Below are 72,089 nucleotides of genomic sequence, written 5' to 3'. Positions count from 1 at the left end.
TTCCATCATAACCATTTTTAAAAAGATTTTATGTATCTTTTCTTAGAGAGAGGGGAAGGAGGAAAGAAAGGGAAGGAGAGAAACATTGATCTGCTGCCTCTCATACTTCTCCAACAGGGAACATGGCCCCCAACCCAGGCATGTGTCTCAACTGGGAATCGAACCAGCGAACACTCAGTCTGTGTGAGTATGCCCAACTCACTGAGCCACACCAATCAGGGCCATCATAACCATTTTTGAGTGTACAAGTTCAGTAGTGTTGTGAAACAGATCTCTAGTACTTTTCATCTTGCAAAGCTGAACTGTATACCCATTTAAACAACTTCCCTCCTCCCACCCCCACCCAGTCTCTAGTAGCTACCATACACTTTCTGTTTCTATAAATTTGACTACTTTAGATATTTTAATTAAGTGGAATCATACAATATGTGTCTTTTTGTGACTGGCTTATTTCACTTAGCATAATGTCCTCAAGGTTCAGTCATGTTTTAGCATGTGAGTATTTTTTAAGGCTAAGTAATATTCCATTGTGTATATATACCATATTTTGTTTATCCATTCATCTTGTAACGGACATTTGGTTTGTTTCCCCTTTTCATGAACATGGGTGTGCAAATACCTCTTCAAACCCTACTTTTGATTATTTTGGATTTATACCCAGAATTGGAATTGCTGGATCATATGATAGTTCTACTTTTAATATTTTAAGGAAACTCCAAACTTTTTTCCATAGCAACTGTGCCATTTTACATTCTCATCAACAATGCACAAGATTTCTAAATTCTCAAGTGGGAAAGTCAACAGTTGCTATTTTCTCTTTTGTTTGTTTTACAATAACCATTTTAATGGGTATGAGAAATGATGGTAACATCTCATTGCAGTTTTGATTTGAGTATCTCTTTTTTTAAGTATATTTTATTGATTATGTTAACAGTTGTCCAATTTTTCCCCTTTATGCCCCCTCCACCCTGTACCATCCTTCCCTCTAGCAATCCCCCTTCCCTTAGTTTATGTCCATGGGTCATGATATACATTCTTTGGCTTCTCCATTTCTTACTATTCTTAACATCCCCCTCTCTATTTTGTATCTACCAATTATGCTTTTTAATCCTTGCACCATTTCCTCCATTATCCTCCTTCCCCCTTGCAGATGATAACCCTCCAAATGACCTCTGTACATAAGATTCTGTTCCTGTTCTGGGTGTACGCTTTGCTTGTTTTGTTTTTTTTACAGTCAGTTGTTGAGAGTTGTGAATTTGTTGCCTTTTTAATATTTACAATTTTGATCTTCTTTTTCTTAAATAAGTCCTTTTACCATTTCATGTAATAATGGCTTGGTGATAATGAATTCCTTTAGTTTTACCTTGTCTGGGAAGCACTTTATCTGTCCTTCTGTTGTAAATGATAGCTTTGCTGGATAGAGTAATCTAGGTTGTAGGTCCCTGCTTTTCATGACTTTGAATGCTTCTTGCCAGTCTCTTCTTACCTGAAAAGTTTCTTTTGAGGAATCAGCTAATAGTCTTAGGGGAACTCCTTTGTAGGTAACTTGCTACTTTTCTTTGTTGCTTTTAAGATTCTCTCTTTCTCTTTAACCTTTGACATTTTAATTATGATGAGTCTTGGTGTGGTCCTCTGTGGGTCAAGTTGTTTGGGACTCTCTGGGCTTCCTGGACTTGTATGTCTATTTCATTTGCTAAATTAGGTAATTTATCTTTGATTATTTTTAAAAATAAGTTTTCAATTTCTTACCCTTCCACTTCTCCTTCTGGCGTCACTATGATTCAGATGGTGGCACATTTGGAGATGTCCCAGAGTCTTCTTATACTATCCTCAGTTTTTTAAATTCTTTTTTCTCCTTTCGATTCTGATTGAATGTTTATTTCTTCTTATGTTCCAAATTGTTGATTTGAATCCCAGCTTCCTCTCCTTCACTGTTGGTTCCCTGTAGGTTTTTCTTTATTTCACTTAGTGTAACCTTCATTTCTTCCTTTATGTTGTTCCCGTACTCAATGAGTTCTTTGAGCATCCTGATCACCAGTGTGTTGGGTATTTTTTAAAGATTTTATTTATTTATTTTTGGAAGGGGAGGGAAAAAGAAAGGGAGAGAAACATCAGTGTGTGGTTGCCTGTCATGCGCCCGGTACTGGGGACCTGGCTGGCAACTCAGGCATGTGCCCTGACTGGGAATCGAACCATCAACCCCTTGCTTCACAGGCTGGCACTCAATCCACTGAGGCACACCAGCCAGTGCTTGATCACCAGTGTTTTGAACTCTGCATCTGATAAGTTGCTTCTCTCCATTTTGTTTAGTTCTTTTTCTGGGATTTTGTTCTATTCTTTCATTTGGGTCATATTTCTTTGTCTCAATTTGGCAGCCTCCCTGTGTTTGTTTCTGTATATTAAGTATAGCTGTTTTGACTCCCTGTCTTAGTAGCTTGGTCTATTGTGGAAAAGACCTGAAAATTGTGTGGGGCAGAGCCTTCGGTAATCACCAGGATGGGGCAAACTGCTTCATCGCTTTGTGGCTCTGTGTGAGGGGAGGGCTCCTAGAGGGGACTGTGCCACTGCCTGGCTTCTGGAGGTTTGCCCAGTGCTCACTCCATTTCTAGTCACTTCACCCACTCCCCGTGTGCGACTGGTGCCCTTCCAGCTGTTGCCCTGTTGAGAATCCCAGAGTGGGTGGGTTGACGTCGATTTTAAGATTGTGCAGGCCCTTTAAGCAGAGTTTCCTGAAAATCTGGCAGTTTCTTTTGCCACCCCACCCCCCACTGGTTTTTACAGCCAGAAGTAATGGGGATTTATCTTCCTGGCGCTGGAACCCTGGGTTGTGCAGTCTCACCTGGGGCTGGGATTGCTGTCTCCCAAGGTATGCCTCCCAATTTTTATTCACCACACATGAATGTCTGTTTTGCTGCCACTGCCTCTCCACACCGCACTGTGTCTCCTCACCTTTCCACCTATCTCTGTGTCTCTTCCCCTTCTACCCATCTGGATGAATGTGGCTTCTTTAAATGCTTGGTTGTCGAACTTCCATACAGTTTGATTTTCTGACAGTTCTGGGTGTTATTTGCTTTGAGATTTAGTTGTAATTCTTTTTGTGGTTGTGCAAGGAGGCAGAGTGTGTCAATCTATGCCTCCGTCTTCACTGAACTGAATATCTCTTATTACTAGTGATATAGAGCAACTTTTCATATGTCTGTTGGCCATTTATGCTTCATTTTTGGAGAAATATCTATTCAAGTCCTTTAGCCACTTTTAAATGGGATATTATATTTTTGTTATTTTTGTTGAGTTCTGAGAGTTCTTCATATATTCTGGATATTAATCCCTTAGCGGTATATGATTTGCAAATATTTTCTTCCATTTTAAAGATTACTTTTTTATTCTGATGATTGTGTTCTTTCATGCACAAAAGTTTTAGGTTTGAAGTATTTCCATTTGTTTGTATTCAGTTTTGTTGTCTGTGCTTGATGTCATAACCAAGAAACCATTGCCAAATTCAACATCATTAAGGTTTTCCCCTATGTTTTCTTCAAGGAGTTTCTTAGTTTGGTTATACACATAGGTCTTTAATTCACTTTAGGTTGCTTTTTGTATAAGGTATAAGATAAGTGTCCAACTTAATTGATTTCTTTTTTCATATGGCTAATTTTCCCAGCTCTATTTGTTGAAGAGACTTTCCTTTTTCCATTGAGTGGTCTTAGTACCTTTGCATTTGATCATATTAGCCAAGGTTTATTTCAGGCTTTCTGTCCTCTCCCACTGATCTCTATGTCTGCCTTTCTGCTAATTTCATTGTTTGGATTACTGTAGCTTCATCATAGTTTTCAGATCAGCAAATGTGACTCCTCCAAATTTGGTTTGCTTGTTTTCTGCAAAATTGTTTTGCTATTCAGGGTTGCTTAAGATTCCATATAAATTTTAGTGTGAATATTTCTATTTCTGAAAAAAAATTCCATTGGGGTTTTGATAGAAATTATATTAAATCTGTAGATCATTTTGAGTAGTATGAACATCTTAATAATATTAAGTCTTTTAATTCATTAACACAGGATGTCTACCCATTTATTTGTGGTCCATTAGAGCTTGCATTTCCCCTAGCCATAGTAATTTCTTCAGAGATAGGCACATTGTCTTTTCAGAGTCAATGAGAAAAAAGAAAAATTTTCTTTAGAACTTTGAAGCAAAAGCAAGCTTTATTCCCATGTGCCTTGAATCTGAGGCTGCATAGAGACCGAAGCTGTTGTCACCATCCAGCCATGAAACCTGGGATGAATGTCAATACAGTTAAGGGCTGAGACAAGAGATGGAGGGATACTGAACATAGATGATTTTTTTTTGTTGTTTGGAACCCTGAAGCCATCAGTGCTCCTGATCTTTTCAGTTGTGTGAACCCAAACAGTTCCCTTTATGCCAAAATCAGGGTTTTTTTTGACATTTCAGTCATTTATACCCGAGATCCTCATTGATTTAGAAAATAATACAGCTTTTCAAAGAGTGGGTGACCAGGCCAGACCTTGGCCAGCAGTCCTGGGCCTGAGCTTGCAGCACTCAGAGCAATGCTGCTCTTGCACAGAACCTAATTCCTGGTGGAGGCCAGTCTGCCATTCAGATGGTTGGCCTGGCTTGCCAGCCTTGCAAGAATTGCTGCAGTCTCCAAACCCATCACATCTGAGGGATCCTCGCAGGTTACTCCTCCCTTCTTACGCCTCTATTCCTTAGGCTCTCAGGACCAATTCTCTTCTCCCCATCAGCACTGTTCTCAGGAAAAGATTTATTTAATTAATTCATTCACTCTAAGGTTTACATGGCTCATATGTTCCTACTTGTTAGAATATCTACATTTTAAAAGGGGACAAAGTATGTTAATAATGAATAAAATTTCTAGTGGTAGAAATTTATAGACACGTGAGAGTAGTCACTTAAATAAAGTGTTAAGTTGCCTTGGTTCACTGTACTGTCTTTGAAGCCTGACTCACTGCAGATGAATGAATTTGTCTATGCTCTATAGCTCTGTATTGGTCATAACACAATGACTCAGTGTTTTATTAAAAATTATAGAACACAGCAATGCACAGTAGGCCTCAAAATTTACCTTCCTCCTATGCAGAAAGGTGCCGACTACCTCAGAAACATAAAAAAAAATCATCATTACCGATGTTTATTGAACATATTCTGTGTTCCATATGCTAGACATTGTCCTAAGGAGTTTACATTACCTGATATAATCCTCACTGACATTCTAAGAGGTAACCTCATTATAAATCTCATATTGCAGCTGAGAAAAGCAAGATGCAGAGAAATTAAGTAACTTGTTCAAAGTGGCACCATTACCAAGCTGAAGAAAACTATGGAACAAAGAAAACTTAGAGGCATCAGGGCAAAACTGGCCTCTGGAGCTACTCTTAGATGTCCAGGAATCACAACTTGATACCTAATGAAATCAGGAACTGATAAAATATTATTTATTTTATTTTTATTATTTTTTCTTTTTCTTAAATTGGCCTCTCATGCCTTTAAGAGCCAGCCCTGTACTCTGGACGGCCCTCCTAAACTGGGAGGGAGATTACTGTGTACCCTGCCGGACTCCCCAGTTACAACTGAAGTTATTACTTTAGAATCACAGAAGTTAGATGTGTCCAATGTGCCATTAAAGTTAGAGAAAAATAAGATCCAACCAGAGTATCAGAAATAAAACTAGACCTCAAATCTAATAATTCCCAGTCTGTGCTCTCTGCATGTATTCATTCACTCACTCATTTATTTATTTAGCATAAACATTCCATGGAAAAAATTCATTGACTGCACATGGAAATGTTGGTGATGCCAAAATTAAAATATAAACATTTAAGCACAAGTAATAAATAAGTTCTTTGCTCTCAAAGAAACAATAATGTTGGGAAAAGTGGGATAATGCACTGATCAGCCAAATCTGCCTGAGGGTACCAGAAGGACTTCACAGGGGAGAAAGAGCAGGAGCTTTCAAAAGCCAAAGCAGGGAAGAATAATCCAGGAGAGAAGGTTAGGTCAGTTAGGAGGTGGCAGGTGAAGTGTCTAGGGACTGCAGGGGACTGGTTGTAGGAGGTGAGGCAGATAGGGTCATGAGCATTGCTTATGCCAGGCTGAGGAATAATTCCTTTTTTAGGGGGGTGGGTTATAGCTATTGTTGGTCAGATTTGCAATTGAAACAAATCAAAATTTTAAAAGGCCGTTGAGAAGGGGTTAGAGCTGGGTGGATATGCTGCATGGAGGATTTTAAGCATGGAAAGAATCTGGTAAGGTTTGCTGGAGGGGAAAAGCGGGGCTGCCTCTGAGAAGCTGAGAGGAGCATGAATGAGATTTCAGGCAGTGGGGTTCAGGGGCCATTGCATTAGTCGTATGAGAGATCATGAGCACCCGTCTTAGGCAGAGCTGCAGAGATGGGGGCAGAAGTGCCTTTGGAAGTAAACTCACAGGTCTTGGTCACAGAATAGGTATAGGGAGTGAAAAAGAAAAGAAAGGCAACTCTGCCTCCTTGGTTTCTTTCTTTTATTTTTTTACATACTAATTCCCTAAATATATATATTCCTTAAATATATATGTGTATATATATATTTAAGATTTTATTTCTTTACTTATTTTGTTTTTTTAATTTATTTTCAGAGAGAAGGGAAAGGAGGAGGAGAGGGAGAGCAACATCCATGTGAGAGAGGTACACATCAATCTTGTTGCCTCTCCCACACACCCAACTGGAGACCTGGCCTGCAACCTAGGCGTGTGCCCTGACGGGGGATCGAACCAGCAGGCTGGCTCTGAATCCACTGAGCCACACCAGCCAGGACTGCCTCCCTGGTTTCTGAGCTGGGAGACCGAGTGGATGGTAAAACTTCCCGCTTCGCTTCTTTTTTTTAAAGCCTCACCTGAGGATATGCACATTGATTTTTCTCCTTTTAAGAGAGAGAGGGAGAAAGAAACATCAATGTGAGAAAGAAACATCCATCTGCTGCTTCCTGCATGAGCCCCAACCCCAACCCTGACAGGGGATTGAACCTGCAACCTAAGCATGTGTCCTGACTGGGAATCAAACCTGCAACCTTTTCATCTATGGGAGGACACTCCAACCGACCCACTGCCAAGGCCCTACTTCTTTTCCACAATACCTGCAGGTTGTAAACAATTCAAAACTGCAGAGCTGAAAGAAGTAACAAGTGTTAAGTCCCCTTCCCCTCATCCTCCTTTACTCCAGTGCCACTCCCCAAGGTACAGCCACTGTTAATATTTTCTGTATTCCTTCCAATGATTCTCTATATCCATGCCGAACTCAGTAAATTTTTTAAACACAAAGAGAACTTCTGCTGCAAAGACATATTGCCAAATCATAGAAGTTTCTAGACAGGATGTGTGCAGTCAACCACGCATATCACAGTGTTGGGGGCAAAGTTTCAGGAAGGGAGACACACTTCTGTGAGTTCATTCTGGGCCATGCCAGAGATTCAGCCCTTGTTACAGCAGTCATTCATACGCCCCCCAAATGGCTGTACAGTGCCCAAGTGTAACACAGCAGTAATGAAATCAATAGACATTTTTAATTAACAGTTCTCCCATAATATAGGTATGTTCATCTCCAAAGTTAAATATAAAATATATTGCAGGGTATTCAATGCCCTGGAAATGCCAACAGGATTGTTTGTATGTACATTAGCTTCCAGTTGGAGAATTAGCTATGGCAATTTTTCTTTCTCCTGTGACCTGGGTAATATTACTTACACAAATTAAAAATGAGGCAAATGTCATAAGGATGTAAAGAGATGACTTTGATGGTATATGAAACCACAGTTGGATGGGATCTCTCTTTTTCACTCTATTTCACACACACAGTACATAAAAATCATTCAAATTTTCAGAGGGAAAACAAAGTCTACCATTTTTATAGAGCTAAAGTAAAATCATATTGCACACACTAAATTCCAGATATTTCTCTAGGGAATTCACTGGTTAGGAGCTGCTATCAAAGACTAAAATGGAATAAAATAGAACCATTTAAGAACTTTAACTCTTTCTAAAGTTGTGTTTCAGAGAGAACCTGTATCAAAAAGTATATTAGAATGGTAGTAACTACATGTACTAGGACATTAGGCAAGAAAATAATTTAAGTCTAAGTTAGTCAAAAATTATTTAAGTCTTATGTTTAGTACTTTTAATATGAAAATAAAACTAATATTTAGCAAGAATTAATTATTAATTCATTGATTTTCTTAAAACATGTTTAATACATTAACTATTTCCACTGATTCATCTCCCTAGCTCACAAAGTAATTATCATATAAGCAATTATTATAATAAAGAATAGCTAACATTTATTGAGCATTTATTATGTGCCAGTTATTATTATTCTATTTCATCCTTGTAGTCCATTATTATCTCCCATTTTAAACATATGACCATGCCTGACTTCTAAAATTGGTTATTATAGACTCAAGGGATACTTAAACAGGGTACTTTGGGGTGACAAAACATTCAATGGTTTCAAAAATGGTTGTGCAAGGAAACCCTGTCCAAATCAGATATTTGGAGCTGCTTCGTGACTGAGAGTAAATTACCCAGGTTGGTTACAGTGTAAAGTGGAACTTAAGCTCTTGGTTCCATCTCTGGCACATAGTCCAAATTTAGAAACATTATCCTTTTGCATCTTGGACTAGTGGTTGCCAGGATAGGGTGTCCGATGTGGATGCAGAAGAGAACTGCTTCCAGATCTTGAATTAAGGAGAGGGTGTACATGTCTGGGGAAGCTGCAGTGGGAGGCTGTGGACACGTGCATGGACAGGGCACATACATCATCAACGAGATCTCACCCCAAACAGAGCTGTTATAAGTAGAATTTGTTGCTGTCAAACGGACCAAACAGCCCAAACAATCACATTATGTTCCCATAAGAATGCTCACAAAGACATTTTATTAAATGAAAAAAGCCAGATGTGTAAGAGTTCATGTAGTATATTATTGGTTGTTTAGAAAGCAGGTGGTGGAAGGAGAATGTATTTAAATCTATGCTACGATGATCAGAGAATATAACAGGAAGTTCCACAAGAAATTCCCTTGGGGAAGAGAGTCTTTGAAGGGTAGAAGAGTTAGTTTTAGTTTTCATTGTTTACCGTTTTATCATTTTAAAATTTTGTAAACAATGTATATGCAGTACTATTTCAGATAGACGATGGTGACGATAGATAGATAGATAGATAGATAGATGTAGATACATAGATTTTGATAGTCAGCAGGATTTCTTTCACTTGCCCCTTCACATCCACGTTCCACTCTTCTGCACCCTGCTCTATGCCCTGAGAGGCAAACTATTGGTATCCAGTTGGGTTTAGCCAATGACAGCATCAGCAGCAGATTAGAGAAGAGGAAAGGAAGAGAGGTCAAAGTACTTATTCAAATTGGCCCCCAAAATTAATCATATAATACAATTTTAGGTGGCGATATGAAGAAAATAAAACAGTCCAATGGCATAGAATGTGGTTATTCAAAATGTGCTGTTTAGGTGGAATGGTCCAGGAAAGACCCTCGGAAAAGGTAATATTTTCATAGTATTTGAAATCTGCGTGGAGAGAGAGGACCAGATATTGGAAGGTCCAAGGGATAAGTGTTGTGGGCATGGAAAAGGGCAAGGGAGAATTTCCTGAGGTGGACACAAGCACTGAGTGTCCTAAGAACAGAAAGCAGGCTCGCATGCTGAGCCCAGCAAGAGAGGGATAAGAGAGGTGTCATGGGGTGGACAAGCAGGACCACAGGCAACAGTAGAGTCTGTAATTGTACTATAACTGCAGCGGGAAGTCACCAGAATGCATCCGTCAGGAGCATGGTGAGACCCGACTTGCATTTACATTTATAAAGGATCATGGTCTGCTGAGTGGACAATGAATTGCACAAGGGAGAGAAGTTAAAGGCGATTGCAAGAGCACAGGCCAGAGACGACGATGATAGGACTGGGGCGATAGCAGGGGAGATAGCAACTCATGGTCAGGATCAGGATATTTGGAGGTAGAGCTGGAAAAATGTACTGATAGGTTGACTGCAGCAGTACAGGTGTGGTGCCAAAAGTCAAGGACAACTCTTTGGGCTTTGGCCTGTGCTGAGGAGAGACAGGGGTGCCCTTAACAAGATGGGAAAAGGTCAGGACTGGGGACAGGGAATAAGTTTTGTTTTGTTCCTGTTAAATAATTTACCCAATTACCATAATTATATGGTTCATCTTTCAGAGTTCTGGGGGAGTTATGGCTCACATTCTTATTTTTGGAATTCCCCCACCCCCACCCCATAATGCAAAGAACCAGAAAAGTCAAATAATTAAATTTTTTCTCCCTTCTATTTTCATGCAAAAGAAACACGTGACAAATAAACCAAAGTGGATTTATTAAAAAAGAACTTCCAGCATGTCATAAGGTTGATACAGTTTCAGCCTAATCCTCTATACCAACTGTACCCTGCTCTGCCCGATAGCTGATGGTCCAAGCAGAAGAGGTGACGACCCCGGTCACCACAGAGTATTAGAGTGTCTTCTGAATCATCCCAGAAGGTGAACTCATGTGCAGCATAAGGGTAGTGTTCGGTAGGCACTGCCTTACACATTTTATGGCCTCAGCAGAATACCAGAATGAACTAAAATGCTTCTTAGAGATGATTAAATCCAGTAATTTTTCAAACAACTTGGGGGTGACCTCCCAAGAATTTCAGATGTGTGGGAACTTTGAAAATGTCTCACCACCCTCAAAGATACTGAAATGATCCCTGGGATTATTTTCTCCCTTGGCTGCTTCCCCCATCCCAGTGAAAACCACCATCTGTGATGAAAACTCCTTACCTCTACCTGCAGAGGCAGAGAGAAGGGTGAGAACCATGAGTCATGTCAAACCTACCAGTGTGAAATAGGGAAAAGTAAACGACAAAGAAGGAAGTCAGTTGCTCATGGTCTGGGCAAGTCAGATGCAAGACCTCTAACTGAGCCCAGGTCTCCTGGCTACGCCACATCTTCCAAATCATAGTGACTGTTCGTAGTAGAACAAATTTTGGAAGAAGTGTTTCTTGATTTAGAATTATTGTGGAAGCAGTGATCCCTGTATGTAATAGTATATACAACTCAGTTAAAGAAAATATTGAATTGATTAGAATACCCTGTGTTTCTATTCTAAGAAAGAGATTAATTCACATTTAACTCTTGCATAAGAAAGTATCTGGAAAGCTATATGCTGAGTGGTGGAATTTCAATATATTTTAATTGTTTTTCATTCTTATGGGTTATATTTACATGTAGCAGAATTCTCCCTTCTTAGGTATACAGTTCTAAAGTTTTTGACACATATTTTAAAGCATGTAACCCGCCATGGGCAGCACCTCACAAAGTTCCCTCCTGGTCTTCAATAGTTAATATCACCTTCAGCCCCCAACAGTTATCGATATAAGTTTTCTGCCAACACTTTGCCTTTACCAGATGTCGCGTGAATGAAATCATTCAATAGCATCTGACTTTTTTCACCTGACAAAATCCATTTGTGATTCATCATTTTGGCATATGTGTTGGTAGCCTGTTTCTTTTTAGCTCCTGAGAAGTGTCTCATTGTGTAGATGTACCAGTTTGCTTAGCCACTCGCAGTTGGTGGACATTTGGGTCATTTCCATTTGGGAGGCAGTTATAAATAAAACCCCTATAAACATTTGTGTACAGGTTTTTATGTGGCTGTATGCTTTCCTTTTTCTTTGATAAATATCTGGAGTGGGATTGCTGGGTCATACAGAAAGTATATATTTAACTTTCAAGGAACTGATAATCTCTTTCTCAAAGTGGTTGTGCCGTTTCCCCAAGATATGAGTATATGAGAGTTCCAGTTGCTTTGCTTCCTCATTAGGACTTCATATTATCAGTTTTCCAAAAATTTTAGTCATTTTAATAGTGGGCTGTGGTATCCCACTGTGGTTTTATTTTTTTAATTTTTTTAAAAGATTTTATTTATTTATTTTTAGGGAGAGGAGAAGGGAGGGAGAAAGAGAGGGAGAGAAACATAGATGAGCAAGAGAAACATTGATAGGTTACCTCTCGCACGCCCCCAGCCAGGGACCTGGCCTGCAACCCAGGCGTGTGCCTGACCAGGAACTGAGCCAGTTTGGTTTGCAGGTTGACTCTCAACCCACTGAACCACATCGTCAGGGCCCTTTGTGGTTTTATTTTGACTAATGGTATTGAGAATCTTTTTGCTTACTTATTTGCCACCCATATGTCTGCTTTTATGAAGTGTCTGTTAAAATGTTTTGCCTGCCCCGGGCAGTGTGGCTCATTTGGTTAGATCATTGTCCTGTAAACAGAAGTTGCAGGTTCAATTCCTGGTCAGGGCATATGCCTAGGTTGCAGTTTCAATCCCAGGACAGGGAGTATGCTGGAAGCAAGCAATTGACGTTTCTCTCTCACATCGATGTTCCTCTCCCTCTCCCTCCCTCTCCCTCTCTCCCCCTCCGCTCTCTCTCTCCCACCCTCTCTTCCTTTCTCTCTAGAGGCAATGAAAAAATGTTCATGGGTGAGGATTGAAAAAAGATAGTTTATTCAATAAATGGTGTTGGGAAAATTGGGCAGATATATGCAGAAAAATGAAACTAGACCACTTTCTTATACCATAAACAAAATAAATTCAGAATGGATCAAAGACTGAAATGTTAACCCAAAACCATGAAAATCCTAGAAGAAAACATAGGCAGCAAAATCTTGAACACTGCTTGTAGAAATATTTTATTGGATATATCTCCCCAGGCAAGGGAGAGAAAAGAAAAAGTTAAAAAGTGGGACTTCATCAAACTAAAAAGTTTTTGCACAGCAAAGGAAATCATCAACAAAATAAAAAGACAACCCACAGAATGGGGGAACATATTTGCCAATACATCTGATAAAGGGTTAATACTCGCAATTTATAAAGTACTTATAAAACTCAGTACAAAAAAAAACCCAACAAAAAACAAACCCACACCCCACAAATGACCCAATTAAAAAGTGGGCCAAGAACCTGAATAGACACTTCTCCAAAGAGGACATACAGATGGCCCATAGACATATGAAAGGATGTTCACTGTCACTAATCATCAGAGAAATGCAAATTAAAACCACAATGAGATATCATCTCACACCTGTCAGAATGGCTATTATCAATAAATCAACAAACAAATGCTGGCAAGGATGTGGAAAAAGGGAACCCTTTTGCACTGTTGGTGGGAATGCAGAGTGGTGCAGCCACTGTAGAAAGCATTATGGAGATACATCAAAAAATTAAAAAATGGATCTGCCTTTTGACCCAGTGATCCCACTTCTGAAAATATATCTGAAGGAACCCAAAATACTAATTTGAGTGAACATAAGCACCCCTGTGTTCATTGCAGCATTATTTACAATCAGCAAGGTGTGGAAGCAGCCCAAGTGTCCATTAGTAGATGAGTGGATAAGACAACTATGGGACATTTACACCATGGAATACTACTCTAAAAAAAGAAGAATGTTTTACACTTTACAACAGTATGGAAGGACCTGGAATTATGCTAGGTAAAATAAGCCAGTCAGAGAAAGACAAATACCATGTGATTTCACTCATATGTGGAATCTAATGAACAAACTGAACTAACAAGGAAAATGGGGACAGACTCATAGATGGAGAGCAGGATGACAGCTAGTGGGGGGATGTTAGGAAGTAGAGGGATTGAGCAAAAAAGGAAAATGGACTCATGGACATGGACAACAGTGTGGTGATTGCTGGGGGAAAAGGGGTGTAAGGGAACTACAGGGTAGTGGAAAAAATACAATAAAAATTAAATTAAAAAAATATTTTGCTGACTTTTTTTGAGACATTTGTTTTCTTATTGTTGACTTATATGTTCTGTCTACAATTTATATATATATATATATATATATATATATATATATATACATATTTCATATATTTTCTCCCAGTCTATGGCTTGCCTCTTCATTTTTTACAGTCCCCTTCAAAGAGTAGAAATTTTTAATTTATCAATTTGATTTGTTTTTAATGTTATGGTTTATACTCTTTTTCTCTGAGGAACCTTTGCCTAACTCAAGGTCACAAAGATTTTCTCCTAGAAATTTTACATTTAGATCTATAATACACTTCTAATTAATTTTTGAATCAGGTATGCTTTTCCTTTTTAAATATCTTTGTTAAAATAATCTTTTTCAAAATGGTAAAACATTTCCTGGGTCACTAATATGAAAAAGTCATTGGCCAGTCTACCTTTCATTCCAAGAGAAGGCATGAAGTAAGGCTTGGTTCTCCGTAAAGATCCCAGGTGCCTAGAATTTACATTTATTCTCCAGAGTGCTCATGGCTCAGTGACGGGCATTTCACATCATTTAAAGACACAGTGTAGTGTCTGATCTGGCTTGCTGGTGATTTTCAACACATGACAAGTCAAAGCATCCTGAATCTCAAGTACAGTAATTCCATAGGCTGTTCCTAGTCCAGCTTGGGTTTCCCAGCACTCACATCCCCTTTGCCCATCTGTGGCAGCTCATCCTGGAAAGAGACTTTAAAGATAAGGCATTCATAGTCCTCTAGGTTGTTTGGTCTACAATTTACCTTTACTATTTTTCAAATAAGTACTATGCACAGAGAATATATACAGAGAAGTGAGAAAATTAATAAATGTCTCATATTTACCTAAATCTGAATTTTCTGGCAAGGGACTCTTAACATAGAAAATTTGCCTTGCTTTGTAAGTGTTTAACGAAACTGTCTTGCTGACTAGGTTTAAATGTTTGGCTTTAACTTTTCACTGCTCTAGTAACTAGCCTATGTTTTACTATCCAAGTTATTGTTTTTCTAGGGTGTACATATAAGCACTCTATTCAGGATCTTCTCGTGGGCAGACAAAATATTTATTTTTGCTAATTAAAATGAGGATGGAAGGGAGGGAGAGAGAGAGTGAGTTAAGGAAAAAGGAAAGCTATTTGAAAGATTAAATTATGTGTATAGGGAGACTGAGTTGGAGCTGGACCCGGAGTGGAAGACAAGTTCCTGATCATCATAGCTCACTGAACTGTTATCCAGTCCCTCTCATGGTCAGCTGTGAGGCCCACCACCGGCCAGCAGCCTGCACACTGCCAACAGCAGCCCCACAGCAGGGTTGCCTATGTGCACCCCAGACTGAGTTCAGCACTCCTCACCTCCTTCTGTTCCTCTCCATGAAGTCAGTCCCAGGAAGTTCAGCAGCCCAAGACCCCGTGGCTCCTCCAGGATTGGAGGGTGCACCCTGGACACCTATGGGGGTAGTGACAGCCTGAGAAAAAGGGCTCATCCCTGATAAAGAAGCAGCCAGATCCTACGAGCCTGACTGAAAGCTCCTGAGTCAGAGCAGTGTTAGACACAGAGGCCCTGCGACTGGGGACAGGTGGTGCTAACACACGTGTACCACACATGGAGGCCCAGGCAGCCGTCACACAGCCTTCACTCAGGTGACCGACACGGCCAGACTCACCAGGTGCACCATACCAAGAACCACACCATGGGAAGAGGTGAAGTCAGTGCTTCCCAGAAGATTTCTTTAGAAACAAATAGGTAAAAGACTAAGCAAATTTTGAAAGCATACACCTACACTTGCCTTCCAGGAAGGAGAAGGGAGATAGCTGGTAGAAAAACGGAGCCATCAGTTTGGGCGGAAGACAATTCAAGGCCCTCTTCCTGGACAAAGGGTCTGCTTCCTGCTCTCTTTCCACTGACTGGAGTCAAGCACGCGCATCTCTCGCCACCACGCCTCTATTTTCAGGAGATAACATCTGGTTGATCCATACGTCTATTCTTAATCAACGCAGGCTAGACAGGATGGGTCGCACAGCCCAAACTCAGCTGGCACAGATTTTGTATCTGTAGGTATTGAAGGAATTTCTCAAAGAAAGAGTCGAGGGCTAGGCAGACACCCCAAATGTGCATGTTACACTGTTGTAGCATTTGTAATAGTCACGTCACAAATGGCTGCTGTGAACTCACGTCTAGTTAATTGTCTTTTCACAGGACTTCCTGCCAACCCTGATTTCCCCGGGCAACTGCATTCTTAAACCTAAAGGCAGTCCTGTTGCTTTGGTCCCATTCTTATAAACTATGGAGATAACTTTGAATCCCCATTTTGTCTTCTATTATTTTTAGCTGTCTCTGTCCATAGTCAGTGCTGAAATAAAGGTTGGATATGAAGCTACAGTTTTGGATGATGTACAGTTTAGGTTTCTAAGCAAGTCACTGATAAAAATGTATGGGGGAATTAGTCTACAGATTGCTCTAGCTGGCATTGTTCCATGAGGTAACACTCCACGTTTTTGGAGATTTGACAAGCTACAAATCCGCCTAATTGTACTATTATCCAGTTCTCCAGCACAAGAATATTTTAGGAGCCTTTGTGATCTGTCTGACTGAAAATTATGCTATCCTACTACCTGGCACATCTTAACTGAGGAGAGGCAGGAAGCCTAGTAATTGCCCCAGTGTGACTGAAAAGAAATAAATCGATACACACAGAGTTTAGAATAGAGCTGACTCAGAGTAAGTCCCCATATGTATCACATTTTTGTTAATACTGCTGGTATTATTTTAATGCAAATATCAAGGAAATTCTCAGTATTTTAAGTGTCACATACCCACACAAAGGAAAACAAGTACACAACAATAATAATTGGTAATTATTATCAAACTACTCCCAAGTTTGCCATCTCAACACATCTACCCCCAGCTATAGCAATGAGGAAAATTAGTATCAATTTCTCTGTACTAGGATAGGAATCTGTTCCATCTATTACTGTTAACATAGTTGACTCAAACTGTGCTATCCCTCTCCACTTCTTTAGGTTAAGTGATTTTTCCCTCCTTCCTGTAATAGCTCAGACATTCTGCTGGGCTGAGGTTTAAGTATCAACATAGCCTGGGTATAAGATACCAATGAGAAACCGAGAAAACTCTGAGGGTGTCACACTTCTTATTTAACAGATCACACTAGCGGCAATTTTCCTCCACTTCTGGCTCTCGCTTTATATCTGCTCTGTCAAAGGAGCAAGCCCAGCTCTGGCATTTACTCTAAATATCCCCATAACTGTCATCCATCCTGAAAATCCCTGCGCTGAATTCTCCCTCCCAGTCCAGTGCTGCTGTGGGTTCATCTGTATTCCAACAGAACTTTGTTTTCTTTTTCTTCCCTTCCCTCATTCCTTTTAATCGTCTAGTTCAAGCAATTAGCTCTACAAATAATAGCTGCAATCAAGGTCTAGCACACGTGGTAATTTCCCCCCTAATAAATCAATCAATTCTTTCCATGGAGTGTGGTTTTTTCCCCCCTTACAGTCATTAGAGAATTACAATGCTACTTGAGGATCACCAGCAACTCGAATTAGTCAAGAAATGTCAATCAAACCTACCAGATTTTGCTTTAAAGATGAGAAAAATGGGATAGATTCACAAAGGCCTCTTGTCTTAGAATAGGAAGCTTGATAAACCCTTGCTGAATCTCTCTTAGGGAGGCCTTGGAGTTATAACGATCCATTTGGAAGAAAACCAAAGTCAGTATTACCAATGGAAAATCAGACAAAACCCAGAAACTCTCATTTAAAAAAATTAATAATTGGAATACTTGGAATTATTATTGCAAATATATTTGCAATAACAATGCAAATATTGCATTACCTAGTATTTCTAGGTAATGCAATATTTTATAGCAGATAACAGGTTAATATCACAAAGGAAAAAGGAAGAGAAATAATCTAGCAAAAGGACAAATTTTAATTTCATAACTAGCAAAGACTTTTTTTTTTTAGTTGGAAGGGAATTAAAGGACCATCTAGTCCATGCTTATCACTGTGCTTCTCAGAGCTGACTTTAGGGCTGGAAGAGAGGGGGCAGGGGTCAGTGGCAGAGCCCCTAGATCCCATCCCTTCCAGTACAGAAAGTCAGTTTTACCTCTTAATCCACCCAAGTGTTCAATTGAAGAAATGATTTATCTGGTTAAAAATAATTTGAGAATCACCTATGTAGCCAAGACCACTTTTTTCATGAATGAGTAAAATATATGCCAGAAAAATTAAAGAATTCTTAGTTTAGTGATGGAGTTGGACCCAGACCCTGGATCACATACTTCTCCCAGTGCTCTCCCCATACCATGCTATGCTGTCTCTTACATGGAGGGAGCAGATCAGGGGAGAATTCCTATGTCTTTGTATTTTACTTTTTCAGTTTTGTGTTTGAGTGACTATGAAGAAAAACCAGTGAAGCCAACTTAGTGTGAGAAGAGGCATAAATGCTCTTCTGGAAGTAAAGACACAGCCTGCAATTGTACTCTTTCTCTATATTGTTTCTAGTCACACTGAAGAATTATATCACCATCCAGAATCTGAAAGGGGTCATGGGGGAGGGTGGAAAGGCCTAGTTCCATTTTCTTATGTCACCAAGTGTATTGCTATTAAGACTGTGAGAGGTAAAGATTTCAGTAGCATACTTGGTGAAAACTTGCTGACATTAATGACTCAAATTCTCAGAGAGACTGAAAGGAAAAATGGTGTCATCACTGTCATTCAAGACATTTAAGATGAAATTTCAAAAGAAGGCTGTCAGGCATAATGACTGCCAGGTTCTATTATACCATTCCCAGAGGGCGGATCACACACACTACTATGCAGCCTGTGGGTGGTTGATATTGAAGTTTGAAAGGAAGCTGTACAGAGAGGAGGTGAGGTGGGTGTAGGACCCGAGGAGGCTGCTTCACAACTGGGAGACATCATCACTGACATTCACATGGTGACTTAGGGTGAATCTATGATCCAGGGCCTGGTCTTTCATTTTAGATATGCTGAAACCTAACCCATCAGGACATTTCTACAAGATCATGCTCTTGGTGCTGAACAGAATCCAGGAAAGTTTGAGCTATAAATGATTATGTAAATTTATTAATTTACAATGACAATACCCCCTTCTACTGCCTAGACATTCATGTCTCCTTGCATTCTAATACCAAGGTAGCTGCAAAGCCTAGTTAGTAATCACAGGCAGCTCTGGGAGAGTTGGGTACGAGCCCGGGTTCTCAGCCTGAGCTGCACATTGCAATCACCTGGATGCTTTAACACTAAGACCATACTCTGTAATCAAATAAGCCTAAATCTCAGGAATTATGACCAAGACATCAATAGTTTTAATATCTCCTGAAATGATTCCATTGAGTAGCTGAGGCAGAGACCCGCCTGGTTAGAGCAAAGAGGTTATCCAGGCCACCGCGAGTCTTTAGGCCTCATCCCTGCCACACAGGAATCCACACTTGTGTATGTTATAGACCAGTGATGTTTTGTTTTGTTTCATATTTTTAAGTTGGCAGCAGATAAAGGTTTGCCAATTTTTTAACTTGCCAAGCAAGGACGTTAAAAATTAAATTATTGGACTACAGGTCAAGATGGTGATGTAGGCAGACATGGCTTACCTCTTCACACAACCACATCAGATTGTAACTAAAATATAGAACAATCATCACTCGGGAACATCAGATATTGAGTTGAAAGGAAGTCTGACAACTACAAAATTGGAGAGACCACATCCATTCAGACTGGTAGGAGGGGTGCAGACATGGAAAGGGCTGGGCCCCACACCCACGTGGATAAAAATTTGGGAGGGATATCTCAGGAGCTAGAAGTCCCAGACCCACACAAGGCCCCCAGCCCAGGATTCCAGTGCCAGGAAGATAAGTGCCCACAACTTCTGGCTATGAAAACCAGTGGGGATTGAGTTGGTGGAGGAGGCTGCTGGAGTCCTAAGCAGTTCTTCTTGAGGAATCTGCACACAGACTCACCTCCTTAGATTCACTCCCTCTGAGCATCAGCACTGGGGTGGCAGCTTGAAGGGCACCAGTAGTACACAGGGAGAGGCTGAAGGGTCTGGCATTAGGGCAAGCAGAGGCCATTGTCCCTTTGCTGAGCCCTCCCCTCACAGATCCTGTAGTTTGGTACCATATCTGAGACTCCAACAACCTGGCTAACACTTTGTGACCCACCTTGGCAATCCACAGATGCTCTACCTCACCCAACATACAGGCCCACCCAAGCTGCTTTTCCATAAGAATGGTTGGTCTTGGCTCCTAAATCCTATCAAACAAGCAACAGCTGGCTTCAGTGAGCCCTAGAGGCTGCCAAATTAGATTCACAGCTTGGCTTCACCTGGGAATCTCCAAGCCCAGCACAAGTAGCAGTCGTCTCAGATTGCTTTACAGTTCAGGCAGGGGTGGCCCCAGGCAAAACACAGGTCGGGGTTGACCTTGGCCTGCATCACCTGGGAAACCCCACACCACACCCAGTGGACAGCTACAGACCATGTCAGAGCACCACCACCCTGCCCCTGCATAGCTGATCCTCCATGGAAGGCAGAGGTTGGTGGTCACTGGTCACAGCCCGTCTTTGCAGCTGACTGGCCTGGGTAAATCCCTCCCACTGATCTGCCAACAGCAACCAAGGCTCAACTACAAGAGGAGGGTGTATTCAGCCCACACAAAGGGCACACTTGAGTACCCAGTTTTGGTGAAAGGTCCAGCTGTACCACTGGACTTTACAGGACACCTACAACATTAGGCCACACTACCAAGACATGGAGTCAAAGCAGCTCTAACTAATACATAGAAACAAACACAGAGAGGCTGCCAAAACAAGGAGACAAAGAAACATGTCCCAAATGAAAGAACAGATCAAAACTCCTGAAAAAGAGCTAAGTAAAATGGAGATAAGCAATCTATCAATGTAGAGTTCAAAACACTGGTTATGAGGATGCTCAAGGAACTTAATGAGAACCTCAGCAGCATAATAAAGACTTAGTCAGAAATTAAGGATACATGAATTGAAATAAAGAACAATTCACAGGGAAACAACAGTAGAATGGATGAAGCTGAGAATCAAATCAATGATTTGGAACATGAGGAAGCAAAAAACAACCACTCAGAACAACAAGAAAAAAAAATAATCCAAAAAAATGAGGATAGCTTAAACAGCCTCTGGAACAACTTTTAAGTGTTCCAACATTCACCTCATAGTGGTGTCAGATGGAGAAGAGAAAGACCAAGTAATTGGAAAACTATTTGGAGAAATAGTGAAAGCAGTCTTCCCTAATTTGGTGAAGGACATATATGTGTAGGGTAAGTGGAGGCAGTCTGGCTTCCTCACCCAGGTATCTCGGTAACTAAGGGAAGCCGTGTTCCCATAACTTTGAATGGACCTGATAAGTAGTGTTCTCATAGCCTTGAGACTGGGTCCAATAAACTGTCCCCATAACATGAAGTGGGCTCGCATGTGCAGAATCATGCTATGTCATATAATTTTTTTGGCTTTCCAGCTTTGTTTGTCTCTAGTACTTAAGCAAGTAGGGACTCCTTGCTGGGTGCCACAACATGTGCCACACAAGAGGACAGGTGGCATGCAGTGTGCCACACAGAGACATGCAGAGGCTTCTCACTAGAGACACGCACAGCTTGCAGCGTGTGTGGCTCGCCCCCCCTGGAATAAAGGCATGTCAGACATCCCCACAGCTCTGTGAATATTCTTCCGTCTGCCCGAATACCGTGAACCTGTCAGGCCTGGAACAGTTGCAACACAACATGCAAGTCCAGGAAGCACAGAGTCTCAATTATTATGGATGCAAAGGGGTCCACTCCAAAACACATCATTATTACAAGGCCAGAGGTTAAAGTTAAAGAGAGACTCTTAAAAGAAACAGAAAAGAAGTTAGTTACCGGAAGGTTGCCAGGTGGGAGGGGGAGCATGGGTGAAGAGGTGAGGGGATTAAGAAGTACAGATAGGAGTTACAGAATAGCCACGGGGATGTAAAGGAAAGCATAGGAAATGGAGCAGCCAAAGACCTTACACTCATGACCCATGGACATGAGCAATGGGGGAGGGATTGCCTGAAGGAGTGGTGGGCACTGGATGGAGGAGGGAAAAGAGAAAAATCAGGACAATTATAATAGCATAATCAATAAAATATAATTTAAAAATTAAATTGCCATTATTTAACTCATGGTGCTACTTAATCTTGTGGATGACTTTGTTTTTTGTCTCCCTAATGAATTACCTCTGCTTGGACCCTTGCTTTTATGTGGCAAATTCTTAGAACCTTCTATCTGACCACAGTCTCTTCTTCCCATGACAATGACCTTGTCTTCTTTACAGATTCTGGTACTTCTCAGACTCAGAATAACCTTCCTTGCTATTGTCCTGAAGCAGCTAAATGTTTCAATGGAAAGCATTTAGAAACCTAGCTATTTGCACCTGCATCTCTATATTCCTGTTTGCCAGGAAAAACTGGAATCAAATTCTCCTTTGACACATTGGTTCTAAATCATAGATTTGGGAGTTAGGAGGGCAAGCCCTGCTGGTTGGTGTAGGATACTTCCTGTCTGTGCAGGACCCAGCTTAGTCCAATATTTTGGCTTGCTACAAAGAACAGTTTTCAAAATAAGTTAATACCAACATCCTTTCTACCTCTGCTAAGACTCCTCTTCCAGCACACCAAAAATAAAAACAAAAAAACAAAAAACCCACAAAAGTAAAAACATATCGATATATGACCTTCTCAGGTTGCTGAAAATTTGCCATAGGAGCCAAGCCTGTTTCTGAAAGTTTCAACTCACCCAATCAGACAAAAGGCTGAGGAAAGGGGAAGCATTATCAAGTTACACGGAGGACTCCATCTGTTATCTTAGACCTTTGTTACCAAGTGACACAAGAGGAGATACTCAAGGCAGTTTCAAAGAGTTTTATTTTACAGATTCTTAGTCCAAAGATTTCAAATTAGAGAGAAGTAAAAGCAAAAAAAGGAGAAAAGTCAACTAAGTGTGATGAAGAAGCCTTCTTCCTGGCATACTACTGACATTTAACCTGGCCAGAGCCTCCGGCGATGATGAAGTTGCCTTTTCAGCTGGGTTCTGGCTGTTCGGCTTCTGTAATAAATGCTGTCAAAGGGGCAGCCGCTTCTCGTCACTCACAAAGGTCTTGGTTTTGAACCTCGCCCTCACAAAAGCCACTTCTCATTATGCCAAACCAACAGAAGAAAGTCATTTTTTGCATGGCTGGGGTGTTGAGCTTCGTGTGTGCCCTTGGAGTTGTGACAGCCCTGGGGACACCTTTATGGATCAAAGCCACCTTCCTCTGCAAAACAGGGGCTCTGCTAGTCAATGCCTCAGGGCAGGAGCTGGACAAGTTCATGGGTGAGATCCAGTACGGGCTTTTCCATGGAGAGGGCGTGAGGCAGTGTGGATTAGGAGCAAGGCCCTTTCGGTTCTCATGTAAGTAGCTGTTGCATTTTGTTTTTTTAATATCTTAGGAGCATTTCTGCAAGTGTTGCAAGAAATTGTTTTTAAGAGCCTTACCTATTGCAGGATTTCTTATACAGGTTTCAACCATTTGAATTACCTAGGACAGTTCTGAGCAATCTCTTCTCCCTAGTTTTAATTATTTTGTGTTTATTTTATTAATTATTTCATCCTTGCTATTTTTATAATGACAACATGTAGTTAATGAGTTGCTATGGAGTTATACTTTTTGCAAAGATAAAAAATTAAAATTCTTCTTGAATATTAATATTTACATAAGAATTATGGGTCTTTTTAAAAAGGGAAAGACCTAGAGAAATAGAAAAGCTGTAAGAGATGATTTTTGTTTTGTTATTCATGAAAAGGTCCGTCAGTGCTGTGGGCTCCTTAACCAGCCCCAGCTGCTTTTCTACCTTGTTCATGAATTTGTCTCCTGTCCCCTTTCTGTTGTTCCTGCTGGATCCTCTCCTGATGATAAATATTCTTTTAAACCAATTTGGAGTCGCTTGGCTATAGAAATTTAAAACAATCAGCTGTGCTAACTGGGAAAGAAATAGTTGCCTATTTAGTATATAAAATTTGCAAGTGACTGACCTTCAAATCAGGTAGACAATGTGAAACAGATTTCCCGTCACAATTTTTGTGAAATAGAAGTCTTAACCTCAATATTTATAACCTGTTTATCTTAGGAAGAGAACTTTAAAAAAATTATCATGTGAATAGGCAACTAATTAAATGAAAATTAATAAGAAGTCATTTGTTATATCTCTCACAACACACATTTAGAAATTATTATTATTTCAAAAGGGCTGGTTTGGAACAATCTTTCGAAGACACAACCAGTAAATTAGTGCATAAATCACTCTTCAGGAAAGGAGGTTACCAACTGAGGCATTTAAAATGAGTTATTATTTTGTCTGGGTATTTTTTTCCTCTAGCATAGGTAGAAGGCTAAATAAATTGAATTTATTATTAACATATGCAGTGTCTAATTAAATTTCAGTGGTGGCCTATTTATATTTCTGCAACATTCCTCATATCTTCTTAGCAGTCACTGGATACCAACCTTTAACTCATATAGTGAGTTCATAAGTATATGAATTTTCATAGGGTGCCAGAGATTCCCCAAGGATTAGTCTTCAGTTTTTCAAGAAATTATCATACACTAGATTTCATCAAGTGGATACCAGCTCTTCACTGAATGTCTTTAGTTTATTAAGGTTATAGGACTCTGAGAGTTGCTTATCTTTCATGGGGGAGGGGGCAGAGAACAAAGCAGAATGTCACATGATTGGCAACTGTATTACAAAATAAAAAAAGGAAAACAGATGAGTGAAATGATTTAACCATGAGTTACTGGCAGCTTAAAGCATGAGTAAACACTTCTCACAAATGAATTTTAACAAAAGCCGGGAGCATACAGTGAATTTTCCGAGTCTTTGCATTTTCTACACTGAAATGTTCCAAAACAATAGTTTTCTGAACACATGCTAGACACTAAGCACTGTGCACATTTTGTCTCATCTAATCCTCACGGGGCCACATTCCTCTGTGGTTCAACAAAAGGGTTTTCATGGCTGTGTCCTAGGCTGGCGCTGTCTGTGATGTTGATCCAATCAGGCGTCTGTCCCCTTGCTTTCTGTGAGGGCGCACTGAGCTGGTGGGCTTCAGACAATACCCTCGCCTATCTCTCAGAATTACATTAATTCCCACAAGACTCAACATTTTCCCCCAGCCTAGTCAAGAAAACTTTGCATTTGCTTGCTTGTTCTGTGGGGACAACCCTTTCCATACACCGTCTTAGACATGTTAAAACCTCATTCATTTCTGAGGCCCAGCGAAGCACACTTACAGTATAACTTCTTTTCTGCCTAAGCAGAAAAGTATCTTTTTCAATGGAACATGAAAGAAAGTTAGAAAACTGTAGAATAAATGGATCCAATGGACTCCCTAAAAAGCATAATGCTCATTTAAATAAATACCCCCTCTGAGTGTTTAAAAAACTTCCTAGTGATGCGCCTTAGGACACACTGTACCCAGTTTACACTCCCCTTGCAGTACAGCTTAGTGGTCCGCATCTCACCATTCCAAATACCACCACCCTGTCCAGGGTGTCCCATTAATGTACGCTTGAAGGAAGAGAGCTCTCTGATATTCTTCCTCACAGAAAAATATAGCCCTGTCCACACAAGAGAATGTCTTCTCAGTAATGGCTTCCATGTAGCAAAATCCAGAGACACTGAAAAGCTCAGAGTCCAACTTAAAATTAGAGCACGACTCATTTCCCAGAACTCTGTTAAGCAAACATTTGGATTTGCAGAACCTCCCCAGTGTAGCAGGAATGGAAAAGGTAACTCGTCAAAGTATCCGTAAGTCCGTGGCCAGTTTTCTTCATGTTGTCATGTCATCGCCACTTAGTGTAAATTTATATTTCAATTCTGTTGGATTGCTAAATGCTACCTGGTTTACCAAACTTTTCACTTAGATCAGCATTGGCCAACAGAAAGGCAATGTAAGCCATAAATACAAGCCACATCTGTAATTCCTAATGTTCTAGTAGCCATACTGGAAAAAAAAAGTAAAAGGAAACAAGTGAAGTTAATTTTAATGACCTATTTTTCCTTAACCCAAGATGTCCAGAATACTGTCAATTTAACTGTTGATATAAAAAAGTAACGAGATATTTTGCATTCTTTTCTTCAGTGCTAAATCTTTGAAATCCGGTGTGTCTGTTGCACTTACAGCACATCTCAAGTCAGACCAGCCAAGTTCAAGTGCCCACGAGCCATTTCAAGGTGGCTGATCTGTCGTGCTGCAGAGTGCAATTTTAGGAGGAGATTTACTCTGAATCTCTATATTCTCAATGAATTTTTGCTGGTTTCTGTACAAGTTTATGTGTGTTATTTTTATGTGCAATGTTTTTGTAACTTTTAAAACCCAGATAGATGGTGTAACATGAGGATGAAGAATACACCAGAAAAAGTTAGGCAGTGTTGTCCTTTTTGTTCCTATTAAGTACTCTATCTCTTTTAATTATAACAAGAATCTTCCCTGCCAGCATGCACAAATATGCTGGGAAACTTCTGCCTCGTTTACTCTGGCTGGTTCTCATCCATTTATGGGTCGGTGGTTCATTTTCTAGAGGTCACTAGCATTCATACCTAGCACGCAATTTCATTCATTATAATGAAGAACTGTTTTTCTTTCAAGGCAACACAAGCGGTGGGCTTAATTTTTCCTGATATGTCACCTGCAAAATTTTAATGATAATGTTTAAACTCTAAATATGCCATCAAGACAAAAACTGCCAGTTTTGAGCTCAGTGTGTGTGGGTAGGTTTCGGTTTTGGTGGTTTGAAACACTGCAGAGCATCATCAAAATATGATACCCGAGCATCATATGGTATCAATCATTCCTAGATATGCTGGTCTTTTCATTGCCAAGACAGTAAAATGAGCTGGTAAAAACATATGGAGTCTTTTTTTGGGGGGGGGGGTGGAATGTGAAAAATAAAATTTAACCAATCATGTATCACAGCTTGCAACTCCAGTCACACAAAACATTTTAATTTAATGATTGAAAATTTGTAAAAAGCTTAACAGAGGATTAGCTTCTTTCATATTTTAGAAAAGCAGTTTCTTTACCAAATAAAGCATATGGTCCAGACTGCAGAGGGAATGTTGAAACTACTTCTATGAGCAAGCAGGTGGCTTCTCAAGCATATTTTGGGGTAGAAGAGTTGGGATTCAGGATCTCTGTCACCTCTGACACTGTCTCCGTGGGCTCCTGCAAGTGTGACTGTCGTCTCTTCTTAATGCCACCTGCCCACCCCAGGTGATTTCCTGGTCACCATCCTCACACCCTGTACCTTCCCCATCACCCTGCCAAACCACACAGAGCTGCAAAGTTCTTTGGTGTACCTTCTTCTGATAATAGTGCCTGTCTCCCCTTTCTTCCTTAGTGCATGGCCTGTGTGGAAGCAGGCATGGTGGGGGTGGAATAAAAGACTGCCTGGTGAGAGGGATGAAGAAAGAAAGTGACTTGCATCATCTCACCTAGCATGCATGGACCCCCCTGCCTTTTACCTCAGGTCCCTACTATCTAGTCTCACTCACCCATTAAAACTGTCCAGCATGGGGATGGGTAGGGCAGGGAAAAGTAGTGGTGACAACTGTAAATGGAGACAACTGAATTTGAACATCAATAAAAAAAATTTTTTAAACTGTCCAGCAACTAGACATTTTGTTGTCCACCCATTGGAAAAAGCATGATTAGTGGAATAGAAGAGAGTAATATTTAAGAAGCACTAGTGTAAAGGAAAAACCTTCGATTTCTCTCAGCCAAATAATTTTCCCCCTCTGTCCTTTCCAGACCTTGGTGTTCACTCTATTATTTTGAATCACCTTGTATTGTGAGTATTTGAGAACGTGTATTGCTCTGCAAGGGGATCGTGAGCCCCAAGAAGGCAGGGGCTGTGCATTATTCATCCTGGTGCTTTCTCAAACAGGACCTAGCACAGTTCCTGTCCCAAAGAGGTACTTAGTATTTTAAATGTTTTGTAAACTGACACTATTGAGATTAAGCAACCTGGTTTTGAGGCTGGTCTCTGCCACTCACTGAGGATTAGACCTTGAGCAAATCGTGTCACTTCATGTCATCTCTTGCATCTATAAAATGGGGAGTAAAACTAGGTGATTTCTAATATCTCTTTCATTTCAAACTCTCTATGATCTATATGATATGGGGCTAGCTATTCCAGAAAAGGTCCTCCCAGCTTTAAAATTGCATGACCCTTCTAGTGTCAGCCTTACAAAGCCTTTGCTGACAGATTTTTAGTTCATCATCAGAAGGTAAGTTTTGTGTGCCTTTACTCTTTGGTCCTCAAAGCTCATGATTCTTAAAGTATTTGAAATACCTACCAATTGTCAGGACCTAAATGAATTTTATTATCAAAGTAAATGCTTCCTTTTTTCTCCATCATAACCTTTTACTTTTGGTGTAGAAAGTTGCAGGTTAAAAAGAGGAGAAAATAAATGAGATGTCTTGGAAATCTAGGAAAATGAGTTGGTGGGTTCCAGAGAGCAGGAGCAGCCACAAGCACTCAATTTAGATGGTACTATTGAGAAAATAAAACAAGATGGTCAAAAGACAGTGAGAAGCTGACATACTACTTCCTCCAATTTTTTTTTTTCCTAGAAACTCCTCTTCAATTCTCTTTCCTGAATCTGATTTCTTCTTTAAAAATATATTTTATTGATTATGCTATTACAGTTGTCCCAATTTTCCCCCTAGGCCCCCTCTGTCTGGTATCCCCTTTCCCTCCAGCAACCCCCCCCCCCCCCCGCCCCGCTTAGTTCATGTCCACAGGTTGTGCATATAAGTTCTTTGGCTTCTCCATTTCCTATACTGTTCTTAATATCCCCCTCTCTATTTTGTACCTGCCAATTATACTTATTAATCCCTGTACCTTTTCTCCCATTCTCTCCCATCCTCCTCCCAGCTGATAACCCTCCAAGTGACCTCCATATCTACAATTCTGTTCCTTTTCTGCTTGTTGCTTAGTTTGTTTTTTTAGATTCAGTTGTTGATAGTTTTGAATTTGTTGCCATTTTAATGTTCATAGTTTTGATCTTTTTCTTTAAAAATCCCTTTAACATTTCATATAATAAGGACTTGGTCATAATGAACTCTTTTAGCTTTACCTTGTCTGGGAAGCACTTTACCCTTCACTTCTAAATGATAGCTTTGCTGGATAGAATAATCTAGGTTGTAGGTCCTTGCTTTTCATCACTTTGAATACTTCTTGCCAATCTTTTCTTGCCTGCCAAGTTTCTTTTGAGAAATCAGGTGACAGTCTTATGAAATCGGGGAATTCCTTTGTAGGTAACTCTCTGCTTTTCTCCTGTTGTTTTTAGAATTCTCTCTTTGTCTTTGACCTTTGGCATTTTAATTATGATGTGTCTTGGTTTGATCTTCTTTGGGTCCAAGTTGTTTGGGACTCTCTGTGCTTCCTGGACTTGTATGTCCATTTCCTTCACCAAATTAGGAAAGTATTCTTTCATTATTGTTTCCAAAAAGTTTTTGATTTTTTGCGCTTCCTTTCTCCTTCTGGCATCCCTATGATTTTGATGCTGGTATATTTGGAGATGTCCCAGAGGGTCCTTATACTATCCTCATTTTTTTTAAATTCTTTTTTCTTCTTGCTGTTCTGATTGAATGTTTATTTTTTTTCCTTATGTTCCAAATTGTTGATTTGAGTCCCAGCTTCCTCCCCTTTACTAATGGTTCCCTGTAGATTTTTCTTTATTTTACTTAGTATAACTTTCATTTCTTCCTTTACGTTGTTGCCATCCTCAATGAGTTCTTTGAGCATCCTGATCACCAGTGTTTTGAACTCTGCATCTGATAGGTTGGTTATCTCCATTTTGTTTAGTTCTTTTTCTGGGTTTTTTCTGCTCTTTCATTTGGGTCATATTTCTTTGTCTCCTTATTTTGGCAGCCTCTCTGTGTTTCTGTGTATTAGGTCGAGCTGCTTTGATTCCCTGTCTTAGTAGCAAGGCCTATTGTCGAAAAGGCACCTGTAAATTGTGTGGGGTGGAGGCTTAGGTAATTGTCAAGGTGGGACTACCCACTTTATTGCTTTGTGGCTCTGTGTGGGGGCCAGGGCTCAGAGAAGGGACAGTGCTGCTGCCTGGCTTCTGGAGGTTTGCCCAGCACTCACTCCATTTCTAGTCACTTCACCCACTTCCTATATGTGACTGGTGCCCTTCCAGCTGTTGCCCTGGTGCTATGTCCCAGAGTGGGTGGGTTTGTGTATGTTGTAAGTTCGTGCAGGCCCTTTATATGGAGTCTCCTGAAAGTCCAGGAGTTTCTTCCACTGCCCTCACCCCTGCTGGTTTTTATAGCCAGAAGTTATGGGGATTTATCTTCCTGGCACTGGGACCATGGGCTGTGCAGTCTGGCCTGGGGCTGGGATCACTTGCTCCCAAGGTATCCCTCCTGAGTTTTACCCACCGCACATGAATGTGGGACTGTCTATTCTGCTGCGCCCATCACCTCTCCACGCTGTACTGCATCTAGGTGCCTCTCCACCCATATCTGCAACTCTACCCCTCCTACCCATCTACATGAATGTGGCTTCTTTAAATCCTTGGTTGTTGTGCTTCCATACAGCTCAATTTTCTGATGGTTCTGGGTTTTATTTGTTTTGAGATCTAGTTGTAATTCTTTCTGTGTTTGCACAAGGAAGCAAAGTGTTTATACCTACACCTCCATCTTGACTGGAAGTGTTGAATCTGATTTCTTAAACTGATAATGGCAAGAAGTTAGGAATGACCAATATATTTAATACTTCAAGGGTATTCTTTCCCCAAAGGAGGAACTAATGCAGCAATTATACTTGAATTGGTGAGAAATATGGGGAAAAGTTTTTGAGGAAAGAAGTTTCTGGTTCTCTTTGCCTAGTCCAGGAAGACAACATTTATTTTTCCCTCCTCCCTAACAAATAACAACAATATCCTTTCCAGAAAAAAAAAATTGACAGAATGAACTTTGAGAATTATAATTTTGCATGTGTGTGAGTATGCACATACATAACACACACACACACATCCGCTTTCTTTTGAAATTATCCTCTACTTCAAAACATCCAGATGGCAAATGATAAGATGGCAGTAGTATGTCCTTGTATGTCAATAATCACTAAATGTAAATGGTTGAATTCACCAATCAAAAGGCATAAAATGCCTGGATGTTTGAATTACCCTTCATCCTAACAGCCAGTAAGGTTGTTTACCTGTGCTTACCTGAGAGAGGAAGCAGAGGCTGATGCAGCTGCTTTTGAAGCTGCATGGCAGGTCCAAAGTGGGACTTCCAGAACCTAGCACTGATGTATGAACTTTACCTGTTGGAGGATGAGTTCAAAATTATTTTCACAATTTGCTGTTCTTCTAATCTCTGAGGGTGACTCCTCTTCTCCAAGGACTTTCAGACAGCCCAGAAGAAAAAATACTTATTTCAGCTGTCCATTTGTTGGGTGTCTCATGGGTGCCCGGCATCTTGTATGTTTTATCTCTACCTCTTACATGGAGGTGTTATGATACTATTCCTCTTAAACAGATATAGAAGTGGGAAACTCAGAGAGATCACAAAAACTTCCCAAAGTCACAGAGCCAGCAGGAGCAGAGCTGGGACTGAAATTCAGATGCATATGATAGACCAGGCCCATTGTTCTGTCCCTTTTGGCCTCCTTACAGTATACCAAGGGGACACAAAAATATAGGAATAGCCTTGAGTTCCACTTACTGAAAAAGTGATGTTAAGACTTCACAAGAGCTAGTTCTCATGTATCCATGTGATGGTACTTGGCCTTAAGATTTAAGTTTACCGGAGAACCAAGATGGCGGCGTAGGTAGACACACTGCGCCTCCTCGCACAACTAGAACTGACAGAGAATCGAACAGCAAGGGGGACCAACACCAAGAAAATAGAAAATAACCATTCATCCAGACTGGTAGGAGGGGCGGAGACGGGCACCGGGGTGGAGAGGACTCTCATGGTTGTGGCGGGACTGAGACTGGCGGAGTGTGGGACAAATGGCGCAGGCAGTCTGAGCACTAGCAGACCCCGCAGCCCCACATTTGCACAGATAAACCCAGAGGGCCGGACTCAGAGTGGCGGAGAACGGGGCAGGCAGAGCAGCGGGTAGCACCCCGGGGCACCACATTCGCCCACAGATAAACCCGACAAACAGCAGGGAGCGAAGCAAACCGCGTAACCCAGAGCTCCAGCTCAGGGAAATAAAGCCTCAAACCTCTGATTGAAAATGCCCGTGGGGGTTGGGGCGGCAGCAGGAGAGACTCCCAGCCTCACAGGAGAGGTCATTGGAGAGACCCACATGGGCCTAGAGTGTGCACAGGCCCACTTACTCGGGAACCAGCACCAGAGGGGCCCAGTTTGATTGTAGGTAGCGGAGTGAAAGATTGAAATCCGGAGGAGAGTGAGGCGGGCACCATTGCTCCCGCTCGGCCCCTCCCCCACGTACAGCGTCACAGTGCTGCGACCAGCATTACCCCGTCCTGGTGAACACCTAAGGCTCCGCCCCTTAAAGTAACAGACGCGCCAAGACAAACAAACAACAAAAAAAATGGCCCAAATGACAGAACACTTCAAAGCTCCAGAAAAAATACAACTAAGCGACGAAGAGATAGCCAACCTATCGGATGCACAGTTCAAAGCACTGGTTATCAATATGCTCACAGACTTGGTTGAATCTATTCGAAAAACAGATGAAAAAATGAAGCCTATGCTAAGAGAAACAAAGGAAAATGTACAGGGAACCAATAGTGATGAGAAGGAAACTGGGACTCAAATCAATGGTGTGGACCAGAAGGAAGAAACAAACATCCAACCAGAAAAGAATGAAGAAACAAGAACTTGGAAAAATGAGGAGAGGCTTAGGAACCTCCCGGACGCCTTGAAACGTTCCAACATCTGAATGATAGGGGTGCCAGAAGGAGAAGACGAAGAACAAAAAATTGAAAACTTATTTGAACAAATAATGAAGGAGAACTTCCCTAATCTGGCAAAGGAAATAGACTTCCGGGAAGTCCAGGAAGCTCAGAGAGTCCCAAAGAAGCTGGACCCAAGGAGGAACACTCCAAGGCACATCATAATTACATTACCCAAGATTAAATGCAAGGACCTACATCCAAGATTACTGTATCCAGCAAAGCTATCACTTAGAATGGAAGGGAAGGTAAAGTGCTTCTCAGATAAGGTCAAGTTAAAGAAGTTCATCATCACCAAGCCCTTATTATATGAAATGTTAAAGGGAGTTACCTAAGAAAAAGAAGATCAAAAATTGGAACAGTAAAAATGACAGCAAACTCACAGTTATTAACGGCCACACATAAAACAAAAACAAGAGCAAACTAGGCAAACAACTAGAACATGAGGGTTGTCATTAAGGGAGTGGGAGGGGGAGAGAGGGGGAAAGGTACAGAGAATAAGTAGTATAGATGATAGGTGGAAAATAGACAGGGGGAGGGTAAAAATAGTGTAGGAAATGTAGAAGCCAAAGAACTTATAAGTATGACCTATGGACATGAACTATAGGGGGGGAATGTGGGAGGGAGGGGAGTGGGCAGGATGGAGTGGAGTGGGGGGGGGAAATGGGACAACTGTAATAGCATAATCAATAAATATATTTAAAAAAAAAAGATTTAAGTTTACTTATTGCCTCTTTTGTTCACATTGCAGTGGCCCTGATGTCTGAGCCCCGTCTTTGACTTTTCTGTGGATGGTAAAATAGCCAAGCCAAGCCTGTTTAATGATCTAGGTTGAGCAGCACATAAATTGCTAATCTTTGGGTTTTGTAACTTATATTCATGATGTTGACTGTGTATGTTTAAGGCAGAGATAGCTGATGGCATATGTGATGACCTGAGTTAAGATCACCAGAAACAAAAACCTTCATGGTATGATCTTCAGAGTTAGTTACTTTGACTACGACAATTATTTCAGCCTAGCGATTACCAAAATGGTAGTGCTTTCCTGGAGTGGCATGAACAAAAAGAAGGCAGAGACAAAAAGAAAAGCAGATTAATAGCATTTTATTTGTTTTCAAATTACTCCCCCCCAAAAATCATTAAAAGCCAGTGGAGAATTAGAGCATAAATTAAAATCTCATTTTTTTTAAAGAAGCTCATTTTTATCTCTCCAGTATATCAGGAATTTCATAGTTAAAGGTATATTTTTAAAAACGGAACTCACTTACATTAAACAATGACAAATTCGCCTTTGATCTAGTCATGCAGCTGAATACCCAGACTGGTTGTGGCATGACACACTTTTATTACTTGTGTGATAGGACTGACTAACAGCAAACTGTCCCTGGCAGACTAATTTACGCACGATTCATATTTTGCTCCCTCCTAGCATGTTATAACTGTGGCAAAGCCATTCTCAGGAGTCATTTCCCTGACATAATCATACCCTGTGGATTAGGAGCAGTTGAATGGGTTCTGTTATCAGAGGCACATATGTGCCAAAGCAGCTGTTGTCCCTAAGCCACCACTGCTGATTAAGGCTCACTGATGGGGCTGCCTCCACACAGGCTTGAGTCAGGTAGATACACTTGAGCTGAAAGGAATTCAGGTGAGGTACTGAGAGAATTGTATTTTAAACGGTTCTATCAGGCCATCAAGTCTCCCCCTTTTAAGTGCTGAGGTCATGGATTTCATTCTCCCTGACCACACAGCCATCAGAAGCCTGGCTCAATACCTAGGTGTGAGATTATGGGGATATTAAAGGAGATGAATGCATTGAGCATACGTCAGGGATTGCCTTTTGCTGAATTTTTATGACTGGCTGCAGATGAGCTGAGGGGAAAGTCAGATCAAGAGCATTTCTGTAAGAAGAAAGAAATTTTCCTTCTTATTCCCTTTCAAGAAAATGAATAACTGAGTACCAAGGGGCTAAAGACAACTTTTTTTACATACCTTTTATATGAAAGACAAGTTGCAAAGGAAAATGGGACCTCTGAAGCTACCATTATGGCTTTAACCTAGGAGAAGTTGCTGCTCCTTTGCTGACATCATTGTCTGAGGCTGCCTTCGTTCTGAGAGCTTCACAGGTGATGTTGCCTGCATTTTCCTTCTGTCCAGATAAAGGCAAAAAAGGCTGACAAGACCCAAACCATTAGATCAGTGGTTCACAACCTTGGCTGCGCTTTACAGTCACACAGGGAGTCTAAAACCAGAGATGCCAAGGCGGCAGCCCTGACCAACTGGATCAGGTTCTCTAGAGATGGGGCCTGAGCACAGAACACTTTGGAGACTCCCCAGGCGATTCTAACATGCAGCCAAAGGTGAGAACTACTGAGGTGGATTGTGGCCAAGACAGGTGGAATCAGGAGAGGTCCTGGGTCAGAGCCCTCATTGTTAGGGAGTTGGTGGGGGGGCACACATCAGAAGGCAGACAGGGGGAAGAAGTAGTATTCAGCACTATTTCCACACAGTTAGAAGGTTTTCTGGTCAAACTTAAGCTGAGATCCCCGCCTTTCATTCCTGTAGCTGTTCCGTGAAGGGTCTCATAGTTTATCTACACCCACTGGGCCTCAGAGGGAATGAGTGATCTGACTGATGACTTTCTGATAAGAAACTGAGCATACTTGGCTCTCAGGCCCCAGGCTTTCCCTCTTTATACATCTGCCCACCAGTGGCAGGAGCCTGCTCTCCACCTGGTCAGGGCGAAGGAGCCAGCTCTGGCCTGGATGGCAGGGCTCTGGCTGTCCAGCCCTGCCTATGGGTGGGTGGATGAGGCTGCCTAGTGCAGCAGCACTTGGTGGGTGATATAAGCCACGTTCTCCATTGGCTTTATCAGAAATACAGCTAACATGTTGACCTCCATCTGCCTGTCACCTGTGGAATGACTCTGCTCCTTCCAAAGAGACTACCAGGCTCCTCTTTAGAGGTGTGCCATCAGCCCAAACATAAACTGAGACAACCATTACAGGAAATTCCAAGAAAATTGCACAAGGAAAATAGAAACGAGAATGGGAACAATATGTCTGATGCTGAGGAAAACAGGTATCAAATAAGTAATTAAACTATAAATCCAAAGTTCCTGGTTTACTTACGGCAATAGTCGCCCACCTGGTCAGGAAAAAAAAAAGTAAAAATCTAGCTACAAGATAGAACATTCCCTTGAATCCCGTGTAATATGAAAACTCCTATGAGGGGATCGTTGGTCCCCATGGACAGATGTGTGCTCTGACCGCCCGTGGGCTCCCACCCACAATGACCGATCCTGAGATTTGAAAATGCAGACATGCTCCCTGCTCTGAGTTCTTGTGTCTCCCATTCTTCTCAGTGGGGACACAAATCTCATGATGTTAAAAAAATATTTGGGCGATTACTTAAAATTTACAAAGCGTTTTCACATAAATGATCTCACTTGTGAGATTATGGTGATATTAAAGGGGATGAATACATTTGCATACATCAGGGAATGTCTTTTACTGGATTTTCATAATGACTGGCTAGGAGTGGGCTGAGCGGAAAGTCAGATCAAGAACTCAAACATTCTTCCCTGGCTGGTGTGGCTCGGTTGACTGAACAGTCGGCCTCCAAACCAAAAGGCTGCAGGTTTGATTCCTGAGCAAGGTACCTGCCTAGGTTGCAGGTACAGTCCCTGGTCAGGGCACATGCAAAATCAACCAATCAATGTTTCTCTCTCATATTAATGTTTCTTTTCCTCTCTCTCTCTCTCTGTCCCCTCCTCTAAAAAAAATCAATAAGCATGTCCTCAGGTGAGAATAAATAAAACAACTCAAAAGCTCTAGGATTTATTTCTATTACCATCCTCCTTTACAGAAAAAAGAATTGAGGCATGTAGAGGCCCACATGAGTAGTAAATGACAAAACCAGAGTACTCGCAAACTCTCCTGACTCCAAACGTTATGCTTTTTTCAACCTGCATGTTACCTTTCAGTTAATGCCCCACTGTTTGTCTCCCTTCCCAGCAGCTCCTCCAATCTTCTTGCTTTGGTGGTGAAGGATATTCCAACTGCCTAATACTCTTGGTTAATTATAGGTTTAGATTGACTTTACTAATCCATGTTCTAAAAATTGTAAGATAAAAGATATGACTGTTAGACTGGAATCAGTAATATATAAAAGGATATATTTAGAATAAAATATAACAGAAGAACTCAGCACATAGAAATAAAATAAATTTTAAGGCAACTGAAATGAAAGCCATACATTTAGAGATATCAAATAAAAATGAGTTAATGGCAAGCAACAAAGGAACATCCTTAGCAATTAGTAAAAACAAACAGTTTTTAATCTTATTCTTATTATCTTCTAATAATCTATTGAAAATATCATTACTTGGCATGTAAGACACAAATTCTTTGTAAGTTAAAGGGTGTACATAATATGAAAACTACAGACATTTATTGAAAAAGATACAAGACACAAGAAACATTGTACATAGAACAATGACGCCTCAGACCCCTTTCAAAGCAGGCACCTTGGGACCTCACACAGTTCTCCCAGTTGCCATCAGCTGCCCCATCATATTTTCCTGAATTTATCAAGGTTCTGAAATCTCTTCCCCTTCCAAGGTGATTTTAGTTTTGGGAAAAGCCAGAAGTTTCAGGGCACCCAATCTGGGCTGTAGGGGGACTGAGTCACCTGGGTGATTTCATGTTTCATCAAAAAACTCTGCATGAGATGTGATGCATGAGTGGGCATGTTGTCATGATGAAGCTGCCGATCACCAGTTGCCCATAGCTGCAGCCTTCTGAATCATCCAAATAGTTTCTTTGGAGGAATGTTCAAGCTCAACACAAAATTTGATGCAGATTCATTGCTCTACTCGCTCAGTCATTTTGAATGCGACGGCCACACAGTACACATGCTCACTCGAAGGTATCTACTATCCCCACTGACTAGTACAGTGAAGTCATTGATGTTCACACATGCACATTCCAGTCCACTCTCCTTGGCTGCCAGGTTACAGTGATGTCACGCAAACCATTCTGGTTGTATTCACTACGGCTGGACTTTTTCCAGACAGACCTTATGGGAAACTGTTCCAAACGTGGGAAATGTGGCCCAGTTTAGCATTTGCTAAAACTCCCTCACCCTGAATTGAGGCAGCAAATATTTACCGAGTATCTTTAACTTCCTAAAGTCTGTGCTAAACCTCCCAAGTATGGAGTGTAACCAGTTCAACCACTTTCCCCCTTGAGCTGTAACATCCTTCTCTTTCAAGTAATTAGCAGTATTCTGTCCTTTGTTGTCTGTAAAAGGTAATCACCTACAGAGAACCTGTGTATAGTAAATGAGGATCATCCTCAATGTAATGGGCCCAGAAAAGAATAAAAGCCTGTCAAGGCAAGGGTGGTGGTGGGGCTCTCCTCTTGAGAGAGTGGCTGCACCGTCCCTTTTCCTCCACAGCACTCAGTAGTCCGTTAGTCCATGTGTATTTGTCTATCGCAGCCACAACACGGATCCTGAGGGTGGGGATCCGCATCAAGACCTGGTGTATGTCTTCACTCCCCCGACAACAATAAAAGATCATCAGGTACCTGTTATGTTCCTAAGCATTTTTCTAGACTGAGGAGAGGAAGGGAATGAGAGAGGGTACTTGTTCACAAATAACTCAGACTCCAGCAGAAGTGTTTTTAAATAACCAGCCACTTGTAAGAGCTGTACAGGTATATCTGTCAGAACGGACTAGGTCATGTTTTAGTAACAAGTCCAAATATCACTGATTTAAGTCAACAAAGAGTTACTTTCTGCTCATGGTACATATTCTTCAGAGGTCAGCCGTAGGTCAGTCCAGGATGCAGCCATCATCTGGAATGTTGCCATTTGTTGTAACAGAGAGAAAAAGTTGTAGAGCATTTCACACTAGCAACTAAATTCTGACTTAGAACAAACACATGCCACTTCCACTCATAAAAGATTTTGTTGGCCAAGTCATTTACATGGCCACACCTAATTTCAGAGGGGCCAAGATGTGCAATCCTACCATGAGCCAAGCATGGGGAAGAACCAGAACTACAGACGGTTGAATAGTACTAATTACCATCACAAAAAGCTCCAAGAAGAAGAGTTACTCTCAGGTCAAGGCACAGGGAAATCAGAGGAAAATTCTTAAGCATAAGTTAGATTTCACTAGATGGCACTGAAGGGGTCATGCCAAGCAAAGGAACAGCATGAGCGAAGGTATGAAGAGTCTATTGTGTCCACAGTACAGAGTGTGTGTGAGAGAAAGGGGGAGGGGGGATAAGGCGGGAGGGGAAGGCAGCGATCAGAATGTGAGGGGCTTTGCTTGCTGTACCGAAGTGGTTAACTCTTTCTTGTAGGCAATGGGAAGCCATTTAAGGATGTTAAGCAGTCAGTATGTGACAGGACAGAAGATGGATTGGAAGAAGACCAGAGAATTGGGGAGGCCACTCAGCAGGTTCCCCTAATATCTGAGGTCCCAAACCAGAGCATTGTCAGAGGGATGGAAAGGAGGAGAAATATTTCCAAAATAGTCAGAAGCAACAATCAACAGAACTTGGTGACAGGATAAATCCCAGATTTCTGCTAAACAGATGGTTGTCATAATTCACAAAGATAAGGACTACAGGAGGGGAAAGTTTAGAGGGACAATGACATTATTTGTGGTCATGTTGAATGAGGTAGCAGTTTTGGGCCAGCAACCTGAGATGTCCATGGGTGATGCACAGTTGGAGGGCATGAGAGGGGCCCGGGGTAGAGCTAGAGAAGTGGGAACCAGCAGATTAGAGGTGGTAGTTGGAGCTGTAACTGAAGAGGAGGTTTCCCAGGAAGGGAAATCAAATCAGAAGTGGACAAAGACGTGTTCTGGGAAACACCAATGTGTATAAGTAGAGGAGGAGGGACTTGCAAAGGAGACTGAGAGGGGAGGGTCAGTGAGCTGGAAGAGAACCACAGGAGAAACCTTGACCGAGGAAGGACTAACCAATGGTCCTAAGCACCACAGAGATGTCAAATGAAAATAGTCCTTTCAAATTTTACACCAGAAGTCATAGGGCTGTTGCTTTTCTAAAGCAATCCTGATGAAGTGGTGGGGAAGGCAGGTCCTGGTAGCAGCTGAAGAGGAAACAGGAGTTGCGGACCCAGAGAAAGGCTGCAGCTAGAACCCGAAGGCCAGGCTTGGTGCATGTGTGTGCATGTGTGTGTGTTTATAATGGGAGGATCTTGAGCTTTGAGCATGATTCTATGCTGAGGGAGCAGACAGTAGGTAGGAAAGGCTAAAGACAGATAAGAGAGGTAGTTAATAGATCTAGAAAGTACCCTGCGAAGGTGGAAAACGGTGGGTCTGATACAGGGAGAAGGCCAAGCCTTAGACAAGAGAAAAAAAATTTTTTTCACTAAGAATGTAGGAAAGGTCAGACATGGACCGAAGAAAAAGTGTGGGTGGATGGCAGCGAGGGACTCAAACGTTGAGAGGATTATCCTGATAGCCTGTGTTTTCTCTGTGAAATACAAGAGTTAAGTTTACCAGAGATTTTTAAGCCTTTTGCAAGCCAGACACATAAGACTAAAGGAAATGGAGGTGGGGATGTGATAGGTGCTTAGGAGTGGGGGGAAGTTTGAAATATCTGACAAGGGATAGAAGATGAAAAGACTGAAAAAGACTTTGCAGAATGGGGGTACCACAGCTCAGAGGCTTGAGGAGTCACCATCTGACCAGGAGAGTAGGGGTGCAGAGGCAGGGGACACAGCCCAAAGAATAGGGCCCCAAGCAAATGACTGCAGAAGGGTAAATTTCCTACAGAGAGTGTCCTGGGAACTGTGTTTTCACTCTATGTCATTATTGTGACTCAGCTCACATTGCATAATTGCTCACATCATAATAGCAGACTATATAAATGAGAGCATGACAGCCTTGCTCTACACGCCGAGTGACTTGCGCAATGTAAAGTACCTCTCTTCCCCTCTGCCGTCTGTGACTTGGGCACCTTCTCCTATTAGGAGAGTGAAGCCAATGATAAGTGTCTTCTAGCTCCCTGTTTCTGACTAGAAATCTTATCAGAAATCTCTGTCTTCAAGACTTCATGGAGGAGGAACAGAGCTCTGAACCAGGGTTGAAACAGTGCAGTGTAATATGTATGTTATAAAATATAACATGTTCTTTAAGTCTCCCTCTCTCTCTATGTAAACACACATATATAAATTCTTTTAGAAGGCACTCTGACCCAAGTAATTCCTTTCCTGGGAGTTCATCCAGAAAGGTTACGCCCGTTCATCACCCACCCTACAAGAGGAGAAAACGGTATGTACTTGAAGATGGTCATGAACGCATGAGCCAGGGCACTGGAGCAGTAGAAGACAATACTTCGTCTTACACCAGTTTGATGGCAAATCCATGTCGTTATCTAAATGACAGTTTTGAAGACAGTATTTATAACATGGGAAAATGCTTATGCTTTGAGAACAAGAACAGAATGTGACCTCAAAACTACATTTCGATTATAGTAATGTAGGAAATAAATATTAAGATCGACAGAGATTTCAAAGGAATAAACATAAAGGAAAATTTTGCTTTTTATGTTGGTAGGATTGTGGGTGAAACTTTTATCTTAATTTCCATTTCATTGTTATAATGTTATTCACTAAAAAGAAAAGTTTCTACATAAATAGTTTGAGCTTTGGACAAACTAACCAGGAACAAGGTGAGGAGCAAATTTATCCTCCCGCAGTCCTCTGGCCTTACTAACAAAAGAGCTTTGTCACGTTCAGGTTTGAGATGAATTCTTTTCCCAAATCCCAACCTTTAAACTTGGTATTAAACAGTAGTCGGTTTCCATGTAACATGTGGACAATCACCCAAGTATGTTGGATTAAAGATTTTCTTTTAATAAAGATACTTGAAATTCCATTCCAGTTGCTAACAAGGTCTTTCAACTGCTAAAAAAAAAAAATAAAACAAAACTTACTGGGTTCTATCACCCACCTCTGGTGACTACTTTATTTTATCTCCATTGCCCTAGATTCTCTCTAAAAACTCTCTCAATGCAGCGTCTGTTACCACCAGCCCCCAGAAACAGCTTACATCAAGGTCAGCAGTGACTGCCTGACTCCACGAACAAATACCGATTCTTAACCAGAACTCCCATCACACTAAACACTGCCAACCTCTCTCTCCTTCTCCTCTGGCCCATGTTGCTAAATGGACTGTCTGCTCCTCTTCTTCCTTCCCCCTCTCCAATGTGGTGCTGACTCCCTTCAGTCTGAATCAGGGGGCTTCCACTAAGAAACCCGAGACCTACTGACCGCCTCAGGCTCCATTCTTGCATCCTACTTTAAGCAAAACATATCCATCCCACAAATGTGTGTTCAACAGCTACATCATGCATTCTTAACAGCAGTAACTGTACCCCTAGGGGGGTGAAAGTTGGTTCTTTGAGGAAAAAAAATGCCTTAAAAAGTGTATATGTATTTAAAACACAGATATCAATATAGCACAGAAACAAATATACAATATACCTACAGTATTAAGGATTTCCTTGGGGGAGAGTAATTAGAAGAAATGTCTGCAAAGACTCCTGAGGCAGGAAGCAACAATAAAAAACTGTTGAGAAATACTGATCTCACTGTGCCAGGCATCTCGAGGTACAAGGAATACAGCATGAATAAAACAGACCAACACACCTGCCCCCATACCATGGGGGAAACAAAGAACAAACAAATAAGTAAAAATACAGAATTTGTCAATGGTAATAAATACTGTGTAGAAAAATAAAGCAAGGAAAGGGGTTTGGAAGCAGGGAGGTGACTGCACAGGGGCTTGCAACTTAAGATAAGGTGGTTAAAGGAGGTTTCCCTGAGAAAGTGACATTTAAATAAAGACAGAGAGGTGGCAGAGCAAGCCAGGAGGACATCTAGGGGCATATCCGGACAGAAAGAACCTGCAAAGGCCCCGAGGCAGGAGTGTTCCTGGCATGTCTTACATATAGTGAGGAGACCAATGGTTGGAGCACAGTGAGCAAGGAAATTGGTAGCAGAGGTAGTTAGGGGGTCTGACAAGGAGCCCAATCATGTATGACCTTATAGGCCATTGTAATGATTTGATTTATCCTCTGGTTGAGATTAGAGTCCACTGGAAGGGTTTGAGCAGGGGACTGATATCAAGCAATTCATTTTTTAAAGGTCTCTCTGGCTGCTGGGTTGACAGCAGGTTGTAGGAAGGAAGGATAGAATCAGGGAGATCAGTTAGGGACCTCTTGCAGTCGCCCCAGTGAGACATGGTGTCAGCTCAGACCAGGGTGGGACAGTAGAGATGGTGAGAAGTGACCAGATTCTGAAGGTAGTGCCAACAGGTTTTCCAGATGGGTTGCATATTAAATGTGAGAGTAAGAGAAGAAGAATCAAGGATAATGCCAAGGAAGAATGGACCTGCAAGCCACTGAGATGAAGAAAGATAAAGGAAGTGCAAGGAAAGAAAGAATATGGGTTCAGTTTGGGATACACTGAGATGCCTATTCAACACTCCAGTCAAGATATTGAATAGGGAATTGGAAGCCATGCAAGTGTGCATCAAGGGGGACATCTGGGCTGGAACTATCCACTTGAGAGTGCTTCCAGGAAAAGTCATGAACTGGATAAAGCACCGAGGGAGCAAGTGATGAGGGAGAAGAGAAGACAAACGAGAACTGAGTCAGCCTCCAGATGACTCAGATGAGGATGAACCAACAAATAGATCAAGATAGCAGCTGGTGAGGAGCAACGAAATGAAGAAAGTGTAGTCTCTGGAACCAGGGGAACAAAGCATTTCCAGGAGGAAGGAGTCAGCTTTGGGTCAAACGTGGGCCAGACAAGATGAGAATAAAGACCTGAACATCAGGCTGGGCAGCTGGAAGCTCATTGTTGCCTTGAGCAATGTCGCATTTGTACAGTGGGTTCAAGAGCGACAGCTGGAGGAGGACTCGGGTGAGATTTGGTTTTAAGATGAGAAAACGACAGCACGTTTATGTGCTGATGGATGGATCCAGCAGAGCAGGGAGACTGACGACGCGACAGAGAGGAGAGCACTCCTCGGCAGTCTTTGAAGAGGTGAGATAAAGAACAGCAGTAGGACCGGCCTTCAGTAGGGGCGCCGCAGCCAGCCTCCTCTGGGTACCTCCTATGTGCCAAGTACTTCCTACACTGATGTCACCGAATTCTCACAGACCTGAGACAGAGGTAGAATTAGCCTTATTTTTCTGGTAAGATTTCAAATCAAGGTTTAGGAAGTTCACAGACTTAGAAAAGAAGCTATAATGCAAACCTCTGATTTCAAATGTTTGATCGTTTCCCAAGCTGTCCCTGGGACACGCCCACTTTACAGGGAGGAAAACAGACACCCCTCACCTGCTGAAGGTCCCACAGTGCCTGGAACCTGGGTGTTTGACTCTTGGCCCCATGCTCATGTCTTTTCCTAAGATCCCCCTCCCTCCTTGCCAAACGGACACCTTTGCCAAGGCTGTCTCTCAAATCGGCAAGGCCCTAATCATCCCAGGCTTTGTTCCTCCTACTCTCTTTTGTTTTCAGACTTATTGAAGTACAATTTACATAGAGTAAAATTTACCTTTTCTGGATGTACAGGCCTATGAATTTTGACTAATGCATACAGATATATAAATACCACCACCATCAAGATACCGAACACTTCTATCATCCCCTAAATTCCCCTTGTCCCTCTCCGTGGTCAATCTCCTCCCCCATCACCAAACCTGGGCAACCACTGGTCTGTTTTTATTGTTATACGATTGGTTTTCCAGAATGTCCTATATAGAGAATCATACAATACGCAGCCTTTTGAGTTTATTGCACTTAGCATAATGCATTTCTGAGCCGTCCATGCTACTGTGTGCACCAGTAGTCTGTTCCTTTCTGTTACCGAGCAGTATTTTATCATATGGATGGACCACAGCTTAGCTAGCTTTTCACCAGTTGACGAATATTTAGGTCGTTTCCAGTTTTTGCTGAGAATGAATAAAGCCACTTTAAACATCTGCATACAGAGTTTTGTGTAGACACGTGTTTTTGATTTATTTAGGTAAATATAGAAATGGCATTGTGGGGTCTTATGTTAGGTCTATGTTCAGCTTTCTAAGTACTGAAACAATTGGGTAACTATATGTAAAAAAAGAAATTAATCTTAGCCACATACAAAAAAATTACTCAAATGGATCATAGACTTAAATACAAACTTAAAACTAAAAAACTTCCAGGAAAAAAACATAGGAGAAAATATTTGTGGTCTTACATTAGGCAAAGACTTTTTATATTTGACATCAAAACATAGTACATAAAAGAAAAAATCAATAAATTGGAATTCATAAAAAAAAGAACTGTTCTTCAAAAGACACTGATAAGAGAATAAAAGGACAAGCTACAGACTTGAAAAAAATATTTGTGAGTCTCCTATCTGATAAAGGGCTGAGCATGCATAAAGAATTCTCAAAACTCAATAATAATAGTAATACTATCCAATAAAAAATGCACAAAAGATACAAACAGACACTTCAGCAGAAAAGATATATGAGACGCAAAGAAACTCACAGAAAAGATGCTCAACAATATTAGCCTTTTGGCAAATGCAAATGAAAACTACCGTGTGATAAACTACCCATCAATTACATAGCTACAATTTTTAAAAACCTACCAAGTGCCAGCAAGATGAGGAGCATCTGGGACTCCTTTCCATCGCTGGTGCAAAGGTGAAGTGGTACAGCCACTTTGGAAAACACCTGGCAGTTTCTTATAAAGTCACACACACAGGAGCTGACGGAGAGGGACGGGTTGACTGCAAACAGGAAACAAGCAGCCTTGGGAAAAGTGGAATTGTTCAATATCTTCTTTGTGGTGGTGGTTACACAACTGTATGAGTTTGTCAAAATTCACAGAACTATACACAAGAAAGGGAGAATTTTTTAGTGTATTAATTTTCCTTTAATCTTAAAAATGGGAAAAAGTAAAAGCAAAGACATCCAACATATTGTGTGACTAAGTCCTCTGTGTCCTGGTTTTAAAAAATCCATACATTGAAGATAAAATAGTACCTTCCTTATTCTTATATTGTTGTGAGAATTTAATGTGTCAATGTATGTAATATTTATAAAGTACCTGGAACATAGAAAATGCTAAATAATTATTGACTGTTATTTTTATTCTTCTTGTATATTGCTCTTTGAAGAAGTTTGGTGATGAAATAATGGAGAGAAAAGAAGGATAATTAGGGGCTTGGGGTGGTTTAAGGATGAGGAGACTTAGACACATTGACTCATAAACAAAGTGGAAGAAACCAGTGATAAGAGAATGAAAGAGGGTAATTCTGAATGCACAGCCCAGTCCTGTGCTACTAATGTGACATCAGCCACCCATCTTAAGAAATAACTCCATTTCACTTGTCAACATCTAATCAAGTAATTTCTGGAGAATTTCTGGAGGCCAGAAGTGACTTGCTGCATTAATGAAAGCCCTTCCACAGATTAAAAATGGGCAAAATTTTGTTAGTGTTGTAATCCTAAACCTAAAAGAATGAAAAGGCCATTTTACCAGATATATGTCCCCAGGCAAGGGAAACAAAAGAAAAAATAGACACAGGAGACTACATCAAACAAAAAAGGTTTTGCACAGCAAAGGAAATCATCAACAAAATAAAAAGACAACCCACAGAATGGGAGAACATATTTGCCAATACATCTGATAAGGGGTTAATATTCAAAGTTTATAAAGAACTTACAAGACTCAACACCAAAGAAACAAACAGCCCAGTTAAAAAATGGGAAAAGGACCTGAACAGACACTTCTCCAAAGAGGACATACAGATGGCCCATACACATATGAAAAAATGCTCAACATCACTAATCATCAGAGAAATGAAAATTAAAACCACAATGAGATATCACCTCACACCTGTCAGAATGGCTCTCATCACCAAACAACAAGTGCTGGTGAGGATGTGGAGAAAGGGGAACCCTTTTGCACTGTTGGTGGGAATGCAGACTGGTGCAGCCACTGTGGAAAGCAGTGCGGACATACATCAAAAAATTTAAAATGAATCTGCCTTTTAACCCAGTGATCCCACTTCTGAGAATATATCTAAAGGAACCCAAAACACTAATTCAAAAGAACATAAGCACCCCTATGTGTTATTTACAATCACCAAGATATGCAAGCAGCCCAAGTGTCCATCAGTAGATGAGTGGATAAGACAACTATGGGACATTTACTTAATGGAATACTACTAGTCCATAAAAAAGAAGAAAATTTTACCCTTTGTGACCACACGGAGAACATTAGGCTAAGTGAAATAAGCCAGTCAGAGAAAGACAAATAACCATATGATTTCACTCATATGTGGAATCTAATGAACAAACTGAACTAACAAGCAAAATGGGGACAGACTCATAGATGGAAAGCAAATGACAGGTAGTGGTGAGGAGGTGAGGGGGTAGAGGGATCGAGCAAAAAGGAAAAAGGACTCATGGAAATGGACAACAGTGTGGTGATTGCTGGGGGCAGGAGGTATAAGTGGACTGAATAGTAATGGGAAAAAAATAAAGATTAAATTTAAAAAAATGAAAAGGCCAAACAAATCTACCTCCTAGATACACAAATATCCAATACCATTAAAGCGACCCCTCCCAATATTTATTCAAATGGTTTGCTCTCAGCTTCAACCAAGGAAACATCATATTAGTGTTGGTCAAAAAAATGAAAGGCTGTTATCAGAGTTCTAGATCGTCATTACAGACACAGGGAATTTTCATTAAAAAAAGAAAAGAGAAGAAAAGAAAACAAACCTGATAAAATGTAAATATAACATGCGGGGATGATTTTAACCCACTGGGCGACTTTCTCACCACCATGGGAATTTTAAGAGACTTCATAAGAATTAAAATGCTGCACATAATTTATTTTAGCTTCTGGCTTTTCTTTCCAGGAGGCAAATCAGTGCAACTTCTTTCTGCACTTATTTCAATGTGGTAACAACCCTCAACTTTCAGACAGGTTTTACCTAGGTACCCTATCAGAAATGAAGAGGTTGCCACCTCTTTTACAAGCAGGGAGATAAAAGGAAACAGTTTTTTGGTAACTGCTAGTAAAAACCAAGTGGACAGTTGATTGAGTGCAATAGCAGGTTGGATTGATTGAGCTGTCTCAGCAGTTGGAAGTACCAGAGGGCAGGCTATTGTAGCGCAAAAGTAACTGGTCCCCTCTGCACCCGCAGCAGGGGGGTGGGGGGCATCGTGGACCACTGCAGTCGCTGCCAGCAGGAGCTCAGCACCTGTGAGCTTTGGCTCGCCCTGCCACTCCGGCGTTCGGCGTTCTTCCCAACAGAACTGAGGACTTGCCTTATCTCTCTCCCATTCTCTCTCTCTTTTCTCTCCATTCGTCATATCATTTTTAATTGATAAGGACTTTGGAAAACACAACCACAATACAGTAACATAAGCAACAAAATCAATAATGCTTATGTAATATCATCTAATATTCAGTCCACGTTCAATTTCCCCTGGTTATCTCAAAAATGTCTTATACCTGGTTTGATCAAGTCCCAAACAATATCCATACACTTCATTTGGTTAATACAGCTCTTTGGTTAAGATTCTTTTAATCCAGAATCACAGGAATATTTTGTCTTCATTGATTCTTTGAATTAATTTTTAAAAGTATTATGTATTCATTAAGTACATGAGGCTTGCAGGCCAGTAAAAAAAAATTTTCCCAAACAGTGCTGAAAGGTACATAATGAAGTATTGCTCAGTTTTGCTCACCAGAAGCAAGGTCACCAGCTTCACACATAACTTTCTAGACATAGTCTCTGTCTGCACGAGCATGTCTGTCCCTGAGGCTGATGTGGCCTGGTGGTTAAGAGTGAGGTCGTGAATTCAAGTCTCTACTCTGCCCCTTACTAAGTATATTGTTCTTTGAAGAAGTTGTTTTACTAAGTATAAATCTTGGGCATGTTATATTGCCTCTGACCCACAGTTCTTTCCTCTGGGAAGTGGAAAGGTAGGCACTAATACTAGTATCTATCTGTCTTATATGGTTGCTAAGAGAATTAAATCAGATAAGTAAAGTACTTAAATAATTACTTGTTATTACATACATTTCCCTTTGGCTTGTCCATAAACGATAGAATGATGCACATTTCTATTTATTTGTTTGTTAGTTTTTTATCTGACATCACATTTAGATGAGAATTCCCTACCTTTTCTTATAGAGTCATCTCATTGTCTGTAATCATTGACTTATATTCCCTTGTATGGATATCATACTGATAGACATTACCTCTAATCTTTTGTTTTTACAAAAAAAAAAAAAAAGCACTACAATGAATATGTTTGAAATATTTTATAGGATTAATGTGCAAAATATCCATAAAATCAACTCCTGGAAATAAATTGTTCAGCTTAAAAACATGTGCATTTCAATGCTTTATAGGTACTGCCCAAGAAAAATGCACAAGGGCCCCCATTTCTCAGTATCCTAGTTAACCAGAACATTGCTAAAAGTTTTGATCTTTGCAAATATGATTTGTGAAAAATGGTATCTCATAGATTTATAATGTACACTTATTTCTCTTATTGTGAGAAGATAAAAGAAAAATAGTGCAACTAAACCTCAGCAGTCAAATGACCTTGCCATGACATCTGAGCACAGGTCCTGAGTGAACAGCACCAGGGTACCAACGCCTTGGCCGTGTTCATGAAGTGGGTGCCCCGTCTGACAGCATTAGGCATACTTTATGCATGGACACAGGGAGGTATGTCTAGCAGTGGTGAAGGGTTCGTTCTGAACCAGCACAACTCCCTTACCTGGTCCCTTCCTGGCGCACCCTCCAGAGCAGCACGCTGTGGCTACTGGCCACGCATCTGCACAGCTGACTCCTTCCTCTTTCTTGGAAGATTTTCTTCTCTGGGCCTCCCCTCTGTCCCACTCATGGATTTGCTCCTCACAAGCTCTCTTTCTTATCTCCTTGGCTGACTTCTCCTCTCTTCTGTGTGGAAAAACATGGAGGAGTACGAGGGCTCCTTCCCAGCCTTTCTTTCCTCTAACTATACAGCTTCTCCATGGGTGATGACCTTCTCATGGTTTTAAGTACTGGGACTAGGACTAGGGTGAGGCTGTTGAGGCAGCTAGGACATACAATTTAGGGAGACCTTCCATCTCAGTCTCTGCAGGTGCAGGGTTGGCCCCAGAGAGTGACCGTCTCCTTGAGTTTGATACCCTAATCCCGCCCTGTTACACACCCCGGCCTTCTCCCTGGAGCTCCAACACATAAATCCTATTTGACATCTCCCTTTTAAGGTTTTAAATGCAACTAAAAACTTAAAACAGAACTCTTGCATCATTTCTCATTCCCATGGCCACACCTGCTCCTTCTACTTCTGTTTTGGTTAATAGCATTGCCATTTATTCAGTTGCTCAGGTCAAAATTCTAGTTATCCTTGTTTCTGCTCTTTTAGCAAGTCCTGTCTTCTCTCTCCAAAATATATCCCAAATATGACAACCTCTCACCACCTCGACTCCTACTCCCTCAGGCCAGGCCCTGTCTCTGGCTGGTGTGTCTGGCTGTACCCCAGGTCTCCCCCATCCCCTTATGCTCACTTCTCAGCAGCCAGAGTGGTATTTTTACATCATTAAAGAGATGGTGACACTCGCCTACTGAAAACCTTCCAGTGGCTTCCAAATGAATTTAGAATTGAAAGCAGACTCACTTCCATGGCCAGAAGACCAGCATATAGAGGGGACGCCACCTGAGCTCAGCATAGCAATCTCACTTCCAACTCCCCTCATTCACCGGGCTCACTGCTCATTCCTGCCCCAGCTGTGCTCCTCTTCCCTGGAATGCTCCTCCCCCAGTCTTTACACAGCCACTTCCTTTCAACATTCAGGTATCAGCTCAGGTGTTACTTTCCTGACCACCCCCATCCCTCACCAGGTCACTCCCAATCCATTACACTGCTTTATTTCTCCATAGCATCATCACCAGCAGAAAGTTCTTGTCGTTATCACTTACATAACACTCCCCCAAAGCTCGGGGGCTTAAAACAAAGGTTTATGAGTTCAGCCTGGTTCTCTGGTTCTCTTGTGTGGTTGCTGTTAAATAACGGCTGAGGTTGACGTCCTCTGGAGACTTTGCTGGGCTGAACAGCGGCACTCTTCCCTCCCGTGCCTGCCACCCCTCCAGGTGGCCCCTCTCTCCAGCACAGTAGCCTGGCCTTCCTGAGCGGCAGCTCAAGCCTCCGAAAGTAAAATGTGGGAGCTGCTGATCCTCTCATAGGCTAGACCTGCAACCGGCACGGTGTACTCTGCTGCCATATTCAGGTGGTTAGACAGTCATAGACCATCCCAGGTTCAAGGAATTGAGGAATAAATTCTACCTCTTAAAGGAGAAGAGACGTGTGGGTAAAAGAAAGGAATTTATGGTGGCCATCTTTGGCAATAAGTTTTCACATTCATTTGTTTACTTGTTAATTGTCTCTCTACTCTCATTAGGTTATAAGCTCCACAGACAACAGGGACTTCAATCTATCTTGTTTGATGGTTCTATTTCCAGCAACTAGAAGGATGCCTGGCACATAGTATGTGCTCAGTAAATAAATTAAACACTTGGTAAATGTTTAGGAAACTAAAATGAACTGAAATAAACTTCCCCAGACTGGTTTGGGCAGGTTTGCTCATATTAAGCATGCCCAAAGCTCACCAGATAAGAGAAACCGTACATTTATAAAGCATTTTATTTCCTCTGCAAACAAGAAAAACTTACCCTGAACACAAAGTCTAGGAATAGACTTGGCATGCTTTCCAAATGGAAAGTATTTCTTGTATCACCAGAAATTATTTTCCCACAGCTTGTGCTACATCAAAATATCGAAGTTGACTGCAAGTATCCTATTTTTTAAAGTTGGTATGGGCTAGAAATTTTTGTAGCAAAGGAAATATAAAAACCTCCTGCTATTTAAACCCTTCCAAAGATCCTCAAACTGAAAATGTCATTATAGTTAAGATAGAGTAAAAAAAAAAAAGACTGAGAAATGTGATTAAAATTTTGGTCATCAAATTGATGTACAGTTTTTGTTTATAAAGCCAGCGCTTGTTTATTTAAGTAATTACATATAACCAAAGCAGGAAAAAAATTCCCTCAAATTTCTCCTTTGCTACATTTCAGTGGTGAGTTCTATAAAATAATCCCATGTTTAAATCTTATTATAAATCCCTTGTAAATTAGTAAGCGAGGAGGTACTCATCTGAAGGATTTTAGTGATTTTTAAAGTTAAAAATATAGGCATTTAATTTTTAAAATTCCACTTGCAGGCAACAGCTAATTAAATGTCTTCTAATCTTTGTTTTATCTTCAGTTTTCCCAGATTTGCTCCAAGCAATCCCTGTGAGCATCCACGTCAATGTCATCCTCTTCTCTGTGATTCTGATCGTCCTAACGATGGTGGGCACGGCCTTCTTCATGTACAACGCCTTTGGCAAGCCATTTGAAACTCTGCATGGTCCACTAGGGTTGTACCTTCTGAGCTTCATTTCAGGTAAGAGTGAAATTCTACCCCTGAAGGCAAATGTGTTTTTCAACGCCAAATACAGGTGTACTGAAATAATATAGAGTTACCATATATATACATAAATGTTTACAGAAGCATTATATATGATAGCAAAAAGTAGAGAAAAATATATTTATCCAACAGTAGAGATTTCAATAAATATGGTAGTCTGTATGAATAAATACAATGATGACATTAAATTATATTTTTGAATAAGAGGTGATCAAACACTTGTATCAAAAGTGAAAAAAGCAATATAAAAATTTTTATAAACATGGAACTAATTTGATTTGTATATGTAGAGAGAATATATATAAATTACATTGTACATATACTCTCTCTACATATATATTACATAAATACATATATAAATAAAGATATATAGAGACAGAGAGAATTCTGTTGGTAGTAGTTACCTCTGAGTAGCGCAATTATAGGTGATTTTCATTTTTTCTCATGCTTTTTAATGTTTAAAAATGTTCAATAATGTGCATTTATTTATACATAATCAGAAAAATAAATAAAAATCATCAACAAAAGCAAAGGACCAGTGTTCCACCCACGTGCGAGCTGCCATATTCAGGCCTGTAGGCGCTTCGTGTAGCCCAGTGGTGGGCGTAGCTGGGCGAGCACACATTCTAAACCCAGAAGCTAATTCATCGATAAACACGTGCTACTCATAAACCAGGATGATGAAAAGAATATAAAAGCCAGTCAAGGCCACAGGGTGCTTAGGATATATTTATAAGAAGGGAAAAACTGACAAAATAAAATATGCCTCTGATTTCATCCCACTCCAAAGTTGCAAAAAGACAATACTTTGTCATATTCCCAGGAAGCAAGAAGCTTTATTAATAATGTCTTGGAGAGGTGTGAGAGATATATTGCACACCGGCAAAGACCCTACTGAAAACCCCATTCCCCTCTGTTTCATTCTCCTCTGAAGTTGTCCTTTTATTGTCACCAGGCCCTAGGCCCCAGGCCCCTTCTTTCTCTCTACATCACTCCCTTCCCTCTGCATAATTCAGCTCCACTCACAAACTGCATAGCTCCCTCTCCATGAAACAAAGCCTGGTCATTAGCAGGCATTTGAGCCTCTAGCCATTATTGCTTGAGCTCACTTCTTCTGGCCTTATCTCATCATCATCTTAATAATCAAATGATACACCCTACTAAAGTCATTCTCTCTCTGGTGGGGGTTCTGTTAGTATTTTTTCCAGATCTTTCACAAGCAAATAATACCATTTTCAAACTGTGCAGCAATGATTAACCCTATGAGGGCAGAATCTAAGTCTTTCTCATCTTTGTGTCTCTAGCAAAAGTATCCAGCATGAGGCTCTGCACACAGTAAATGATCAGTATGTGTTGTGAACTTGAAAAAGCAAGCCCAAAAGATGTTAATTTGGTCACTCAGGACAGGTTAGAGAAGTCAGAAATCAAATGCTTTGGAATTAGCAGAACAGGCCCATAGAGGTGGTGGGACATGGGCCAGAGGACAGGGGCTGGAAGATCTTACAGGGAAGATCATCAAGGGAAGCCAAGGGCTTTGCGATCAGGACAGGGGAGCAGAGCGCAGGTACAGAGTATGGATGGACAGGCCTAGATAGTTATTCAGTCTCACGGTCCAGGTCAGAAGTGGGTGTTGCCACTACTTCCCTCCACCCAACATACCAAGCCAAGCTGGGTGGTATGCTATTTTAGTGAAGGCCATTGAATCAACCAAGTCAGGGCATATAAAGTTAGAGTGGTTCTTAAAGTGGGGTCCCCAGACCAGCAGATCTGCACCTCTGGGAACTTTGCAGAAAAGCAAATTCTCATGCCCAGTCCCAGACTGAGTGAGCCAGAAACTCTGGGGCCAGGGCCCAGCAGTCTGTGCTTTGAGAAGCCCTCCAGGCGATTCTGATGCAAGCTCAAATCTGAGAACCAGGGTAAAAGGGGATTGATTAAACAGGTGGTAGAGAACAAAAAAAATGAAAAGGAGACCCTGAGGTAATTCAGAAACCATAGTTTCAGAAAGCAGATACCATCCCTAGGGCTCGGAGAACCAAGGAGAGAGTCTGGAGTTAGCAGAACCCAGAAGCTTAATGAAAGGCCCAGGGCAGTGGGTCTCAGACCATTGAAGAGAACACACTGTCACAGGACTCCACAAGGTGGCTGTGGGAGTGTGGGGAGGTCGGGGCACTCCCATCTGAGTGCCAGGAGAGGTGCTATTCCTGCAGTGAAGGGGATGGAGCAGACCCTCCTCTCCTGCCCCCACCCCTGCTTTCCATTAGCAAAGCTTCATAGAGAGCAGCTGAGGTGGCGGAACTGGAGTCTGGGGAGTCCTGACCCAGCATCACAAAGCAGAGAAAAGAAGAGCTGGTCTGAAGCCAAGACACAACAGCTTATTAAATGGCATAGCCATCTCATGCTAGCTTCTGAATAAAATTCAAAGCAACAGCCCATTTGGAAGACAAATTATTTGACAGTTCTAACAGACAACCAAACTAACAGTATGTGAAAAGCAACATGACTCAGAGAATGCAGAATTTAATCCAAGTCCCAGATCTTATCTTGGCCTTTGGCCAACTCTAATGCAAAGAAAATGTGAGCACAGAATATATGTGGGAACACACGGACCAGGTGTTTACACTATATCTTATCTTTGAACTTATTGCAAAAGCAGGTGTTCAATAAGGTTTTGTGGATGAGGGAAAGAAGAGAGTGAGAGAAATGAAAACAAGGAGCCAGTTCCAGATCTGTGTCTTGTAGAGGATAAAGGCCTAGTGTTTCTAGATCATCTGTTTTTTTAAGCCCCAAATTCTTATTTTTAAATACCAAAATTTTCAATAACTTTTAAAAACATGTTTGAGGGTCACATGGACTCACACTTTGTGACCTTTGGGGATAAACAGTCACTCTTGAATCACAGACTCCCTCATTCCCCGTTCAATCTACAAATGGTACTCAGAAGCCCCTGGAGGTTTGGAAAGGTTTATCTAAAGCTGTAATATTCATGGAGACCCCGACTCTAAATTCTGATGTGTGAGGGTGGGGATTTTACAGCTTTTATCGCAAACCCTCCGAATGTGAGCCAATAAATTTCATACTCAGAGGCCAGAGCCTCTATCAGGAGGTCCTTTAGTTCCAGTGGGAATCATTTCATTAGAGACCCCCCCAGGGGGCAGTTCTTTTCCTCCTTCTGCCCAGGTGGCCCCCCTCACAGTCAGCAGAGAAAACACCTTCCTCCTTGGTCTCCTTTCCCTGCTCCTACTTCCCCTGTATTTTCTCCCTTTCCTTGTGCTGATATCACTGCAGGGCCATTTCTCCAGCTGACTCATCCTGAGGCATGAAGGCGGGGAGAAGGGAAGGGGAGAGAAGTCCTGCTGTCTAGCCAGGACCTTCCACACTGCTCAGAGTAACAATGCTATGAGACCGCCTCAGAGCCAGACCCTGGACATAGAAAAGAAAGGGAGCAATGCTTTATATCAGGCCACCGATGGTTTCAGTCCCCGCAGCTTGCTCCCACTATCGCCCTCCTGGACCAGGCATGCCTTCCGCTTGTCATGGCCTCCAGTTTGGCTCATCATATTCCTCAATTTTCTTCATGTAACATTTCTGACCTCTCTCATTGTTCCATGGAACCCATGCAAGTCAGTTCTGCTCTCTTATCCTGTCAATTATAAGCTGAGTCTTAAATCATTCCCCTAGTTAGGAATTTAGTAACATCTTAATGGTCCCCCACAGTTCATTCTGGGCAGTGATTCTGTTCCTGGACTGTACATTAGAGTCACCTGAAGAGCTTTCAAACATACTGATGCCAAGTCCCATGCCACACTAATTTAATTGGAGTCTTTGGAGGTGGAAGCTGGGTGTTGGTATTTTTTTAAGCTCTCTTAGTAATTCCAATGTGTGATGAGTGTTGGGAACCACTGGTACAGGTGCATACATTTCATTTATTTAGCAAACTCCGAGTGAGAGCTCACTGAGTGCTCTCTAAGTGCCCTTGTAATAGGCACTGCGATACCACAGTGAACCAGGCACACAGTCTTGCCTTCATCGAGCCTACAGTGTTGTGGGAGAGTCCAACCAAAGTGTATGCAAATAATTAAAGATCACAATAATTACAATCAGGATGATAAACAGGCTGCTAAGATAGAAAATGGAGGGGGAAAGGAGAAGGGCTGTGATGTGGTGGTCAGTGAAGGCTATTCTAAATAACTGAGTTCTAAAGACACAAAGGAGCTGAGGACTATCAGAGAACTTCCCAGGAAGAGGAGAAGACATGGGGGACTCTAGGGAAAGAGGTTGCCTTGCTTAGGAGCTGGAAGTAGGCCTGTGTGGCCAGGGAGTAGGCAGGGATGGGAAAATGGAAAACAAATTAGATTGGACAGGTTAGTTGATACCAGTTAAGGTCGGATCTCTAAAACGATGGTAAGTCTTTTAGAATTGCTTCTAACTGCAATGAGAAGCTTGTGAAAGACTTTAAGAAGATGTCACATAACTGATTTACCTTCTAGGAAACATCTGGGGAGAGACGAGGCTATTGCCTTGGAGATGGAGAAGGATGAATAGATTCTAAAAACATTTCGAAAGTAGATCCAAGACATTTTGCAGGTAGCTTAAGCAATTAGTAGACAGTGGTGACACTAACCAGGATAAATAAGATAGGACAGGAACAGGCTTAGAGTTCAGGGCAATACAGAAGTAAGGAGAGGAGCTCGGCACTAGAAATCAGGTGCTGTATTTGGAGCATGTCAAGTTTGATATCCTGTGAGGTGTGCAAGTGGACATGTCAAATAGACAGTCGGATATATGAGTCTGGAGCTCAGAGAAGACGTCTAGATTAAAAATGTAAATTTAGGAGTTGTCAGGATATAGATATTATTTAAAGCAATGACAATAAATGAGATCATCTAGGGAGAGAATGTAGTTAGAAGAATTTGGCCTAGCACCAGTCCCTGAAGAACACTATCAGTTAGTTCGGGTTGAGGAGGAGGAGGAGCCAGCAGAGCACACTGAAGAGGAGTGTCCAGAGGTGGAGGAAGGAAACCAGGAGACCACAGTGTCCCAGATGTGGCAGGAGGGGATGTTTCAAAAGCACTTGTCAAAAGTGAGCTTTGTTAAGTGAAATAAGCCAGGTGGTGAGGGACAAATACCATATGATCTCACCTTTAACTGGAACATAAGCAATAGAAGAAAAAAGCAAACAAAATATAACCAGAGACATTGAAGTTAAGAACAATCTAACAATAGCCAGGGGGGAGTGGGGTGGGGACAGTGGGAAGAGGGGATTACAGGAACTACTATAAAGGACACATGAACAAAATCAAGGGGGAGGGTGGAGGTGGGGGAGGGAGGTGGGTTCAGCTGGGGTGGGGTGGAGGGATGGGGAGAAAAGGCACACAACTGTAATTGAATAACAATAAAAATTTTTTAAAAAGTGAGCTTTGTGAAGGAGTCAAAGGGAGAGTAAATGAGAGGGGAAGGAAAGTGGCAGGAGGAAGCAGAATGGGGGGAAAATACTTCCCTTGAGGTTTAGAATACAGTAGGGGAAAGGGAGAGATATATATAAATTAAGGAGGTGAAGAAAGAGAGGAAGCCAGAGAGAGAGAGAGAGAGAGAGAGAGAGAGAGAGAGAGAGAGAACTGAGTACAGAAGTAACTGGACCCATAGTTTCACACCGGAGCATTGATATATGAGGATATGCCTTTACATCATGTTCCATTCTAGAAGTTTCCACGTGGTGGTTGAATCCCATATCTGCATGTAAAAGAGAGAAGTCTAGGCAGAAGACTCACCGTGAATCAACGGTAGAACAGCCTAGGTCATTCAGTGAATACCTGCTGAGGCTTATATGAAATGTTGGCTTAAGCAAGCCTTTTGGATGTGATGAAAAGCTCCGAAATGTGGGCTTATTGCAGACAGCATTTATTATGTCTTCTCATAATAGAACACCATGTTATGAGTTATACCAAGTAAGATAAACAAATAAAATGAGTGTCTTTCTCTAAAAGGGGGATGCTACTAATATGGGTCTAATTAATTATGGTAATTACAGCTGTGGCAGGGAACATAAATAAGCACAGTCATATATGAGACATGAAGACTGGAACACAAGGAGCAGGACAAAAATAAAAGAATGCTGCCATCACATACCAGTTTTAGTATCACTAATGTCCTGTCCTCTGCAATATGTCTAAGACACATCATCCTGAAACTATCTGCATCTTGTTTTACTTCAATCCTTGTGGAAGGGCTGTTTTTCAGAGTCTGAGAAAGACATACAGGATGTCCCGGCATCGAAGCCATGGAGCCTGAGGAAGGATAAGGATTGGGGCAGGAAAAGTCAGCAATAAAAATATTCTATCAGTTTATTAGTGTAGACTTTAGAAAGGAGGCAACAGAAGGAAAAAAGCAGTTAGCCCGCCCCATGATAGCAGTGGGCAAGGAATTGTTTTGATAAGCAGGCAGAGCTGCAGGGGCAGAGTGAGGTGAGAGCATTGCACTCCAGGTCGCTCCTGTGGAAGGTGCAGTATAAGACCCGCTTAACTCACTCTGCAAAGGGCCCAGCCATGACCTTGTGCAACAGATGCTCAGTCTTGTTCTATCACAACTGCAGAGAGACTCCTTCCCTGCTCAGAATGTACATGTATGTCTTCTCTTCTTCATTTAGAGTCCAAGCCCAAGTCCTTGCTACGACCTCCAAAGCACCACTTGATGTCTACCCCAGAAACACACACACGCACACACACACAGCTCACCAGGATCCTACACCGCTCTGCCTGGCTTTCTTCCTCTCTCTGCTCTCACCACCTGGTTCCTTTGCACTCTCTGTTCCCTCAGCCTAAAGTGCTCTCCTGCTCAAATGTATACCTTCTCACTCCCTGGCTTCCTTCAGGGGGCTCTAAAATGTCATCTTCTCTCTGGGGCCTCCCCAAGCCATCCCCATTCCCTGCTTTATTTTATTCTCCTTCGTGCATATCACACTCCAATAAACTAAAGAATACACTTACCTATCTTGTTATTGCCTCTCTCCCCACTGTCTCCAGCGTCAAGAAGCCGTGAAGACAGGGATTTCCGTCTGTTCAGCGCTCTGTCCCCAGTGCCCAGAGTGGTGTGTAAGCACCCAGTACATATTTAGGAGCAGCCCTGCATATTCCCTGGTCACAAATCACATTCTCCTTTTCTGGAAATCAATTCAAATTAGAAAAAGACTGTGTTTTTAGACCATTTCTTCTTTGTACAAATCATCCTTCTCACTAATATGACATTTGTGAAGCTTGAGTTAGATGTGGCCTTGAACTTCAACTTTCCATTGCAGAAGATGGAGAGAAAAGGCTGAACCCAACCGGTGTTACTCCTTCATCCACACCTACTTTTTGGATGCAGGTGACCAACTTGCTTTCCATTATGACCTCCAAATCTACTCTTAGGTATTAGTTTGCTTTATTTGACCTTCTGCCCTTTTCTATCTGGGAGCCACTGGTCTCTAAAAGCAGTGGGCACCAGAACCACTTCCAATCAGGAAACAAGTCATTGCTAGCGATCTGCTTTCAATACCTGCTTTCTCGCAAGGTTGCCTAATTTCACAGAAAATCAGCACTTACACCTGCAAAGGCGTGGCTTTCCCACCCCCACTTATCATCTTTCAAGACTCCTTAAAGAAGGAGATTAGCAATTTTTCATTCGGGAGAGGAAATGAAATACCTCTGACGTTTGCCTTCTATAAGAGGGTTTAAAGATGATGTGTTAGCTTTCGGGAAGTGTTGGCCATTACTTCAAATGGAATCGAAATTCTAATTTATTATTTCCCAAAATACAATCTCAGTGATAATGGGAGAATGTACCATAGATTTTTACCTTTGAGGACACTTTTCTACCAAAATTCATGGGGCCCTGGCCTGCCCCAGGTCCTGGCAGGATGTCCCCATCCATAAAGGCACAATCACTCTCAGGGGCCAGCCAGCAAATAAAGAAGCAGTTTTCTTGTCAGCTGTGACCTTTGTTCACTGTGTCGTAAGGACTGGAGGAGAGAGGTGCCCCGTTCCCAGACAGCTGCCAGAGAGAGCGCCATGAGTGTGCAGTGTCTTGCACATTACAAACGCTTGGTAATTGACCAATAATTTATGGTGTGACAGCCTAATAACTCAGCAGTCCTATTCAGTCAGAAATTAACTCAGTAATCAAAGTCATTAAAAAGAAAAAAAAAAACACTACAGTACCAGCCAGATGGTGGGGAAATCAAACACATGAAGGAAAAATGACTGGTCTTTGAGCAAAACACCGGGCAGCAAAACCTGGGTCCTCTGCTTGGTTCTATTCCAAATTCTAGCTTGAGCGAGGCTTCAGGCTTTCCTAAGTCTAGTGTACCCTAACCTTTCTGTGAGCAGGGGCAGTGCTGGTCGGATGGACAGATATGTAGGGAATCTGGCCAATGGCCCTGATTGAGTTTGAGTTTTTAGTGTACATGGAAAACTGAGAAAAGGAAAAGGGAAGCGTGCAGACCTGCTCTTAACATTTGTAAGGCCTTGAGCAAAAGTATGAATGAAAGGTCATATACCCTGTGTTTAAACATTTAAAAGTTAAAAGCTAATAAACTATTCACTGAGACATGTTCTTGCCTCTCGCCTTAATAAACATCTCTCCGTAGGACCCAGAAGGCCAGATTCAAATTTAGAATTCTTGAGCCCTGGGAATTCTCCACTTGAACGTGGTGATGGTAGGAGGGCTGGCCCCTGTCTGTCCTCTTTCCTTCCCACGTCTGGTTCCATCCACATTGTGAAGGGCCTCCAGCATATGCATCTGAACACTCCCCTGCATGTCTGTGCTCTGACCATGCCCCCAGACAGCTCTGCCTTGGACACCTTCAGGCATCAGGGCTGAGTACCAGGCACACAGTCTGCCCTTGGGAGGACTGACCCAGGGAAGAAGCCCATGGAGCCCTGGAAAGCACTCGGGCTGCTTGGGGAAGGAATTCCCTGGTCCCAGCAGTATATCTAGAATGTGAGTCGGGGACTCTAGATGGGCCAGTCCCATAGACATCAGGATTCCTTATTCCATGTAGGGGTGCTCTCCAGAAGAGAGGGGCAGGGGGAGAGAGCAGGACCCTTTGAGTGGGGGACCCTAAGCAGGAGCCCCCCTGCTGGAATCTAAAAGCTACACTGGAAATGTGCTAAGCCCTGTTCTCACCATCATTCACATCCCTTACAAATCCCCTCACCATGTCCCTAGCAGGCCACCAAAGGAAGCACTGCATAGGTACCTTCTGGTCCATAAGTCATAAATAGTTATCCCTGGGCTCACGTCTCTTTTAGAGCCATCGACAGAGAACAGCAAAAATATTCTGAACTCACACTGAGTTGTTTCCCTTCACATCTCTGAGCAGTGCTGGCAGAGACGCAGGCTGGGCTTCTATGACCTGACTCGGAAATGGCAAAGTTGACCACGCTGGCCAAGCCCAGAATCCAGAGCAGAATTTTGGACCATCCTCTCAAATACTGGACCACATGTTCTGATTTGAGACCTTGTGATCTTAAAGCATTAGCTATGGCAAAAGGCTGTGAATTTAGGACACCCCAAGCAACTTTTACTTTAGGAATTTGAAATTCAGTCTCACTAGGACGCTGTCTCCTTAACAAAGTAGTACCTTTAAAATATTTACCAACCTGAAAAGGAAACCAAGCTTGAATTTTCCTTTCGAGCACTAAGGAAATAGTGTTTCTCTTCTGTCAGAAATTTACCATCTCAGACAAAGAAGGCTCTTGTGGTTAAAGCAATGGTATTTTCTCCACCATTTTCCAATAAAAAGATAAAGAGAAAACAGCATTGCAGCCTTTTTGTTGGATCTAACAATGAAGGAATAATACAGTTTTGCCACCAGAAAGCTTTGGTGTTAAGCTCAGAATACAAAAATAGGCTGATAAATCTTACAAAGGAATATTTTCAACTTCCACTCTGAGGCTAGTGAAAAGTAAAATTTCAAGAAAATTATACCATTTGATTATTTGGGGGGTGGGCGGGTGTTATGAGGATGATCAAGATGAGGGGGCCAATCTAGATGAAATTCTAATAAAGAAATGTGATTTCCCTGTTCCTGCTCATCCCTATCCCCCACCCCCCAGGATCCAGGCTGTACCTCCACCCCAACCCAAACCTAGCTTCTGGAAAGGCAATGGGGGCCATCGCTGCATTGCAGCTCCCACACCTGGAATGCCCTCCCCCCACACAGTCGACCTTCCCTCTGCTTGGCAAACTGCTCCTACAGCTACGTCTGAGGAACCTTCCGTGAAGCTGCCCACCCTCTCAGGGACAGCCCTAGCCTGCAGCTCCCTACTCTTACACTCAGTGCTGTTGGTTCAAGCGTTGCTTTATCTGTGTTCCCCACCTGATTTTACACTCTGTTAGAGCAGAAACCATATGCACTTTCTTTAATGTTTAATTCTCCATCACTATTCCCATGCTTGGATGTAATAAATCTAGCCAAATAAATGAATGAGTGAATAAATCAATAGGAACTTAAGCCACTGTGTTGCTGCTCTTGGGGTATTTGAATGAACTATAATTAAAGAACCAAAAGCACTTACCCCTCCCACAGAGTCATAAACGTAATGGGAGAGAATTTGGAGGCACAAGGCACTGATACATTCGTTTGCGTTGCCCACCTGATGTAGTCAGGGGTTTTTTGGTGTGTGGTTGGTAAGGAATCATGGCAAAAACTTTTGAGATGAAAGTAATACATAAAAACCCAAAGGAATAGCTACCAACTGGTAAGCATTTATGCACATTAATTCTAATGCCAAATGCTAATCAGTTATTATCCGTTATACGCATTTGATCAATAAGGAAATTGAGATTTGGTGATTTAAACTGCTTAATTTTACAGGTTATGAACCCAAACTGGTTTGATCTAAGTCAGAAAACCATCTCAGCAAGTCTCCTATTAACTGGCACCCCTTTGTGATGGCCTGGAATACACATTCCTCTGTGCTCCTGAGCCCGCCCCCGGCCATCTGCTTCTGCCCCTGTGCCACTCACCCACCCGGGGGTCCCCCGTTCTCCATCCTCAGGGGGAGAGGTCCCATCAGAGTGTTCAGGCACCAGTGGGTACAGATGCCCTGTCCTGCCAAGGTCTCACCCAAGTGGAAGGTGCACCAGTTAGGATTAGATTAGGCTACCAATGACTGATAGGTGAGAGAAAAATGAAAACAGTGTATTAAGCAAAATAAATGTTTATTTTTTTCTCACATAAAAATCTAGAGGCAGAAGTCCAGGGTTAATCTGGTGGCTCCAGGCCTCTGGGATCCAGAATCCTTCTTTCTTGTTTGGCCAAAGTACGTGGCTTCCAGTTCTGAGGCCAACGGATCCAAAATGGGCACTGGAGCTCCAGCCAATGCGTCACTAATCAGTTACAGGAAGGAGGAAGGCCCTAATACATGCAACCTCAAGGAGACGTTCCTGCCCTTACATCCTAGCCACTCCCAGCCGAACAAGGTAGTCTTTATTCAAGGCTCCGTGCCCAGGTAAAAATCCTGAGCTCCATTACAAACAAGGAGAACAGATACTCTCTGCCCCAACATCTTATCCATGGCTCTTTTTGCTCAGGGTCTCCTCTGGGCAGCTGTAGCTAGATGGGAGCTGGAGGAGACATGTGACCCTCTGAAGGAACCCTAGCGCCTTCCATGGGTGGCCGTGTGGATGGCATTTATCCTTCATGACCTATGAAGTATTCTGAGAAATTTGTTCAGAGAAATGTTGCTCTCTTGAAGCCACATCGTAGCAGCGGCTGCTTTGTAGCCTGATGTCAACATTGTGCTTTTAAGATGCCCAGCAACTCAGCCTTCTCATCACATAGAGAAACATTTCCAGCCTTTGTAAGATCAGCTCCACCTGACCCCTCGCGTCATCCCACTCACAGCCATCACCAGGCACTACCCCCCATGGGGTGGGGAATCAGGCTCTGGACGGCTAATCTGAAATGATATACTTTCGCAGAAAAGTGTGAATGAGGGTAATGGTAAAAGGCTTTCTTTTGTTTGCACATCCACCCTCTTCCCTGTTGCTTACACTCGGAGATATGTGTCCCAACACGTTGTCTCTTCCTTCTGTTGCAGGCTCTTGCGGTTGTCTCGTCATGATTTTGTTTGCCTCCGAAGTGAGAATTCACCACCTCTCAGAAAAAATTGCAAATTATAAAGAAGGGACTTATGCCTACAAAACACAAACTGAAAAATACACCACCTCCTTTTGGGTCATTTTCATTTGCTTTTTTGTTCATTTTTTGAATGGGCTCCTCATACGACTTGCTGGATTTCAGTTCCCTTTTGTAAAATCAAAAGACACAGAGACGACGAATGTAGCTGCGGATCTAATGTACTGAAAGGCAAATGTTTCTGTGGTTTCCAAGGCAGTGAGTGGACTTGCTTTGGTCACTTGGATATGGTTCATTTTGTCCCTCCTTTTAAATGCCCCAATTAAAGCACCCAAACCCTCGGCGATAATGTTTACAAACTGTGTACTAGGGACACAGGCTGGAAAGTAAAGGGAGCAGGAGGAAGGCTTTGGTAGGAAGGCTGTGCTGCCTGGTGGGAAATGGCTTCACCCGGGGTGGTCCAGGCAGTTGACCGGAATGGACAAACTGTTGCTCCACACACAGCAACGCGCAAACGCGTTTGCGCTCCGGGGGAGGCAGAAGGCACAGGGAATATATTTTAATACAAACAAATACTACTTCTGATCTACCCACACATTTGCTGCTACAGACAGCAGAAGAGAGAGCTAGAATAGCTTTTTCTAAATGATAATGCATTAAATGAGCTTCTTTAAAAAAAAAGTTTATTTAAAGCACATCTTACTCTGGGTCTGTTGATTATAATTTACAAACCTCTAAAAGTAAAAAAGAAGGAAAACAAAGCTAAGGGTATTTTCCGTCCTGTGCCTACGACCCCACTGCGTTCACACAGTACATACAAGGCAGAGAACTGCGAGGCCCACGGAGGAATCGTGAAAAATGAGTTTTCCTAGTAAACTTGATACAAAATGACACATTGGGGCCGCTGCTTCCTACTTCAGTGTCTTGAGCACTAATTCCCAATTATGAAAATTATACTACACTCTGGGGTTATGACGGTAGCACTCTGTCCTTTTGGTTTCTGTTCTGGCCGTCGCAAAGCATGACCCAGGTCAATTTTCCCCCCTGAATTAGCCATGAAATTGATCTGCGGCTGACCAACTGAGCCTGAAACCAACCCTTCCTCTCTCCTCAACCTTCTGGCCTCAAAAACGCACACAGAAAGAAGCAGAGAACGGCAGAGAACACATTACCAGGCCCCTCACCATTGTTGCTCAATACTTAGTGCTCATTCCAGGGTTTTGAAAGTGCTTGTTTTTAAAAAAAACCTTTTCCCTTTTGGAAAACTTGACAAGAAACGAAGACTGTTTGCATGCCTGGGAAATAACTTGCACTGGTGGTGGTCGGCCCACAGGCTGACTTGACACCACATCCTTAGTTTCCAGATGCCAGTCCCTCTTCCTTCATTCAGAGAACACACCTGGAGAACTTCTAGAAGACCATAAGTCAATCTAGTGATAAGGGGAGATTTGGCTCAGTAATGAGCCACAGCCTGTCAGAAACCTTCAGCCAAAATGGTTAAATACATAGAATTGGTAAGCTAGGAGTGGGCGGGAAAGGAAGGACACCACCCTGTGGGTAATTGGCCTGAGATCCCCCAAGGCCAAATTCCCCACAATTGCATTTGACGCCTCTCTCTCTCTCTCCCTCAGAGGTTTAAAAAACTGCTAACACCAAGGCTTTTTCTTTAGAAAACGAGTCTCTGTTTGTTTTCTGTAAAAGAGAAAACTTGGAGCAGCAGCTGAAAATCCAATGAGAACCTAACAGGCAGACTAACAATGTTCCTTCGGTGGGAAGTAGAGGCTGGGCTGCTGGTTTCTACAAACTGTGCTGCAGACAAAAATAAAACGAGATACAATCTGGCCCTCAGAGGAGTGCACGTAACTTGTCTCCCTCTCATCTTTCAGATGCAATGTGCAGTCACTGGTGGCCTAAGGGTAGCCCTTAGAAGAGGGATCTGGCTGGGATCAAGGGCTGGAAAAGTACATTCATTGTGCTGTATCTGATGTCCCACCCAGGTGGCAGCCAGCATTCCCACATTCTCACAGGAACACGGGACCCCCTGCCCGCTCCGAAGCCACAAACACAAGGCTATGTTTGGGAGCTCAGTTCAGGTGGTCAGCAGACACCCTCAGCACCAAGAATATCAGCACCTACTATGTGGTGGGAAAGAAGGGCAAGAAGCTATGAAAGCCAGCTGAAGTCCTCTTGTGTAGACCCTACAGCGAACTTGGCAAGACAAGGTCACTGGAATGGGAGGAAGCTCCTGAACCAAACTGTGCAGACAGGACAGGCTACGTTGAGAAAAAGGAGGGCACTTTACAGGTGACAAAGGTCTTTCGCTCTGGTGGTCCCATCTACTTCTCCAAAACAGCCTCTCTCAAGTCAGTTTATAAGCTTTCAGTGTGGGATGTGGATGAGTTTGGCTGGGCTCACACATTACGCAACCCTAGGGCACACCCTTTCCTCTCCCTTTGCACATTTTCAGGGGGAGAGGCAGCAGGTGGAGGGAGAAGGGGTTCACACTGGCCACATTAGAGTACACCAGCTCCCAGCTTGCTGATAGAAGGGATATTGGTCCCAACAATTTACCTATCAACACCTGAACAAGAACCAAGGGGGTGACTGCAGGGGGTGTGGGCAGCAGAATTACCCCCTCTCTGAATTGTCCTCAATCTCTCCCCTTCCAGTAAGATCCAGTGTGGGTAAAAATAGTGTGGTTGTTATAAAAGTACTGCTTCAAGACCAGTCCCAGGCCACCTGCCTTGGTTTCTAGCTGCCTGCTGACCCTGATCACCTCTACTCAGATACTCGGAGTTTGTGCTGTTGGGGTGCTCAGCGCTGGGTCGCCATGGCAGTTGTTCATGGCTCAGGGCAGACAAGCCCCCTCCTCCAAGTGATAAGGGGCAGAGCCATGCTGAGGGGCAGAAAGAAGGACTGGGAAGGTCTGGGGTTCCGGGTTCTGGGGTGAAATTCCCCTTCAGGGAAAAGTCTTCTTGGAAAATGCTAATGTAAACTCAATAAACTTTGAGTTACAGACTTTGTGATCCCGCTGCCCCACCCACTTATGTGACCGGACATACCTGCTGTGTCACAACACAGAGATCACTGGGCTATTTCCAAAGTCCAGAGGAGGCCGAAGCTGACTGGATGACTCAAGCCAGAAACCTCCAGAAAATGTCCCCTGCAGGGCCTACAGGACAGTATCAGACAGTATCAGACCTGAGGGTCGGGTGGTAGGGAAGAACAGGTATGGTGCTGTGTGAGCCACCTGATAATGAAAGGCAAGTGTCTTAAAGGATTGTGTTGCTTTGCTAGAACCCTGGTCTGAAGGATTTTGACCTACTCTGGGAGTGGACAGAATGAGCAGCAAGGCAGTGGTCCCCTCACTAGGCCAAAGTCCACTGCTGCTGCTGGGGGTTATGCTCTAATTCTGGAGGGAAGAGAGACTCAGGCACTCCTAAAAGCCTTTGTTCCCTGCCTCCTCCCGTCTGGTTGGTAAGGGGCACATGGAGCGGGTGGCCTGGGCACCTCAAGCAATTCAAGTCCATGCCCTCCCAGAAATGCGCGGTATCAGTGCCCATGAGCTGCTCACCTGCCCCGCAGTCTCCTCATCTCCTATTTGCCATGTCCTTAATCTGGGCCAAAAACCTGTACATGTCTGACTCAGAGGTGTGCATTCTGGGATGCCTCAGCTCACAAATTTGCACTTCATTTGCTACCCTTCCATTTAACCAAGTACAATAAAGAGTGTGTCCCAGCTTAGGGAAGGACAGTGTCTGCTGGACATCCCAGGCCAGAAGCTGGTGTATTCCCTTTTATTTGCTGCCATTTCGATGCTCCCTTCACACCCCTTTTCTGTCACCCTTTCCCCACTGACTCTCTGTGGTAGACAGTACCACATTTTCCCTATCACATTCTCCTTAGGTACACAGCTAAACTACATTTCCCAGCCTCCTTTGCAGATGGGTCTCTGTGGGTGAGTCCAGACTGGTGGGATGTAGGCTGACATGACTCATACTACTTCCAAGCCCCACCCTGAAGAATACCCCATGCCACCCTTTAGTTTTATCCCCCCCTGGCATTGCAGCCTGGAAGGTTGTGGGATCCCAAGGGCAAGGCTACAAAACAGAGACAGGCTTTGTGACCTGCACTGGAGTGTGACAAGAGTGATAAAGGAACTTTCTGTAAAGCCACTAAGTTTGGATGGTTATTTGTCACTGCATCTTAGCCTGCCATAGCCTAGCCAATAGGTCCTCCTCTCCAGGATGGCTCTCATGTTTCATGCCGGTGAGACACTCCTCTAGGTCTCCCAGGGTGTAGCCCAAGGCCAGGTGCACCCTCCACCACCAACACTGAGCTGCTGTCTGCACCCTGTCCTTGAAGCTGTGGCCCTCTGGTCACATGGCCTGTCACCTGCTGAAATGAAGACTAGAGAGAGAATTTTCTGCAAAATCTCTAAAGAGTAAATAAACACACCTTTGCTTATGCTGGCATCCTTCACGATTCTTTCCAAGTGGCAATTAATAAGCCCTTCTTCATTCATTCAGAAAGATTTTATCTTGCTTCTGATCTGCAATGGATCTAGCTGTATGTAAGGCACAAAAGATTTTGGAGAGGAAATGTAAAAAAAAGAGTAAAAGATTTTTTTTTACTTGATCTTTGGTTAGGAGTGAAGAAGACTTTCTTTCAAGATGTTCCCTTCTTTGTTTTTTCTTTTTAAGTTTATTATTAAAAGCAGAGTTTTTAAAGTTTCCCAGTAAAAAAGAAGAAACTAATCAGATGAGATGCCTTTACTACATAAATTACCCCAAAAATCAACAATTAGAGTCTCAATTTCCACAAAATGCTGTAAGAACTATGTATTTAAATGATGCCAAGTAAAGTTTTGTAATGTATCTGAAAGAGCTAGTAGGGAGGCCTCCATCCCTGTCGGAGTCTGGAGGTGTCACCTGAGGGGTGCTTGGTCAAGAAGCCATTCTCCCTTCCATACCCTACTTTCCTCATGTCCTCCCTCCTGAGGGGCTTTGCAGCAGTTCTGGGTCAGATGAGGCCTGAGCAAGTCCTGGGGCAGCACAGGGAATGTAGTTAATAATATCTTAACTTTGTGTGGCGACAGATGGTTACTAGACTCACTGTGCTGATCACATCGTAAGGTATATACAAGCCGAGTCACTGTGTCATACACCTGAAACTAATACAATATTGTATGTCAATTGTACTTTAATTCTAAAAAAAAGTCTTGGAGCCCAAAGCAGTATCCCTCCTGCAGGCTGGTTCACCCGCAACCTACTTCCTGCTGTCAGCTTGGGCTTCACGCGATGGCAATGAGGACACCTGGACACCGATTCAGTTTCTCCAGTGTTCGCGAGGGCTGAAAAAAATCAGGACTTGCTCCAGCAGAGATTCTAGGCTTAAGCCAGGAGTACCTCTCTGCCCCTCCTGCCCAGCCCTACCCCTAGGAATTTTCTTGCTAGTTTGGAGACAAAAACAAATTTGTACTATGAGAGTGTATCTGACTCTAATTTACATCTAAACTAGTGACTATTGAATTTAACATCACTTTTTAAGTTCACCCTGTTCACCCCTTCTCCCCAAAGCACGTGTGTAGCTGCCTGGACTGGGCAGAGGTCTCTGGTTACAAGGGAAGAAGTGGACGGAGCGCAGTGGGCAGGAAAGCACAGCACGTGGAACTGTGAAATAGTACCTCACCGCACACTTCAGCACTAAACTGGAAACTCTCTGCTTCAGCTTTTTTTTTTTAACTTTTCAACAAACTTCATAGCTGCCCCACCCACAAAATATGCTTGTTATTTTCTTTTTAAAATACATAAATATATACAAATGTGAAATACATGTGTCGTATCAGTTAACCCTCTAAAGGAAAGAAAAGCTTCTATTTTACTTAATAACTTGGTCAGGGTGCATTTCATATGAGAAACAAAAACCCACTTGAAACATCTGAAGCAAAAAGCAAGAGCAGAGGAAGAGACAGAGAGAGAGAGAGAGAGAAATCAGATGGTGAAGCACAGCCTATGGGTGGCTCGCTTTGGTCAGATGCCCTCCCCTACGCCCCAGAGCTAAAGTGAGGAAGGAGGGTGAGTCATGGCTGCAGGGACGGGCTGGGTACGGAGGGTTAGTGTGTGTGCAGCAGGGGAATTCTCACAGAAGATGTGAGTTTGGTAGGTATCCCCCCAAAAACTACCCATGCCTCTGTTTTGTCTTTTGGCCTAATTTCTAGCCTTAAATGACTGACTAAATTTCCTTCACAATTCCTAACTCATTTTATTTTTTGCTAAAATTCGAGAAAGAGAGACATTGAGACACATTGAGAGAAAGACGTGGAATCACAGCTTAACTGATTTGTGTGTGTCTATCTCATTCACAAACATCCCAACTGACTGAACAGTGCTTCCTTTAAAAAAAAGTGGCCATCTAGACGATTTCCACTGAATAGGCAAAGCAGTTTTATTTCTAGAGTATTCATTCTATTCTAACACAACAGAATGTTTCCATCCTCCCCCCGCCTTCCCTCACTCACATCACAGCACATCTATGGCCAAACCCGAAGGGATAAAATGAGCCACAGAGCCAAACGGCCTAAGATGAGATTGCTCTGGTCATGTTTACAAACACACATCTCTATGCACGATGCTGACATGAAGTGTTCTTATCTCCCTCATGCCTTGCTCCCAGCCATCCTGTGAATCACATTAAGTTCTTTATCTCAGGAGGCACACACAAGATCAATAGCCACACCTTTACCATATTCCATGTCTGCTGAATTCAGCTTCAGGGACTGACTTACCATGGGCATTCTTGCCCCTAGTCCCTGCCTGGAGAAGGGATATGAATTCAGAAAGTCTCAGCCATGGGATTGAAGGTGACAGCTCTCCCAGACTCATCTAAGGGGTGTTTGGCTTGTGATGTAGTCCTATGGCACATCCACAGAGTGTCTCATTTTTGGAGATTTCTTAAAACAAACGTTTTTCCAGTCATAGTATTAGAATGTGTTGTTCTTCTCCTAAAGAACTGTTGGTTTTTTGCTTATTTCAATCATCACCCACTCTATTTTAGTCACGGAAACCTCTAAAGCCACATCAGTGGCCCACTTGCTGAGATGTCTGGGAGTTTCAAAGTGCATGTTGTATCCTAGTAACTAGCTTTATTCCTGGGTTGGCTTGGGGTTTTGATGCTTCCCAAAATTTTAAAAACTTATCTTCCTATCTCTTCTTCTATTTTATAATCTTTTCATGAATTGTATACTACTTTATAAGTTGCTTTAGGTTTTTTAGAACAAGGTGGGATATAAATTTTACAAATCTAAGTCTTTCCATCATCCTAGGACTATGCGAGTGTCGATGTAAGAAATGTCCAAACCTACAGAGAACTTTTATAGAGTTTATCTGAGTCAAACTGATGACACGTGCCAGGGAGCGAGATCTCAAGTGCTCCAGAGAATAACAGGTTTTCAGTTTCTTTTATGGTTATGAAGTTCAGGAGGGGATGTAAGGAAGACTGGAGAAAGTAAGACGTGTATTGGAT

At 42.2% G+C, this 72,089-nt stretch overlaps 1 protein-coding gene and 1 pseudogene across 1 annotated transcript; one reads left to right on the top strand and one right to left on the bottom strand.

Annotated features, from left to right (window-relative positions):
* Positions 1-5,499: 5,499 nt before the first annotated feature.
* On the bottom strand, positions 5,500-5,629 carry LOC112310140 (small Cajal body-specific RNA 11; annotated as a pseudogene).
* A 17,123-nt stretch (positions 5,630-22,752) lies between these two features.
* On the top strand, positions 22,753-64,902 carry CLRN1 (clarin 1). Its single transcript, XM_024566121.3, has 3 exons — positions 22,753-23,310; positions 52,244-52,423; positions 64,528-64,902. The coding sequence occupies exons 1-3, from the start codon at positions 23,058-23,060 to the stop codon at positions 64,791-64,793; spliced, it is 699 nt and encodes a 232-aa protein (XP_024421889.1). The 5' UTR covers positions 22,753-23,057; the 3' UTR covers positions 64,794-64,902.
* The last annotated feature ends 7,187 nt before the right edge of the window (positions 64,903-72,089 follow it).

This window comes from Desmodus rotundus, chromosome 2 (assembly GCF_022682495.2).
Source record: "Desmodus rotundus isolate HL8 chromosome 2, HLdesRot8A.1, whole genome shotgun sequence".
Lineage (NCBI taxonomy): Eukaryota > Metazoa > Chordata > Mammalia > Chiroptera > Phyllostomidae > Desmodus > Desmodus rotundus.
The sequence above is the reverse complement of the archived record's forward strand: the minus strand, read 5'-3'. Positions and strand labels throughout refer to the sequence as shown.

Bases quoted from the DNA above. Each gene is read 5' to 3' on its own strand.
- CLRN1 (XM_024566121.3), top strand. From the start codon at position 23,058: ATGCCAAACCAACAGAAGAAAGTCATTTTTTGCATGGCTGGGGTGTTG. The intron at 23,311-52,243 runs GTAAGTAGCTGT...TTTTATCTTCAG, and splicing joins AAGGCCCTTTCGGTTCTCAT to TTTTCCCAGATTTGCTCCAA. The intron at 52,424-64,527 runs GTAAGAGTGAAA...CTTCTGTTGCAG, and splicing joins CCTTCTGAGCTTCATTTCAG to GCTCTTGCGGTTGTCTCGTC.